We start from the raw sequence: 72,089 nt of genomic DNA on the forward strand, positions 1-72,089 counted from the left end.
CTTGTTAAAAGTAAATATTCACATGAGACCGAGAAAGTTTGGTCAAGGCAATAACTAATACTTAACTTTTATCTTGGCACATACTTGGCTTATACCGAATAATCTTAACATGATAGTTCTAAGTTTCATTTAATGACCTCTTAGGTTAGATTGTTAAATTCTAATGCTTTACTATCATATATATATGTTTCTCGCTAAAGAATGAACTTAATTCAGTGAGTAATATTATTTTGAGTATATAAGATCGAGATCATGACATTAGCAAATAAAAAAAAATTCTCAATTTTATATAGAGATGGGCTATGGTGCATTGCAATGCATAGGCCATGGTGTGCATTGGACCATAAATCACCGATTCAAAGTCCAAATGACCGATCCAAACCGTTCATCTTGTTCTCCATATTAATATGTGCTTGGAGACCAAATTTTATATTTTTTGGAATTTTTTTACTATTTATTAAGCCACTTTGAAAATCGCTGATCCAACGGTGGCTTCTGATTTTACTGTTCCAAACAGTCACCGTTGGATCAGCGATTTTCAAAGTGGCTTAATAAATAGTAAAAAAATTCCAAAAAATATAAAATTTGGTCTCCAAGTACATATTAATATGGAGAACAAGATGAACGGTTTGGATCGGTCATTTGGACTTTGAATCGGTGATTTATGGTCCAATGCACACCATGGCCTATGCATTGCAATGCACCATAGCCCATCTCTATATATATATATATAGAGAGAGATGGGCTATGGATATATATATATAGAGAGAGATGGGCTATGGTGCATTGCAATGCATGAACCCTTTTATGCATTGCACTCTAAATCATGGATTTAAAGTCCAAACGACCAATCCGAACCGTTCATCTTGTTCTTCATATTAGTATGTGCTTGGGGACCAAATTTTACATTTTTTTGAATTTTTTTACTATTTATTAAGCAATTTTGAAAGTCGCTGATCTGATGGTCCAGAAAATTTTACTGTTCACAGCAAAACAGCAATTTTCAAAAATGCTTAATAAATAGTAAAAAAATTCCAAAAAATGTAAAATTTGGTCTCCAAGCACATTTCAATATGGATTAAACATCTAACGGTTCGGATCGGTCGTTTGGACTTTAAATCCGTGATTATAGTGCAATGCATAAGGGGGTTCATGCATTGCAATGCACCATAGCCCATCTCTATATATATATATATTTAGTGATGCTTAATATAAAGCAATATGATGTTTCAGCGTACTACATGTACGTTGACGTACAACTGGTACGAGACTAATGATAACATGAATTCTTTTTTTTTATTAGTCTTTCCATTTTTCTTTTTCTCATTATTTTCTTCATTATCTTTCCACTTCTGGTGGAAATGTGTATTATAAGAATAATCATTATGATATTTAACTTAGATCTGGTCCATGTTCACGAGTTTTTCCAAAATTATTATTGTTATATATTGCTACATTCACTTCGAGGAATGAAGCACAATTAAGAGAATATTTTGTTTAACAACTCGTTATTTTGTTCAACCATCAAGTGATAATGAATCAACTCGGAATGTTTCTTGAATCTTCTTCAGGAAGATTACATCATTAAAAAAAATCCACATCATATAAACCTTATTGAAATCTTCTTCAAGAAGATATATTGAAATCTTCTCATATTAATTTTTGTGACTCACATAAATCTTCTTCAAGAAGACGTTAATATATTTTAAAATCTTCTTCAAGAAGATTAAATAAAAATATGAACATCATTCAAATTTGTGCTTCATATAAATTTCTTTGAAATTTTCTTCAGGAAAATTTCTTAAAATCTTCTTGAACAAATTATATTTCTTGAAATCTTCTTCAGGAAGATTATTATTCAAAAATAAAATTAACATGAACAAAATTTTGATATCATATAAAATTTATTGAAATCTTCTTCAAGAAGAAATTTTTAATATCTTTTAAAATCTTCTTCAAGAAGACTTTCTTAATATATTTTGAAATCTTCTTTGAGAAGATTAAATTATTGAAAATAAAATATCGCACAAAAATATGAATCAGATCTAAATTTCACAATATTTATGATCAACGGATGGCTTCCGGCCTTTTGATAAATTGAAAACTTATGATTAACATATTGATTTTTAATATGTGATAAATTCTCAACTTTTACATCAAATTTAACATATTGGTCTTCGGGCCATTTGAAATTTACATGTAACACAATAGAATCATAAACTAATATAAAACAACAAATTGGTCTTCGGGCCATTTGATAAAGAAGTCAAAATAAAATTTTGATTTCTCAAGTAAATATGTATAGATCATCCTATTTCATTTACCAATTACTAATAAGATGTATCATTTAAATAAATGATGTAAAAATAAATAAATAAATATTAATGTTACCTCGATCCTTCAATTAGTCGAGCTCTCGTGCTGATAACGTGTTATAAAATAAATATAAACAAGCATAAGAAGAATAAACAAAATAGAGAGGAAAAATATGGCAATCTCTTTATTCATATATTTATAAAATAAATATTTTTTTTCTTCAATAATTGAATCTTCTTGAAGAGGATTTCAAGAGATATTACGAAAATTCTCAATTTTATAAAATGCACCGAGCAATTGGCCCGAAGCCATTGTAGCCATTTTATCAACTTGAAGAAGATTTCAAAAGATATTAAGAAGATCTTCCTGAAGAAGATATAAAGAAAAATTATATGATGCGCAAATTTATCATGATGTTTATATATATTTTTCTTCAATAATTTAATCTTCTTGAAGAAGTTAAAAGATATTCTAAGTTGATTTATTATCTCTTTATGGTTGAAGAGATTATAATGAGTTGTTGGACAAAATAATTCAATTTGTTCTGCTTCATTTCTTGAAGTAAATATAGCAATATATAATAATAAATTTGAAAAAAAAAACTTGTAGACGTGGACGTACAAGAATGAGTTTATTATCATGGTGATTATTACAAAAACACATATTTTCACCTGAAGTGGAAAGATAATGAAGAAAATTTAAATAATGTGCAAAAATTAATGTGATGTTCATATTTTTTTTTAATAATTTAATCTTCCTGAAGAAGATTTATGTGGCTCACAAAAATTAATATGAGAATATTTCAATATATCTTCTTGAAGAAGATTTCAATAAGATTTATATGATGTGGAATTTTTTGATGTACTCTTCCCGAAGAAGAGTCAAGAAATATTTCGAGTTTATACATTATATTTTACATTATATTATGTTAATGAAATGGCCCGAAGCCATATGAATATAAATTATATTAATGAAATTGGCCTGAAGCTATTTCATCAATTTTATCAATTGACCTGAAGTTCAATTATAATAAATTATTGAAGCCACATGTCTTAACCTGGTTGAACAAAATAATAATTACACATGAAGTGGAAAATAATATAATGGACAAACTATTAGATATGGACGTGATAATAAAGAAAAAACGCATCATTCCACTAGAAGTGGAAAAATAAATGAACAAAGAGAATTACCACTAGAAGTGGAGAAATAATTAGAAAGTGAAGAGAATGACAAATAAGAAAATTCATGCTATTATTAGTCATGTACCTGTCGTACGCCAATGTACCTGTAGTACGTCAAAACATTATATTGAACTATTATGGACAAACTCAATTTAGTCAAATGATTTGACATTATTTGAATGATGAAAAAGAGATATATAAAATAGGTGACATTTATGAAAAATTGAGCCCTCACTGTTTGAAAAAAAAATAGTATATCAAACTTATACAAAATTATTTGAAAAGAGATGATTTACTTTCATAAATCATTTAATTTTCTATTAATGCAATGCCCTAAAAGAAGCTTGTTCGTTTCTATTAATACAATGCCTTAAAGAAGCTTATTTATTTCATTAGAGGTATTACATTATAAGGTGGAATTTTAATTTTTATCTTTTATGTTGTTACAGAAAATTGTAAGATAAAAAATGAATAGTTGTTCATTCTTCATTTTGAAAAATGAATTAATACTTATTTATTATTTATATTGATTCTAGTGCATAAAAAATATAAATGTAAGATAAAATTTGCTTATTTATGTTTATTTTTTTTTAAATACTACTTATTTATTCTTTTTATTATTGATTATTGTTGAAATGGTGTTTATTTATTTTTATAAAAAAAAAATTGATTGAAAGCTCCAGAAGAGTTATTTTGTTGTTACATGGAGGAATAGAAATTTATATTGATGATGATGTATTATATTCTTGTAAGTCTCAAATAAATTTATTAAGTTTTAAGAATATCCGCCGAAATGGATATCATATTGAGACAACTAATGAAAAAATATTGAATATATGAAAAACAATGCATATTGAAAATAAATTGCATATATTTTTTCTCTGACTTGTACTACACATATATTAATGCAATTGAAACACATGTTATTGTAAACCAGAAGTTTACATACAAGAATATGTTTATAGTTTGGCATGACCAGTTGGAACATTTCGGATCAATAGTGATGCGAAAAATAATAGAGAATTAATGTAAACATTCATCAAAGAACCAGAAGATTCTTTAATCTGATGAATTTTTTATGTGTTGGTTTTATTTCTAGAACGTATACAATATGATATTTGTGGAACAATATATCCAACATGTGAACCATTTGAAAATATTATGATTTTAATTGATGCATCAACAAGATGGTCACATGTATGTTTATTTTCAAATCGCAACCTAGCATTTGCGAAATTACTTGCTCAATAGATTTGATTAAAGAGCATAGTTTTATGATTATTCAATTATGAAAATATGTCTAGACAATATCGAAATTAATGTTGAACATCCTGTAGATGTTCGTATATAAAAAGAAGATATGATATTTTACATACAACAAAATTAATTCGCATCATGTCAACTAGCTATTATAAAGCTTCCCCTTATAATTGGTTTTTGGTCACATACCTAATATTTCTCATATAAGAATTTTTGAATGTGCGGTATATGTTATAATTGCTCCACCACAATGCACTAAAATGGGATATCAAAGAAAGTTGGGAATTTATATTGAATTTGAATCTCCATATATAATAGAGTATCTAGAACCATTGCTGGGAGATTAATTAATGGCTAATTTTGCCGGTTGTGATTTTGATGAATAAAAATTCCCAACCTTAGGGGGAGACAACTATCAGCTGGAAAAAAATATATTAGTATGAATTATTATTGTTTTATTTTGATCCTCGTACTAAATAATGTGAACTAAATGTTCAAAGATAATTCATTTGAAAAGGCTAGTGAATCAATTGCTAGACACATTCACAGACTCAAAGAAAGTGACCAAATCACATGTAACAGCTGCTAATGCTCCAATTAAAGTCGGTGTCCCTGTTGGACAGACTAATTATAACACGCATGAAGCGTGGAAAAGCAATCGGTTTCAAAGATTAAAAATATAAAAATCCTCGAAAAATAAAAGGAGCAAAGAATGAAAATGGTCAAGTCGAGGATATGATAATTTCAAATAAAACTCCAGAAGAGAATAAAATTATAAGTAATATTGGAGTTCCAGCAGAAACTCAAATATCTGAAATTCATGAAATAATGAGATCTCGATAAATTATATCATGAATGAAATAAGATGGAACCGAGATGAAATTGATATCAATAATATTTGTGTATATAATATAGCGCTAAACATAATAAATATTGAGGATCATGACTAGAAGTCTATTAAAGAATGTCGACAAAGAAATGATTGGCCAAAATAGAAAGGTGCAATTGAGGTAGAGTTAAACTCTCTTGAAAAATGAAAAGTTTTTGGACATGTAGTCCTTGTACCTCAAGGTATAAAACCAGTAGGATATAAATGAATATTTATGACAAAATAAAATGGAAAAGATGAAATTTTGAGATATACTCACCTGTGGTGGATGCAACAACTTTTTGATATATAATTAGTCTGGCAGTCCATGAAGGACTTAATTTGCACCTAATGGATATAGTTACAGCCTATTTAAATGGCTCGCTTGATAATGACATTTATATGAAAATCTCTGAAAGATTTAAGATGCCTGAAGCATGTAATTTAGGTTCTCGAGAACATTATTCAGTTAAATTGAATAAATATTTATATCGATTAAAGCAATATGGACGCATATGCTATAATCGTTTAAGTGAATATTTATTGAAACATGGATATAAGAATGATACGACCTGTCCATGTATTTTCTTAAAAAGATATAGAAATGATTTTGTTATAATTGCAGTTTATGTTGACGATCTAAGTATCATTGGAACTCCTGAAGAGCTTCTAAAAGAATAAATTATTTAAAAGAATAATTTGAGATGAAAGATCTTGGAAGAACAAAATTTTGCATTGGATTGCAAATTGAACATTTAAAAATGATATTTTTATGCATCAAGAAAATTATATTGCAAGAGTGCTGAAATAATTTTATATGGATAAATAAAATTCATTAAGCACTCCGATGGTTGTAAAATCATTAGATGTGAATAAAGATCATTTAGACCTCAAGAAAATGATGAAGAACTATTTGGTCCTGAAGTACCATATCTTAGTGCAATATGAGCACTTATCTTGATGGGCATACGATACATGATATATCATTTATAGTAAATTTATTAGCAAGATATAGTTCTTCTATCACGCGAAGATATTGACATATAAATAAACATATATTTCGCTATCTATGAGAAAATTTAGCAATACACAAAAGCAAGTCAAGTATGTGTTTGGTTAAGATCTGTGATTCAACACATTCGTCAGACATGTAGATTGTCTTTTAAAGAAATGATCCTGAAGATCATATATGAATATAATATTATATGTATTGCTCAATGAAAGGAATGATACATTAAAGGAGATAGAACAAAACATATTTCACCAAAATTCTTTTTCACATATGATCTCCAAAAAAATAATGTTATTAATGTTCAGCAAATCCGTTCAAGTGAAAAATTCAGCAGATTTATTCACTAAGGCACTCCCTACTGCAATATTCGAAAAGCTAGTCGTAATATTGGAGTTCGCCGACTTAAAGATCTTGATTGATGCTGTCATGAGGGGGAGTTAATATGTACTATATTTTCCTTAACTATGATTTTTTTCCATTGGGTTTTTCTGGTAAGGATGTAGTTGCGTATTTAGAAGAATATTGTACTTTTTTTCCTTCACTAGATTTTTTATCCCATAGGGTTTTTCCTAGTAAGGTTTTAATGAGGCATATTCTTATATAATTGATATCCAAGGGGGAGTGTTATGAATAAACATTAAATGTGTGGATGTCATTCATATTGTAACTCTCATATTAACCCTCAATTTATTTTCCCACTACTCCATGCATATTGATGTCCACTACTATTGGAATTCATTTCTCCATTTATTATTTGTTTGGTTTTCATTTACAATTTGTAGCCTATAAATAGAGGCATTGTAATCTTGTATTGAATATGCATGAGAAATGTATGAATAAAGATATTGTCATCTTTTTCTCTCTATTTTGTTTATGATTGTTCATCTTTATTTTATAACACGTACAATATTATTTATCCAAATACGTTACGGGCCTTCCTAGAATATCCTAGTTCATTGTTTCCAAATTTTCTATTTTATTGACCCAGTTCTGAGAAGCACTAGAAGATGCTAAGAGAAAGAAACCCCGAAAACTTTCTTTCGTGTGGCCTACTAGAAACTCATTTTGGGTCAAGAAGAATTTACCTAGCCCAACATTAACAACACCTAGAACCTCTCCCAGCCCAAAAATCATTTATTGGCAAAGGCCCAAGATTAAGTTTGTGTTTGTGCTTTGTTTTGAATTATTCCCAACTGTAAGTTACATTCAGAATGTTATTATTTTAAAAGAGGAGGGTTTAAATGCCTCCATTTTTTGTGCCTCCATCATACCTCCATTTTTAAAAATTTAAATAACTCAAAGTTTAAAACTTAAACGTCAAAATAAAACCGTTAGATGTAATCTATATTATTTTCTCTATGTGCCCATAAAAAATTATCACATTTTGATTTTGCTTTTATATGAATCAATAAGTTGAAAAATCAACGTCTAGAAATTATCTACATTTGTATACATTTTTACAAGCTCAAGATGACAATCAAAACAAAGTTGAAATGTCATAATTTTTTACATGTGCATAGATAAAATGATATAGTTCATATCCAACGGTTTTATTTTGAATTTTAAGATTTAAATTTTGAGTTATTAAAGTTTTTAAAAATGGAGGCATGATGGAGGCACAAAAAATGGAGGCATATGAACCCTCCTCATTTTAAAATGCTACAAATAAAAATTCGGCTCCTTCCTAACCTAATCCACTAACTTTGTTGGACTTAATAATTAGGTTTCAAGCATAGAAAACAGACTGCGAAAATTCATAAACAAGTATTTTGTTTCCTGTAATTATTGTTCACGTGCTAAATTTTTATTTTAACAATAGCATTGTCATAATAGCTATAAGTTAACCATTATCAATAACGAAAAAACTAATCATTACTGAGATATCTCCTTATTTACAAAGATTTTCTACGACTAGTTCTGAGGATTTCCTTCTGAACCATGAGAAATTATATATGGAAACTCGGGAAACCTACTACAATTTTAGGTTATTCTAACTCTTGATAATATTTATGTGAAGTATCAAGAATATATTGTAGAATGAATCTGCACAGAGAAACTTTCATATTATTTTTTTTATAAGAGGAGGGATCCAATAATATCATTTTATGGTGACACATCTTGATAGGGATGCAAACGGATTGGATAGTAGTAAAACTACACCGTATTTGCTTTTAATTTTCAGATACGGATACAGATCGGATATTAGACGGATACATACGAATATGGATCGGATATCGGATATCGGATATCCGTAGATATATACATTAATATTTTCATAATTTATGATAAACTATATCGTGTATATATATATATTATTCGGATAGGGATAATTAAAATTCAAAACCATATCCGCATCCACATGGATATTCGGATATCGGATATCCATATCTAATTTTCGGATACGGATACTAATACGGTCAAATAATATCCGACCCATTTGCACCCCTATATCTTAACGCTATATTTTTATAAGTCATTTTTGTGATTTCAAAATTCAAAATAGTTGATTTGAACCGTTCAACGTAATATCCATGCGATTTTTATAAGCACATTTTAATATGGATATCATGGTGAACGGTTCGGATCGTCTATTTAAATTTTAAAATTACAAAAGTTATTTATAAAAATATGGTATCAAGATGTGTCACCATAAAATAATGTAATTAAATGCCTCCTCTTTTTATAATTAACCAATATAACTGTCTACCAATATTTTTTTTTGAGAAAGTGGGAGCAACCCACCGATTTCATTAGAAACCATATACTGTCAAATGCTAAAAAAGCTCCAAACAACTAGAGCTGATAGCATCTATACAAAAAGCACTGCTAAACAAAGGAGGGGATGAGCCCTAATACAAAACAGTTATAAGAGAAGTAGTAGCACTAAAGAACAAAAGAAGTTTAGCATAAACTATCAACTAAGCAATAAAATTTTTTAATCGGCAGACTTCGCAGAGCTTGTGTTCAAATAAGTGGAATATCAGCCCGTGTATCCTGGATTGTGCCATGCATATGGGTTGAAACGCTTGGTATCTCTGGGGTGGGTGCCCCTACCAGTTCCACTCGGTCTACTTGCACCTCTAAAAGATTGACTTCTTCCTCTGACATCAGGGCCAGTATATCCTGAGAGTATAGGTCATTAGTGTCCATAGGCAAAATAAGAGATAAATGGAGAAGAGAACCTGTGTTGGTGTGGTTACACCAAAAACTGACTAGGGAAATAATTTTAGAGCCTACTGATTTCAGATATGGAATACAAGTATCTTGAAAACAAATCTTATTTCGTTCTAACCAAATAATCCAAAGAACAGCACCTCTTACAAATTCTACTAATGGGATATGTTTTAATGGTATACAAGCATTTAGAACCCAAATATCATCCATAGTGGTACCAGTAAAAAAGAAATTATTATGTGAACCGATCCACTGCCAGATCGAATTAACAAAATTGCACTGCACAAATAAGTGGTCAGTTGTTTCAACTTCACCACAAAAGGGACAAGAAGAGTCTCCTTGCCATCCTCTCCTAATAAGGTTGCCTTTAGTTAGAATTTTGTCCCTTTTGAGCAAGTACAAAAATATTTTTATCTTAAGGGGCATTTTGGACAGCCAAATTGCTTTGAAAGTTGTGTTTTTAATACCTCCAAACTCAAGCCATTGGTAAAAAGAATGAACCGTAAATTTACCAACAAAAGACCATCTCCAATAGAGTGTATCAGGTCTAGTTAAATTGGGAACAAATTTTTGCAGGTGTGTGTGCAGGTTATGCCATTCAGAATACAAAACGCCAGTAAGTTGTCTTATAAAAAGTAGTTGCCATGAGGAATTGACGAAAGCCTCAGCAACCAATAGGTCAGGATCTAAAGTACACATAAAGAGATTAGGATAAAGAGTAGATAAAGGGAGTTCGGAACACCATCGATCTTTCCAAAACAAAATAGTGGAACCATTTCCTAAATGTCTAGTAAGGCCTAGTTCAACCACATCAGAATGTTTCAAGACACCAGACCAGAAAGAGGAACAAGTAGAAGAAAAGCCTAAAATGCCATATTTAGCTAGCAGAATAGTCTTCCACAGACCAGTAATTTTCGGGTCTTTAAATCTGACCCACCATTTGGCTAATAAAGCTTGGTTCAATCGTTTTAGGTCTATAATCCCTAGCCCTCCTTGTGCTTTAGATTTACTAACAGTATCCCAAGAGACTAAACAATATTTTTTCTTCACAGTGTTACCCCCAAACCAGAGAAATCGTTTTCGCAACTGATCTATTCTCATCCTTACCTTAGAAGGCATTGTAAAAACAGAAAGCCAATAAATAGGGATAGAAGATAGGACAGAGTTAAGGAGGGTAAGCCGTCCTCCATATGACAATAACTTACCTTTCCACCCTTGGATTCGTGACTCAATTTTGTCAATCACAGATTGCCAATCCCTAAGGGAGGGTTTTTTAAAATGTAAAGGTAACCCCAAGTAGGTGATGGGTAAGTGAGATGTTTTGCAACCAAAAATGGCTGCCAATGCAGACCCTTCATCAGATGTGATGTTGAGTGGTATCATTTCAGATTTTTCATAATTGATCTTCATTCCTGAAAGATTCTCAAAGGCTATTAAGTGAAGTTTAAGAGCTTCAATCATTCTAAAATCAGCCTTTAAAAAAATCAAAGTATCATCAGCAAATTGCAGATTTAGAACTGGTCCTAAAGAACCAAAATTACCTAAGCCAGACAGAAAACCATTCAATTGTAACTGTTGCAAAGATTTATTAAGGACATCAGCAACCAGATTAAATAAAAGGGGAGACAAGGGTTCACCTTGGCGTAACCCTCGTTTGCATTTAAAATAAGGACCATTAACTCCATTAAAGTTAATGCATGTTTGCCCACTGTGTAATATTGCATCAATCCATTGGATAAAAAGATTACCGAAACCCCTGGCTTGGAGAATTTCTAAAAGAAAGTCCCAATTCACTCTGTCAAAAGCTTTTTCATAATCCAACTTGAATAACACACCTTTTAGTTTTTTCTTATGGATGGTGTGCAAAACCTCATGTGCAGTAGCAATGTTATCAGTTATTAATCTCCCCTTAATAAAAGCAGTTTGGGAGTCATTAATTAAGGAATCCATAACCCTGCCTAATCTGTCAGTAAGTACCTTTGTAATTAATTTGAAGCTGCAGTTGATTAAACTAATAGGTCTGTAATTGGTGACAAGTTTAGGATCTGTTTTCTTAGGAATGAGACACAAAGAAGCTAGATTAAGCTTGGATAAATCAAGAGTATTATTAAAGAATGCATGAAACAATTGGAATATATCGCCTTGTAGCACATCCCAAAAGGTTTGATAGAATAAGAAGGACAACCCATCAGGCCCTGGGGCATTGTTTGGGTTACATGAAAAAAGAGTTTTTTTAATCTCTTCAAGAGAAAAGGGAGCTTCTAGACTAATACTTTGGGAGACCGATAGTCTTTCAGAGTCAAGCCATAAGTTAGGGTGAAGAGAGAGATCCCTCTCAGTTGTTGTCCCTAGCAAAGATTTATAATAAGCAGTAACGTGATTTTTGAGTTGAACAGGGTCAAAACATGTGGTTCCATCAATTTCTAAAGAAAAAATTATATTTCTTCTTTTTCGAGAGGAGGCAGTGACATGAAAAAACTTTGTATTAAGATCACCTTGCAAGAACCATTGTATTCTTGAACGTTGTTGCCAGTAAGTCTCTTCATCCAAATATATTTGGTGAAGAGATGACTGACAAGCTTGCCAAGAATCTATATCATGAGGAGGTAAAGAATGTGATTCATCTAGTTCTTCAAATCTAGAAATTTGAGTCAAGAGGTGTTGCTTTTGTCTCTTCATAGCCCCCATAATATTTGAATGCCAATCTCTTAATTTTTTCCTTAGAAATTGTAATTTTAATTGCCAATCTTTACCTAGGTTATCCCCTAAAGGGAAAGATTGCCACCAATCAATCACAAGGTCAATGAATCCTTCTTGAGACAGCCAAGCTCTCTCAAATCTGATAGGAACTGAACTATTAAAAACAGTTGCAAAAGTTTGGAGTATGAGAGGGGTATGATCAGACATGAATCTAGGTAATGAAGTCAAAATATGTGTTGAGTAGTGGGCATTCCATTCCACAGAACAAAAAGCTCTATCTAAAAGAGCTTGAGAAGTGGAGTGCAATGACTTCGACCAAGTAAATTTCCTATCAGATAGAGGAATCTCAAGTAATTGAAAATTGGAAATGAGAGAATTGAATCTGTTGCTTAAGGAAATGTTAAAGGAAGGTCCAATTTTAGACAACACATTTTTGTGACAATACCTAATTATACAGTTCCATACCAGCAGGTTACTACCCAATTATATATCTTCCTTTTTTTTTAACAAATAGCCCAACTAATTTCCAAAAAATAATGCAAATATGTAATTAAAAATATCATGAGAAATGGATAAAGAAACTAAAATATTACCGTATACTAGTTAGTAACATGCATGCATGTTAACCAATCAATAAATTGCTCCGGAAGTTTCAATTAAATTTTGTTGGAGCTCACTAAATTTTGTTATTTGTCACGAATTAGTCACTTAAGTTTGATTGTCACTTTTTAGCTAGTCACTTAACTTTGTTATTTGTCAAAATCAAGTCACTCTATACTTTTCCGTCCAAAATCATAACGGAATATTCTCATTCTGTCCAAAATATTAATGGAATATACTCATTCCGTCCAAAATACTAATGGTGAGCATATTTCGTTCAAAATACTAACAAAATAAGCATATTCCATTAGCATTTTGGACAGAAAAATATAAACTGGCTTGATTGGAACAAATGACAAATTAAGTTTAGTGACTAAAAAGAGACAGATCAAATTTGAATGACCAATTCGTGACAAATGACAAAACTTACACTACTACAAAAAAACATATTTACCATCGCCCTTTTACCATCGGATGTGCTTCCGCAGAGATGGTGTACGTAACGAGTGGCAACGCTATAATTACTTTGAACTTTTTACCGTGTGTTCGGCAAAAACAACCGATGGCGTTGATGGACCCCCTCATTTTCCATCAGTTAACTTTTACGAATAGTTAGTATTGAGTGACTCTTCAACATCGGTTTGGTTAAACGGATGATGGCACTGAAGGGGTTACTTTTACCATCCGTTGTGTACATGATCCGTTGGTGATAGTACACAATAATAACAACTCGATACCATATTGAACCGATGGTATATTCACAGGGGCAACACTTTGCAAATAATTAGAACCTCGGATTTAGTATACACTATCTACTCCATATATTAAACCGATGGTGATGTTGTTATATTATATATATATATAGAGGTTGGCTATTTTATTTCCATAAGAATATGAGGGAATATGCTTATAAGTCATTTTTTCATTTTCAAAATCCAAAAAGTAGATCTGAACTCTTAGATGTGATCTCTATATTGAAATGTGCTTGGAGACCAAATTTTACATTTTTTTTTGAATTTTTTTTACTATTTATTAAGCCACTTTGAAAATCGCTGATCCAACGATGGCTTCTGATTTTACTGTTTTGCTAAGCCATTGTTGGATCAACGATTTTCAAACTGGCTTAATAAATAGTAAAAAAAAATCAGAAAAATGTAAAATTTGGTCTCCAAGCACATTTCAATATAGAGATCAGAATATTTCATGTAAGAAATATTTCAATCGAGTATTTCCTTGCAACTTATTTGAAGTTCCAATTGCACTACTAATTAGATTTTATTTTAAACAATACACATTTGATTAGAGCCCCACACAAAGCAATTTATGGGAGTCCGGACATTATGTAATGAAGAACATGGAGACTCTCATAAAAAAAATATGCACGTTCTTGTTCAAAGGTTTGTCAATCACCTGTTTCTATCATGCTTTCAGATTAAGTTCTTAATTATATATTTTATTCATATGTTTTTATTTATTCATACAGTGTCGTATGTCCAAAATGTCGTGCAAAGAACATGAATTACATGACATCTGTATCAAATGATGTAAGTTCTTTTTGGAATTATCATTAGTTTAATTGATGTGCATGTACTTGGAGGTGAGAGGATTTGACATATTGTTGTATGTGGTTTAAAACAATTATTGTTTTTGGGTTCTTGTGTTCAGACAATTTGTTGTTGGTTAATTTTAATTGTGTGGTAAGAACAATTGTTAGTTTTCTGGTACAATGAACTATTGCTGTGTTTAGTGGATGTATGTGCGATATTGGTTAATAATTGTTGTTAACTTCATATATATATTGCTTGTGGCATGAATTAATATATATTATATGTTGGAGTACTTGTATATGTATATATATGTTGTTGATTCAAAGATGGGTATAGAATGAGCGCATGCATGTTTATTGTTGTTTTGCTAGCTGTGTTTTATAAATGGCTAGGTTTGTCCGTAATACAAGAATTAATAATAAAAAATAATAATAATTACATATACATAATCATCAGCTCAGAAATTAATGATCCGCTAGAAAAATAGTATCTACCAACTCAAACAAAACAGATGGTGCAAAATACTATTGCAATCGGCTATTAAAATTCAATAAACAGCGTTAATCACATTTGTCATCGATAGCGAAACAAAAGTGATGGCGTTGAGTTCATCATACCCGATAGCCGAACGTGCGCTGCCGATGGTGTATTGATGAATGCATCTGTTTTGAGTCGATAGCATATGTGTGTACATTTTCTATCGGAGTATATTTTGAATAGAAAAATATTAATAATTTATTATATTATTATTACTATGGATATTTTGAGTCGCAATTTGAACTTTGTATTAGTTCAATATGAATATTATAATTTTTTAATCAATTTGATATTATTTATTGTTCTATTAGACTTAGATAATGTTGATATTTAGTACAAATATATGATATATATTTTATAAAAATAAGAAAATACCATGTTGCAGAGCTTTCGCTATAACGATGCTATTCGCTATAGCTTTTTTTATAGGCTTCCCTCTATGACGCGATAAACGTTATTTAGAATCTTGGTTCTAGGCATAATATAATGTCGAGGAACCTCTTGTTTGCTTTACCAGCACATGAATGTGTTACGATAAATAATTAATGCTGAATGGCAGTATTGTAGAATAACTCGGTTAATTAAGATCCAAATTAAAGATATGACAGATTAACCAAACGTGTTTTGGACTGTATTGTATTATATATGAAAGATATGGACATGATTAGTCACAAGTCCATGCTACTATCTAAACAAAACATGGCAGATTAAATGGGATATTCTGATACCAAAATAGTGAATCACCTCACCTCACAATACAGTTTCCAACAGCTGTTGTCTAATTGCATCAAGATGAATCGTTTCAGAAACATGAAAAAAAAAAGAAAAAAAAAAGAGGAATATGCATGAAAACGAAGCACGAAAACAAGATTGTCTTCCACAGAAATCAAGTTTAACTAAAAAAAATGCAAACCATTTATTACTATATACTAGAGGCTATTCTAAAATCATTCTTTATTCAGAAAGAATAAAGAAAGGAAAGTTTCATGAAAGCAATGTTGCTCTTGAGTCTTGACCCAATTTGTAATGTATGAATTTAAAAGCATATATTTGATGAAAAAAACATAAACTAACCAAAAGGTGTACCATATCAAACCATACAGAATCAACTTATCGCCAACACTGCCTAGCGCAGTTGGGTAAGGCATATGTTCTCCTACGGGAGAACGCGGGTTCGAGTAGTGTGTGTGTGGTGTGAGTGCCCGAGGGCTTTAATCAAAAAAAAAAAAAAATCAACTTGTCCTGAGATCTTCATCAGATAAAAAGATGTGGCAGATGCACTACGTACACACAATGTCACAACTAATATTAATATAATTAGGCATGTTACATTACTATTCAAAAAATAATAATTTTTAAACTTAATTATGACCCTCATATGCATAACCAAAATATATGTATTCAATGCAACAGATACTGTAAAGTAAGCAAGATTCTAAATAGCGTTTATCGCGTCATAGCGGGAAGCCGAAAAAAAAAGCTATAGCGAATAGCGTCGCTATAGCGAAAGCTATGCCACATAGCGTTTTTTTATTTTTATAAAAATTATATCATATATTTGTACTAAATATCAACATTATCTAAGTCTCATAGAATAATAAATAACATCAAATTGATTAAAAAATTATAGTATTCATATTGAACCAATACAAAGTCCAAATTGCGACTCAAAATATCCATAGTATTACTAATATCATAAACTATCGATCTTTTTCTATTCAAAATATATTCAGCATCATGACGTAATCTATTTTTTTTCTATTTAAATTTCAAAATAACCTAGACATCATGGCATAATTAATTATCTTAATCTATTCAAAATATTCAAACTATCATATAGTAAATATCATTTTGTTACTTCAAGTAATATCTTAATATATTTAATTTGAGCCTTTATTTAAAGCCCATATAAATTAAAAAAAGAAAAAAAAAACAGCTCATGTTGCATAGCGCGTTGTAGCTTCCTTATTTGATCTCATTTAATAATTAATAAATTTTTATCAAAATAATAATTAATAATTTAATATAAAGCTTAGTATGTCAATTATAAAAAAAAATCACGATTAAAATCCAATCTGAGCCCATATAAATTGAAAAGAAAAAAAAAACAGCATGTTGCATAGCGGGCGCTATTTGCGCTACACGCTATGCGCTATAGCGGACCGCTATTACCGCTATAGCGTCTGTAGCTCAAATAGCGTGTTTTAATTGTATAGCTTAGCGTTTTGGGTCCAAAAACGCTATAGCGCGCTATTTAGAACACTGAAAGTAAGACATGGGAGTATCCCATCAGATACCCTCTTTTTTAAGTCATAGGCATATAAATACTCTATAGAAAGCAAACTTTCAAAAAAAGGACCTTTAATCATAACACTACACCTTTAATACAGAAAGGGTAGATTTACAAGAAATTTCATTCTACATCATTTAATGATATCACATTATTAAACTAAGTCTTTCTAATATATGAAAGTATTCTTGTTTAAGTATATGAATTTGATTCTCTCAAAAAGTATATGAATTTGAGCTTCAAATTTTATTCTACATAACATAATGATATCACATGACAAACCTAAAAGGTTTAAAAGATATTGAACTAAGTACATGCAAATGAAGCTAATTATATCATGCTACTTCAAGTCTATAACAAGCTTTAATGCATCATAACAAACAACATGAATAATAGGTGCATAATTTGGATGAACTGTGGCGTTAGCAAGGTTTGTAGCTAATATAAGAGTACGGAATAGCCGTTAACCCAACTCTTCATTGGAATAGTGGAATAGTCACTAACCCAAGAGAGAGAGAGCATAGGTAGTTATGTCCAAACATGGAATAGAGTTCAGGATAGCTCGCTAACCTAGGTTAGCGCTATCCCTCACCCATCCAAATGCGAAGTGAATATGCATGACATGCATCAAGGGAGACAGTAAAGTAATCATCACATGTCATATGAAGTACAAGATTTAAGCTTCCTAGATTGATAAATGTATTGTTATGCATGCCAATGAATCATATCCATGTTAAAAAAAGGTACAGAGAGATCACAAAGACAAAAGTATATATATATGATGATGAATGTACCAAAAATAACAATGCAACAGGAATTAGGAAACTCAACGGATGCATGTAGTACATAAACATAAAAACAGCTTAACTTGCACTATTGAGACCAAATGTTCAGAAAAAGGAAGGATAAGGAAGCTTTGAGAGAAAGAGAGAGGCATGCAGACAGATGGTTTGGTTCAAAAGAAGTAAAGTTGAAAAGGTAAAACTATCAATTAACAGGCCTATTCAAAAGCAAATGTGTTTTTTTTACCCATTAAGGGATTGGACCTACGAGCTCTCTTTAGGACTGTACTTTGAAAAGGTAAACAAATCTCATGGATTTAATTATTACCCTCAAGACACGTTACAAATGCTAAAAGACAAAACAGTCATCCTTTTACTTAAAACTTCACCCCATTTTTTTGACTGAACCAGTCAGAATACAAACTAATTGCCATGGAAAATATCATGGATACCCACAAAGCAAAGAAAATAACTAAAACAACCACGTAAGATCTAAGCCTCCATCAATAGAAGCTAATTATACACACCTTGTTTTTCTACAATTTAGCCAAAGGCATTCATTATAACAGTCCCACCTCACTATTTTATTTTCATTACTCAAATCATAATAGGGGGCTATTTGGTATCATAGAACTTCTAAAATCAGAATTTAATTAATAACTGACATGCAGGACACCAAATATATCAACATATCAGCTTGCCAATTTGTCAAACTGAATTAAAAGCACTGCGAATGACACTATTATATAGAGTTCATTCAAAATCAAATTTGGTTTGCTGATATGTCAAAAATGAAAAGGACAGCACACGCTTTTTCCATAATCAGTCTCTTGTAGTACAGTGGTCATGTTCTACTTGCTGCACAAATCAACAACCAACCTTCCAAACATTTCAATCAATAGCTCTGTCAAATCTTTAATTTGACAATAATGCTATTTTGCATAAAGCATATATGGTGACTGGTTTTGTTTGTGTGTGTGTGTGGTGGGAGGGGGGGGGGGGGGGGGGGGGGGGGGGGGGGGGGGGGGGGGGGGGGGAGGGGGTGGGGCGTACAATTTTTTTTCCCTAAGGTTATATTTGATAATATTGTTTATTGTTGTAAGGAATTTGTAGGAACCGATGAAGTCGTCTACCTTTTGTTTCTAGGATAATTATATTAACTAAAATGAGCTAGCTTGGGACTCATTCTGTGGAGACTAAAACAGGGACAACAGGCTTTTAATGTCCTTTGAACTGGCACAACAAGTACATGTATCTGGCTTCTCACATGAATGTAATACTACACTGGAATAATAAAGAAGAGCACTACAACTCATGCAAAGATCAAGGCAAAACTCCAAAATTGAAATGCAAAGAGACACCCTTAAATTTGGGAGAATTTAATACCTAAAGACAAATAGATGAGCTAACTCTACTATTGTGTACATTGACTGAAAACACTTTAAACTAGAAGTACAAGCACACAAATAATTAAGAGGAAATCAAACATTAGGACATAAAAAGAATAAATTAAAAGAAGGGTTCCGACTTCCGACACTGAGCTTACAACACCGGTTACATGAACAATGCAAAAAACCAAAATTATTTAAAATGAGTATCTATGTAATAAGCATGAAACACTGCCTCTACTAACCTTGTGAAGCCTTGTAGTCGTTTCTCTTCTAACATGATTCTTTTTCGCCTCAATTATCATAATATAATCACCGTTTATCCACAGCAAAACTCAATCCGAACTCTTATTGAACAATTTAAATGACCACACACTTGATGCATTTCTTCCTTACGAGTTCGCTTAATTCAAAAGCACCACTTCAAAAACATCAAAATCTTGCACTTAATGTTTTGTCTTCAATTCTCCTTGGCGCACTTAGCATTAGCATTAGCATTACAACATAAATTTCATATTCAAATCAACATTGATTGAGCTTAATTTGATAAGCACTAAAAGGATGGTCTAACCCCGGCACCGCCCCAACCTCCTCCTCCAAAAGCATCACCACCAGTGGGAAACTGATAACCCCCGCCAACATTACCCCCCAAATTGTAAAATGAAACACCACCGGCCCCACCATCACCTCCAGTCACTCCAGAAGATTGCGATGCAGTAGGCTGCTGGCCAGGCCCACCAGGCCCCATCCCAGTTGGTGTAGGAGGAGCAACAGAAGGTGGGGCCACTCCCGTAACCTGCTCCTCTTCCTCACCACCTTCCAAAGGCAATCTCTCATACACAGCATTAGCAAAAGATGCCGCCATCAACACAACCGGTCCCGCTGCCATAAGCGGGCCTACAACACTTCCTCCAACCACTTGCCCCTGCCCGCCAGCCAGAAACACTGTTAATCCACTGGCACCAGGTGGGGCCGGTGGAGGCAAAACAGTCCCGGTAAGAGAAAGGATCTCAAACCTGCCACGCAGAGTAGCAACCATGCTTCCAGGAGGAGAAGCGCCAGGCTGGCGTAAAGCGACATTCGCCACTGCTCCACCACCAGAGAGCACACATACACCACGTCCACGGCGCCGTGCATATTCTGACACGCACTCAACCACGTCAGCACCACCAGCAACCTCCAAAACATGCGAGTGGAGCGCGTTGGGGCTATCCCTTGTTACAATAATTGGTGGCTTCGGTTTGTTTTTCGACCCGGGAGGACGACCCCGAGGCCGCCGATTCGGGTTACCGGATCCTGAGGAATCCCCGGCAACCGTTAAGGCGGTGGAAGAAGAGGGTTGGTCCGGGTCAGACGGGTTTGTTGGGGTTTTGTCAGATGAGGGTTTGGCGTGTGGAGACTCCATTTTTATATGGGAACCAGGAGGAGTTTGAAGAAGGTGTTGGAGATAGCTACCTGAACCACCTCCGGTGCCTCCGCCGCCGGAGCCACCGCCGCTAGTGGCGGAGGGGTCATGACGCGAGGGGCGGTCGTCGCCACGCTCCCACCACTTGTTGGTTGTCGCCATCTTGGCGGGTTTTCTCTTCTCGGTTCCTTCCACTTTCTCTGATTTTGTGGTGTCTTTCTTTTATTACTCGATTGGTTTCTGTTTCTTCTCTAAGTTGAATCCAGATGGATGGATGGATGCTGATGCTTCTCTTTCTTCTTTCTTCTTTCTTCTTTCTTCTTTCTTCTTTCTTCTTTCTTCTCTTCTAGAATAACACTTTGTGTTGCAATTGAGTTGTTGACCTCAAGGATGCAATAGTAGATTAGCAGGATAAGAAGAAACTATACCTACAAGAAGTGTACTTCCCGGTTCAGCTTTCCCAGTGTTTCTTTGGATAGTGAAGATGGATTTGTACAGAGGAAGAAAAACGGACAATTCAGACCTCCCACGTAGAGAGAGAGAGAGAGAGAGTGGCGTTTAACTGGCGTGAGGTGATGAAATGGGGAGTGGGGTTTTCTGAATTTCCAAAGGGATGGAAGGAAGAGAGAGAAACAGACGGTGGAAAAGAGTGCACAGAAGGCGTATTAAAAGTAGATGCAATGGTGGCATAAGGAGAACCCAAAGAAAGGATAGAGAGAGAGAAATAGAGAAAAAGATGAGAGAGAGAATACAATGACCAAATAAATTACTGCATGAGATATTGTAAAAGATTATGTAGGCAATGCCGGAGTACACTGCATAAAATAATGAAAGAGAGCTCCTTATTTTACGCACTCTAGTTTGACATTCAGTTTGGTTCCTCAATTCATTCAAAATAGAACAAATATTAAATTGTTTAGAATAACGTTATTGGAGTGAGGCTACGATAACATACATATTACGGATCAAAGATTTATATTTCTATTTTTAAATTTTATATAATCAATTTAAATTGTTAAACATAATTTTTATTGGAAAATCAATTTTTTTATTATTTTTTTAGATAGATGAAAAATACTGATTTTATGGTCATAAACTTTAGATCAAGTGATTTTCACCTATCTAAAAAATAGTAAAAAAAATCTAAAAATGTAACATTTGATCTCCAAATATATTCTCATATGAAAATTATTATATAGCAGTTTGGATTGATTATTTCAATTTTGAAAATAGAGATATGAAATTATTGCACGGGTTAAATCGTAATACTCATATATTTGTTGTATTTTAAAAGCTTAATAAATTTATGGTATAATCAACATTTTCAGCAGAAGAAGACAGACAATATTTTTATAATAGAAAGATAAAAATAAAAATTGGCGTTTTCTTAAAAAAAAATACCTTTTAATCTTTCATTAAATAATAAGCATACGATTTTGGAACTTTTTAATAATTTTTTACTTGATTTAATTATTCTTTTCTGGTATTTGCCTTTTTTTGCTAAAACATTTTCTCTTCTATTTTATTCTGAAGTAAAAAGTATATATATATGAGTCAAACATTTCCTATTCCCTTTTTCTAAAAAGAAGCTTATGAAGTCAAATAATGGCTTCATTGATACCAGAGCCGTATATTTTTCTTTTATATTTTTGGGTGATTGAGTTGAGCTACATATCTTGTGGATTATCTATTGTATATTCTATTAGTGTGAAATATATTTTTGGATTTTATGCGGAGGGGATTGGATGATGAGCCTACTAGAAGGTAGGTTTAGTGTAGGCTCTTGTGAGCAGGTGTGTAGGTTTGGTCATTTTGACTAAATGCAAGGGTATTTTCGTACCAAAGTTAAATCAATATGGGGAGAGAAACGGGGGTCCTTTTTAGGCGAGGTATACCATCCGACAGCAATGCATTCCAAAAATGGAAAGAAAAAAAAGGGGTTTTCTGATAAAAAAAATTAATTAAATTGAGGCCCTAGCTGACAGTTCAAGATTACTATTATTATTATTTTTTTGGTATCACTTTCAAAGCGGAAAAGTAACACATATTATTGGTTGCTTTTATGTACAGTGGAAATTTGAACGGTCTGTATCATTTAATAAAAGAATAAAATATTGATTTTGTTTTTTTCCAATATAAATAATCAGAGGTGGATACCAAAGTTAGAATGTTCCAGAGCTTATATAAGGAGCCAAGGATCTTATAAATATCAAGTCACATTAGAAAAAAAAATTATCATCAAGGGACCGCCTGTTTAATTTGATAATAATGTTAGTATTTTAAAAATGTATTACAATAATGGATTTTTGGAACATAATTAAGATAATGCTTCTTCATGATATAACACATATTTTATACTTTTTTGCGTTGCCACTAACCAATCAAGACGAATATTTTAGAGTCAATGATTATGATTACTTCATAAGCACTCTTTTGCATATATTCCCAAGTTTGTAAATTCTCGAACTAAAATTTAGGCAAAGAATTGAAAGCGAAAGTAAAATTTTAATATATCATCCAGCACCGAGCACAAGAAGTTGCACCCTTATTTTACAACGTTTTTTTTTTTATATATATAATTGATTCCTTAGATAAGCTGTACATCAATAAATTTGCACAACATACATGAAAGACAGATATTTTATTTTGTAGAATTGTATTAAATATTTTGCAACGCATCAGAAAGATGAAAATTTATTTCGGATATCGCAAAATAAACTCAATTATTGATTTGGTTTATTTAGATATTTTATAAGGAGCAGAGTTTTTCGTTCGGTTATTTAAATTTTGTATGTATATCCAGGAGCAGACAATTGTCCTTTTTGAATTTTGAATTTTTATAAAAATCTATGAACCTTTATAAAATTATTAATTTCTGATTGATAATTTGAATTAGAAGTTAAAACAATACAAATTGGAGGTCAGAAAATTACAAATTACAAATTAGATAATTGTTTTTATTTAGTACCTAATTCGCTAGTTTCTTGCTCCCTCTCTGACAAAAATCATGAATTCGTCCCTGTGCATATCAGATATATTAAGATCTGTATACAAACTCTAAAAAGCTAAATCAATAATTCGGTTTCCTATAGTGTATAAAAAAAAAATCATCTTTTTTTTTCCGGACAAAATATTCAATATATTTCTAAAAAAAAAAGCAACTTCTGCATTATATAGAAGTTAAAAAAGGCAAGTATTTTAAATAGTCTACCACAACTCTAGTCTCTAGTTGTATAGCATTTTGATACACTGAATGCTCTGTTATTGAAACAGTAGCTATATATCAAAGCTACAGCAGATGCTAAAGTTGCTATAGTTCATTTTCTGTAGCACCTTAAACTCAAAGATCCATTATTCTACATAGATGTTTTGTCATTTTCTGATAAATTTTACAAAACAGAGTTCTTATTTCTTCATATCTAATCTAAGTCTTTTAATTTTTAATATGTTGTACTCTCATTAATTGAATTTGACCTAGCTTATAACAAAGATTGAAAATTAATTAGACTCTAACTTTTACCTCTCAAAATAAAATAAAATTGGATGTTTTATGATACAGTTAGAATGATGGGTAAATTTGACCCATTCTTCTATTCTTCAAAGAATTTAATATGTTTTGTATTTTTTAATATGGAGTAAAATATAAAAAGTAAATTGAGAATTGAAAAGCTAAGTCCCTGATCATATAATCAATGTGAATAAGTTTTTATGTGTACAATAACTACCATAATAGGTAAGGGAGTATATATGACACAGTATACTCATTTTACAGTTTTTAGAATATTAATATTTCACTATTTTAAGAAAAAGTTTTAAATAATGGAAGAGACGTGAGAGAAAGGATATTATTCTCAATGTTATTCAATTTTGTTGCCAAATATACTAAACAATATTTATAATCACTTTTCTAGCGTCCTTTGGAATGAGCTTTTTTTTTTCTTTTTTTTTTTAAAAAAAAAAAAACTTGTTTCATTTTTGTCAACAAGATAATTAAGCTCAAATATTAATTTGTTTTGTCATTCTATATATAAGGTTATATCTTTCTTTTTTCAAACAAACTCAAGAATTTATAAATTTCATTTGAAATTAAACTGCAATAAAACATTGTGTCAATTTCTTGTTACGTACTTCAAATTAAATACCTTTTAGCGGTTTAATATTGGATCTCATGGTACATATATAAAATAATTAAAGATGTGTATAGCACTATAGCTGGATACTAATCTAACATGCTGAAGAAATTTTGTTATAAATGCAATCTCGGATCAACTGTTTAGATATTGAAAAATAAGTTTTTTTTCTGGCGTAATTATGTATGACATTTTCATTGTTTTTCTCTTCCAATCATGATTTACATCTTTATCTTTGTTTTTAATGTTCAAATAGTCAATCCGCTTTGCTTAACATGATCTTAATATTAAAATGTGTTCGGAAGTAAAATTTTATATTTTTTGAAAATTTATTATTATCTTTTAGATAGATACAATTCATTATTATTCAGAAAATTTTGGGCAACAAAATAAAAGTGATTTTCTACCTAATTTAAAAAACTAAAAAGAAAATTTAAAATTATATAAAATCTAGTCTCCAAGAATCTTTTAATATGATGATTATGTTGAGTTGATTGGATCGACTGTTTAGACTTAAAAATAGAGGCAAGGATATGAAACATTATTATATTAGAGTAGAAGACTAGAACATTTTAGTTCTACTCAATCATACAATTGTATTTAGTTTTTTTTTTTTTTTGTTGGTCGTCCAACAATTTAAAAAATAACTAGTGATATACAATATCTTTTCATTTCTTGTAAATTGTGAGTTCTTATATAATATATAAAAAAAAAAAGTTACTCTTATACAGGCTTTTATAGATCTGCACTAAAAAAATCAGGTGGAAATTCATTGACGACTTTGATAACCTTAAGAAATAATTTGCAAATTTAAAATCCGGCAATTAAGATGTAATTTAAACTTTATACTAGGGCTGGCAAAAAAATTCGAGGTTCGTGATTCGATTCGGGTTTGATTCGGGTTTGATTCGAGTTTAATTCGATTCGAAATGGGTTCGAATTGAAACGAACCAAACCAGATTCGGTTCGGAATTAATTCAAACCAAACCCAAACCTAGTCTGGTTCGATCGAAATGGGTTCGATCATTTTTATGGTTCGAATCTCATAATAACATCGCCCGTCCATTTACCTGATGAAATTAAAATCCAAGATAGAGAGTCATAATTTAACTTAGCCGACACTCCCTCGCTCTCAAATCTCAATATCCTAGTTCTCTCTCCACCTCTTCCTAACTCACTCTCCCTCTAGCTCTAAAATCTAGCTGACGCTCTCGGCGACTGGCTGTCTCTCCGGCTGTCACTCCTCTCTCCGGACTAGATGGCTGTCTCTCCTCTCTCTTCGGTCGTCTCTCATAGTTCATACCAGGAAAGTCGTCTCTGATGCATTTTTTCATGAACAATTTTTCAACTTAAAAACACTCATTTCATAGTTCATACCGGTAAAAGAAAGCTATGTGAATTGTCCCACGAGAAAAAATTAATGTATAAACTACCGGTATAACTAGGACTGCTAAAAAATAATTTAGTTCGTGATTCGATTCGGGTTCGATTCGAAAAATGTGTAGTTCGAAATGGGTTCGGTTCGAAATGGATTTTGTTCGAAACGAATCAAACCAGGTTCGATTCGAAATTAATTCAAACCAAACTCAAACCTAAGATAAGTTCGGTTCGGTTCGGTTCGTTGCTACCCCTACTTTATACACATCATATACGTGAAAAATGATGAAAAGTTTAATTTTCAAAATCCGGCAAGTTAATATTTTTACGACATTAAATAAATATCAAATAATTTTGGAATTGTGTGAAAATTGATACACAACTAATCTATAAGAAAAATAACATGTCTATTTTTTAGAAAACAAATTAGTATGATTATAAAAAATCCTAATAATCCAAATAAATAACATGCTCGTTGAACTTAATTTATTTGACAATCGTATACTGATATTATGTGGTTTACCGAAAAAAGTTCTAAATGCAGTTGTCTTTAACTTGCAGATTTAAAAAATATGTATACATTGATAGATGTTTCATATTTAACACAAATTTCATAAGAAGTAAAATTGATTAAAAAAAAAAAAGTTTCGTAAAGTACATTGGTTATATAATTTATCCCTGATTCGATGTGAAAAAAAAGTATTGATATTAGTTAGAAGAACAATGATAGCTACACAATAACATTTATACTAATTGATGCTGAAAATATTATAATCCATAATTTGAATTACGAAATGTACAAGAGGAAATATTATGATCTTCAGAAAAATAGTAAGGTTAAAATACTCTATTGTTTTTATACTCTAATCATGTCTGACATCTTTATCTTCATTTTCAAAATTTAAACAATCAATTCAAACTGCTCAATATGATATCTATATTAAAATGTTCTCGAATTCACATCCGCTCCAATACTTGACAAGGCAATCTTTTACAATTACTAGATCTGGACCGTTCTTTTTAACTTGGCACGAATCTCAAAGCCCAAAATACTGGCCCCTATAATGAACCGAATCCCAAACCAGTTGAGATTTAATCTCAAACCGTAAAATGAGGGTAATCCTCTGCAATACCGCTGTTAATGTTTTTCAATAAATCTAAAAAAATAGTAAAAAAAATTCAAAAAATATAAAATTTGATCTCCAAATACATATTAATATGGAGAACAAGATGAATGATTTGAATCAATTATTTGAACTCTGAATCTGATAATTTATAGTCTAATGATACCACAGTGCTCAGCTAAACAATCAAGCTACTAAGCAAGCAATTAAGCAAAGTTGGAAAAAGGAAATGACAGAAATAGCCTTGCTGTGGGGGGAGGCGGGGTCCGCGGGGAGCTGGAAACTGGAGGCGGCATGTGGGGGAGGAATGATCACGTGCGGTCAACAAGTCAAAGGGAGTGGAGGTGAATATATGGCTCGATAATCAAGCCGTACAGCTGTCAGACACGTGTTGCCTGGTCAGAGGCATCGGGACTTGGTCAACCTTATCTCACGCTCCCTCTCTCTGACCTAAACGGGCTGTTGCATCAACAACGAATCCAGGGTTCTCTGTGTTTGTTACTGTGTATGGCATAGTGAAGCACATCATATTTTAGTATGACAGTGACTCGTTACACGAATTATTTTTTATCTTGTTCGGTAGATGATTGGATTGGTTACAGGCTGTTTCTCGTCTGCTCCTGCAGCGCGTCGATGATTGACACCTGCGACTTCGAGGAAGTTAAAATATAATTTTAATTTTCTTCTCAGTTTAGTCCTCGAGAAATGATGGAATTAGGAACCCGTACTAGTCAGCTTTGATTACTTCCGCTCCTTTCATCCTTTGGGAACTTGTTAGTTCATCAGTACAAGGAAATTGTGTTGCAAAAAATAATGATGGCGTAGAGAAGCAGAACAGAAAAAAAGTCAGAAACTAATGATTCCTAATTTTTTTTTTTTAATTCAAAATGGTACTTGCAGAAAAAATTAGTTACCACGTGATGACGTGATATGGCTGTCATCTATTATTTTTGTCAATTATACGAATTAATTAGGTCGTCTCATATGAGTAGTTTTTTAAACATAATTTTCTTAATTATAATAATTTTGTAACAAAATCTTATTTTTCAAGTACTTTTTGTTATTATTTTCTTTGAACTAATATAAATTTGAAAATAATCATTAAGCACAATTATTTACATCACGTGAATAGTCACATCACATTACGTTAATTGACATTATATTTTTGCTTATCTAATATTATTAAATTTTTATAGCCCTGAATTATAATTTCTTCTCGAAGACACGTAAAAATATTAACTTTTTATTAAGATCTAAACCATATTATTAAATAAACTAAATTTATTGGTGTTATTTGAGGACAACTTCTTTTAGTAGTAATCTCATTTATTTTTGAGCCGCTTAATTCTTTCAAAACTGATTAAAATTACCTTCCTTAACATATTTTTGCTTGAAATTTCAATTCTTGTTCAGAGCTTAAGACATCTCTACTCACAAATTAAATATTCTTAAACTCTATCAACAAATTAAGTTAATCAAACATAAACTTCTTAATGAGAATGAAAATTTAAATCCATTTTTTATTGCCTAACAGTCCTTCTATGTGTCACTATCATCTATAATAAATTAATATGAAATACTAAACAAACCAATAAATATATTATCTCAATAATTTTAAAAAGAGCAAGAAAACTGCTGACCGAGAAAGATACATACTTATAAGGCGGGGACATATTTTAGTAACAACAGGGTTAACATTTAACATGTAAGATATGACTTCTCTCGAGGATAGAAATATAGAATTAATTATATAATTATGTATAATTTATGAAGTGTTTTACATAAAGCAATCCACAACACAATTGTAAAATCTCTTAACAATTTTTACATTTCATATAATATTTTTGTTTCTGCACTTTCTCGTTTTTTTTCACTGTCATAGTGTCGTTTCAGTTTTATCATCTTTCTTAATTAAATGGGTAATGTTCACTAGATGTAAACTTGTTCATGTGCTAAATATAATGAGAGATCACTTAAATACATGAAATATTGTGAACTTAAAGAGTATATATATAATGAACTTCATGACCAAGTAATTTGCAACATGTTGTGCCCTTCATTTAAGATTTTTTACTTTTAGAAAAATAATTTATTTTTAAAAGAACTAGAAAGATGATAAATTTTATCAGTAAAAAAAAATGGAGAACTAGGGTGTTCCTAAGTTCATCAAGTTTTTTTGTAAACTCGACTCTAAAATCTATCAGATTGGTTTCAAACGACGAATCTGAATTATTGAAACCCGTATACCTTACGAGTGATATGCGTCTACATCCAAAAAAAATGTTTGAATGAATTTTGTATAGAGTCGAAGTAGTAAAAAGATATTAAAAAAATAAATATATTAAAATTAATTTATAAACCTTCTAATTTTAACCGCTTAACTTTATACTAAATTAGTTCGAAAGTTTAATTTTTTTGCATGTAGATGCATATCACTCGTAAGGTATACGGGTTTCAATGGTTCAGATTCGTCATTTGAAATCAATATGATAGATTTTCGAGTTGAGTTCACCAAAAGACTTTGTAAACTTAGGATCACCCTAGTTCTACTCTAAAAATTGTGACCAACTGTGTAGTGCTTTGAAACACTAAAAATTTCTTCTATCCTATGAAAAAAATTCTCCATCTTTTTGGTTCTTTGAAAAATACTTATTATTCACCACTACAGAAAGTGTCATTGTACACGGATTTGACAATTTTATATAAAAATCGTATACCAAATAGATTTTTTTGGAAGCCCGAAATATCTGTGGAATTTCTACAAGGATATTTATTAAAGAATCAGTACACGAAGGCTGGGATGTCGTGTTGTCTTTCAAAGACTTCAAGGACTTTCTACATGCCTCGACAAGTGATAAATGGCTCGATGTAGGAGTCATCACCATTTTTCTCATGTTAGTGACCAAAAATTATTTATACCATGTTTATAGCACTCAAATATATATTCTAACTGTGAGGAGATGGTAGAAAAGAAGAACTTGTGTACATTTCTAGACCCCGGCAAACTTAATGCTACGACACTGAAATTTTCTGGGGATACGTCTATCCATTACCTGTGCTCACCGATGCATCATGCTAATAAGGAGGGGAAGAAATTTATTCTCATGCCATACCACTAGAGGTTACTTCTAACTTTAACTTATGTATTGTTTATATTTTAATTAAAGAATTAGAAAAAGGAAATAAAAGTGAAATATAAAAAGGCAAATCACACCATTAACCATACATAGCAAACACTTGTGCCACTATTATATGCTAAAATATTATTGTCACTATTATATGCTAAAGTACTATAATTCTTCTTCTTCCACAACAAACACTGGTGTTTGATTATCATTGTGCCAACTAAAAATATGATTGTTATCATCGATTCTTCAAAGGCCAAAGGAAACATCCCAATTCAGAAGTGCAAAGATATCTTCCCATTTGTAACAAAGTAAGCAATAATAATTCACATGGTTTGATTTTTTTTCAAATATAACAAATTGTGGAATTGCTAATTACAGTCACTCAATTTTGTAAGGGCTTTTATGCAATATATTAAAGAGGGAGGATTGCAAAGCGCGCGCCAGAAAAATTAATTGAATTGGAAGTGGTTTCCGGTGAGCACACTATAATTTTATAATTTCATATTTTGTTCAAAAAATTATTGTCATTCTAACATAGGCCGCTAAATGTAAATTTCAGTGCCTGCAACAGTTGGAGGGTTGGGAATGCGCTTACTACACGATGATTTTCATGTTTGACTATAACCAATTGATATTTTCATATTGTACTTACTATATTTTCAATTTATTAATAGAAATTGATATATGCGAGTGTCTTGCATCTACCTTTTCTTGTTACTAACTAATACCAAATTATAATTGTAGTACGAACCAAAGCAAAAGTGTTACTCCAATGAGCAGATCGACGATCTTAGATGTATGTGGACAAGGTGGTTTCAAGAAGAATTTATAGTTTTGGAATTCTGATTTTAAATGGCTTCCTTATTTTAACGTTTCTCTGTTTTGGAATTCTGATTCTACGTGGCTAGCAAAACTTGAGGCTAGCCAAAAAAAAAATAAGAACACAGATATTTAACTAAAGTCCGTGTAGAAAGATATTTAAACATAAAAATATATATATATAAGAGAGCTACATGGATATTTAGCTAAAAGTCCGTATAGAATTAGTAATCATACATGGACTTTAGCTAAATGTCCGTGTAGAAATAGTAATCGTACACATATATTTAGCTAAATATCCATGTAGCTCAGTAAGGAATTGTACACGGTTGTTTATATAATAAGTCCATGTAGAAATAGTAATCGTACACTGCTGTTTAGCTTAAAGTCCGTGTACAAATAGTAATCGTACACAGCTGTTTATGTAATAATCTGTGTATCTCGGTAATATTGAGAGCGACGCTGGCAAGAATTTGTACACGGCTGTTTATGTAATAATCTGTGTAGCTCTCTTATAATCGCACACGGGTAAATATCCGTGTGTATTTATTCAAGGATTTATATATCCTCACACTTTACACGGCAGGAAATCCGTATAGCTCCTCAATTTATGTCTGTGTGCAATCTCTTATTCTGTAGTAGTGATTTAAAAAAAAAAATCTGCCTTCTTTGGACCTAGTAAATACATATATTTGCAAATATTTGTATGACGTCATGGTAGCTAGCAATATTTTGTAATGCTATCATTATCACATTATCAACCTCTTAATTTTTAACATAATCTAACCATGAGTTGACATGAACACTTTCTCATTTCCTCTTAATTACTCTTGCTAATATTGTTTTAAATTAATATATATGCAACTAGGTAGACTTAATTTTTGCTTGATAGAATGGTTTAACATAATTTAACTCGGCTATGTTTGAAATTTTTGCTAGATGCCACACCTTGATACAAGGATCGAGCGCCAATAACCCTAAAATCTATTAATTTGCAATAGGAAACAAGTTTGACGTATTGTACTATAATATTAGAATTTGACTTTAAATTATTAAAACCAGCACCTAGCGCAATTTGGAACGAGTTTGAATGTTCTCCACTCATAGAAGGAATGGATATATATATTCCTGATCTGTGGTTTTCTTATTTATTATACTTTTTATATGTATCACCCAATTCGAAGTATAGACAAATTAGAGAATCCGTATCCCCTCAGATATGTGAGGTGTAAGTGATAAATGTGAACCATTCTAACTTGGCATGAATCTCAAAACAAACACCCTACAATATCGATAGACATCTCACATCTGATTGAGTTACGTCTAGCTAGGATTAATCTAGGTCGTCCATTTTTTAAAGCCCTGCCACTAGATCTGACTAATAAATACATATCGATGGAATAACTTAGCAGTAGTTAATGATCATGTCATGATCACACTAACTTTTGTAATGAGTTTTATCCAATAAAATTCAAATCGTATGTTTTAATAATAGTAATATTTATGTAAGCTATAATTCATGAGGTTCATTAATAGAGGTTTGCTAATACCCATTCGGGTATTACCCGTTTTACCCGACCCGTACCCGTTACCCGAGGTACCCGTGCCCGGGTATAGGCGGGTACACGGGTACGGGTTTGAGATGGACCGGACTCAATGATTCGGGAAAAAAACCCGCCCAACTCGTACCCGTTTTACCCGTACCCGAAACCCGCCTACCCGCACCCGTTTTATCTGTACCCGCACCCGTTTACCCGACCAACTTTACCCGTGTACCTTTACCCGTTTACCCGTTTTTTTTAAATTCAAAATTATTTTGCCGCTGAAAAAAATAGTATTAAAAACAAAAAAACAGTATTAAAAAATGAAAAAAACCAAAAAAAAAATACCCATACCCGTTACCCGAGACGGGCACGGGTTTGAAATGGGTAGGATACACTCTTTTAAAAACCTACCCGACCTACCCGTACCCGTTCTATCCGACTACCCGTCCTACCCGTACCCGCCCTACCCGACTACCCGTCCCGGGTATACCCGAGGTACCCGTACCCTACCCGAATGCAAACCTCTAGGTTCATATGAGAAGAGACATCAAGCTAATTAAACGGCTTATTTGAATCTAAGGGATACATCCATTACTTTTCAATGGAGAGGATATTGTTAGGTGATTGTGATTGTCTCACCTTGTGCTATGGTGATGCGATGTTCCACTTGTTACGATCATTTAATATTTTGTGTCGCAATGTCGCGTCATTAAAGTCGGTCTAACTAAAATGTTTTCATTGACAATTTGACATTACCATGCAAACTTATCTGTCTTACACCGATAACCTATCCAATATAAAATTTAATAGTTGAGGAGGTTTAAATGTCCATATCTTTCGCGCGCTTCATCCTAACTCCATTTCAAATTAAAATAACAAGAAGAGGAGGGTTCAAATGCACCCAAATTTTTGTGCACCCAAATGCACTCTATTTTTTAAATCATTTTCTCCGTTTTTAAAGTCCGAATAGTCAATCCGAACCGTTAGATGCGATCTATATATTAAGATGTGCTTGGAGACCAAATTTTACATTTTTTTGAATTTTTTTTACTATTTATTAAGCCACTTTGAAAATCGCTGATTTTACATTTTCTGGACCATTGGATCAGCGATTTTCAAAGTGGCTTAATAAATAGTAAAAAAAATTCAAAAAATGTAAAATTTGGTCTCCAAGCACATCTTAATATATAGATCGCATCTAACGGTTCGAATTGACTATTCGGACTTTGAAAACGGAGAAAAAGGATAGGGTGCATTTGGGTGCACAAAAATTTGGGTGCATTTGAACCCTCCTCTCTAACAACAATAGATATAATTTGAGGAGGAATTCAATTATACCATCTTAAAGTGACATATCTTGACATCATATATTTATAAATTATTTTTATATTTTTGAAATATACACAGTCGATCCTAACTGTTCAATATGATCTCCATATTAAAATGTGTTCGAAGACCAAATTTTATATTTTTTGGAAATTTTTTTAGTATTTATTAAAATGTGTATAAAATTGTTGTTTTCAGATAATTTTAGACCATTGAAAAACAACGATTTTAAAAAATTATAAATAAATATTGTTTTTTTTCAAAAAAATGTAAAATTTGGTCTCCAAGTATATTTTAATATGAAGATCATGTTGAACTGTTTGAATCGATTGTTTGGATTATGAAAACGCCAAAATAACTTAAAAACATATGGTGTCAAGATGTGTAACCATAAAATGTTCTAATTAGATCCCTCCTCATATAATATAACATCAATAAACAAAAAAAATTAAATTAACATAGCAACAACATAATCTATATTATTTTAATTTTAATATAAATAAAAAATTAATGTTTTTGTCTTTATTAATAATATTAAAAACAATTACAAATTGTTATCAATCGTCAATCTTTACAAACTCTTTAATACTTACTAGTTAAAGCAAGTTCCAATTAAATCTTAACACTTTTTAATGTGAGGAAAAAAATAATTTAGGTCATATGTAATGTTTTAGTTTCTATATCTAAGTTTTGTATTTTTGAAGTTACTATATTTTTCAAGATGAAAGCATGGTGAAGAAAAACAATATAAGATTAAATTTAACATCTCATCCAAATATCATCTAATAATAGCAAGCATAGTAACAAGACTCGCAAATTATTCGCGTTTTATTTGCGTTTAATTCGTTTTTTTTTTATGTTTTCTAACCGAACTCCGAATAAAACGCAAAAAAATGTATAATACGTTTTATTCGCGAATAAAACGCGTATAAAATGCAAATCACAAATTATTCGCGAGAAAAACACGAAAAAAATGTCAATTTTTTTTTTTGGAAATTTTTTGGATTTTTTTTTTTTGCTGGGGTTTGTTTTGGAGATTTTTTTTTTTTTTTGCTTTCTTATTGTACCGAATTATTCCTGAATTATACCCAAATTAAGAATTTTTGAACCCGCCGAATCGAATATGAACTTTTTGTTTGTCACTGTGATAGCTAGCAAGCACAAGCGTGTTAACTAATCAAAACAAACGAGCCCTTGCATGATTTAATTATAAAAATTATAATTATTAACTTATAAACCAATCCGTGCAATTTTAAGATAAGAATATGAACTAGTTGATAAATTCGTAGAAATTAATGAATCAAAGCTTGCCGTGGAGGTGATGACAAATCTCACTAAAGCTTTTTTAATCAACCCTTAGTTAATTTAATAATGTTAAAGGTATAGGAGCCTAACTGGCTTGGATCGCATAGGTTCAAAAGAAAAAGTAATGCAAAGCTAATATATAATATATTAGATGCCAGAGCATATATTATAGTGTACCTCGAAAATTTAAAATTATGTGATCCCCTTCTCTCCTAAATAAAGTTAAGAGCTAAGAGATGCCATCTAATTTCTAAATGCGTTGTGTCGGTTGTAACTTTCATGTGACAAGCATGGTGTGCAAAGTCACTGTGCACTATTATTTTTTGCAAATTGTAGTGTATATAATGTTTGAAAAATATCATTAAAACTATATATATATTTAGAGAGAAAGAGTGACTAATGTGCATTCATATACATATAGCCCGATGTGCATTCGTCTACATATGGTCCGATATGCATACGGTCCAAATTTGAAATTTTAAAATTCAAAACATCGATCTGAATCGTTCATCTTGTTCTCCATATTAATATGTGCTTGGAGACCAAATTTTACATTTTTCTGAATTTTGTTCCTATTTATTAAGTCACTTTGAAAATTGCTGATCCAACAATGGCTGCTGATTTTACTCTTTTGTTAAGCCATTGTTGGTTCAACAATTTTCAAAGTGGTTTAATAAATAGTAAAAAAATTCAGAAAAATATAAAATTTGATCTCCAAGCACATATTAATATAGAGAACAAGATGAACGGTTCGGATCGACGTTTTGGATTTTGAAATTTCAAATTTGGAACGTATGCATATCGGGCCATATTCATACGAATGCACATTAGTCTCTCTCTCTCTCTCTCTCTCTCTCTATATATATATATATATATATATATAGTAAGGGTACTATACATTGTAATGCGTAGATATTTTTGTACATTGGACTAAAAATCACTGGATTCAAAGTTCAAATAACCGATCCAAACCGTTCATCTTGTTCTCCATGTTAATATGTGTTTGGAGACCAAATTTTATATTTTTTGGAAAATTTTTCTTATTTTTTAAGATTTATTGAAAATCGCTGTTTTTTATGGTTCAAATTTGTCTCAAAAACAATGATTTTCGATAAATCTAAAAAAATAGTAAAAAATTTCAAAAAAATATAAAATTTGGTCTCCAAACACAACGGCTACGATTGAAAGATGTGATCTATGTTATTTTCTCTATGTGCCCATAAAAAATTATCACATTTTAATTTTGATTTCATATGATCCAACGATTTTATTTTGAATTTTAAGATTTAAATTTTGAGTTATCAAAGTTTTTAAAAATGGAGGTATGATGGAGGCACAAAAAATGGAGGCATTTGAACCCTCCACATATGTATATATCTTCATTCTATTATTAAGCACGTTGGGTGTCCGATCCGTCAACGGCTACGATTGAAAGATGAAACTTCGAATTTGATCTCAACTCTCAAATTACATAATTTGTCTTCTTTTGATTAAATGCATCTGTTTTATGTATAGAAATCTAAATTTAGTTTAAAACATACTCACCACATGTGCTGCCACACGATACGTTACAACTAAAATTGAATAAACTCTGAAATTTAGCGATATATATATTCGTTTTCTTATTTCTTTGTTTCCATATTTCTCCTCTTCAATTGAGAAGACTTCACCTTCCATTTTCTTTTTTATTTGTTTCTTTACTTCTTCTTCGTTTCTATACGGATCACAATGGAAATCAATTTTTTTTTTTTTGTATTTCTTTTTCTTTGTTTCTATACATATTGTTGTGGGCAATTTAGAATATATTTCCAATATAGAATATATCAATGCGTGTGTGTGTGTGTGTATTCTAAATTGAAAACAAAGAAGAAGAAAAATATATATTGGAAACAAAGAAGAATATAAATTGAAACGTGTGTGTGAATATATATTTCTCTTATAATATGTGTGTCTATATATCATATACATACACACGATAACACTTTTTATTTATGTTTTTTGATATCATATTATATGTCGATATTGAATTGTTGTATGATATTTAATATTAGATTTGAATCGAGATATTATTTGATATCATTGGTATTTAAAAAGAATCATCACATCATCAAATTGTTATCAGAGATCATGATTAAATTTTATTAAAAATACAGAATCATATAAATTTTCTATTAATATGTGTCTTAATTTTTGAATAATTATTATTATTTTCATTTATATTTTTTTTATAGTATATCCCCACTGAAACGCACGGGTATGATACTAGTATATATATAGAGGTTGGCTAAGATCAAAGTGGTAGTTTATGAGCTTTGGTGCTACTAATTTGTTTCTCAATTTTCAAATTTCAAAACGTCAATCTGAACCGTTCAAGTTGATCTCTATATTAAAATATGCTTGGACACCAAATTTTATATTTTTCTGAATTATTTTACTATTTATTAAGCCACTTTGAAAATCGCTGATCCAACGGTGGCTTAACAAAACAGTAAAATCAGAAGCCACCGTTGGATCAACGATTTTCAAAGTGGCTTAATAAATAGTAAAAAAATTCACAAAAATGTAAAATTTGGTGTCCGAGCATATTTTAATATGGATATCAACTTGAACGGTTCGGATCGACGTTTTGAACTTTGAAAATTGAAAAACGAATTGGTAGCACCAAAGCTTAGGAACTACCACTTTGATCTTAGCCAACCTCTCTCTCTCTCTCTATATATATATCTCTATTCTATTATTAAGCACGTTGGGTGTCCGATCCGCCAACGGCTATGATTGAGAGATGAAACTTCAGATTTGATCTCAGCTCTCTAATTACATATTTTGTCTTCTTTTGATTAAATGCATCTGTTTTATGTATAGAAGTCTAAATTTAGTTAAAAACATACCCACCACATATGCTGCCACACGATACGTTACAATTAAAATTGAATAAATTCTGAAATTTAGCGATATATTTATTTGTTTCCTTTTTTTTTTTCATATTTCTCCTCTTCAATTAAGAAGACTCCAGCTTTCATTTTCTTATTTATTGTTTCCTTACTTCTTCGTTTTTATACGGATCAAAATGGAAATCATTTTTTTTTATTTCCTTATTTCTCTTTCTTTGTTTCTATACATATTGGTGTGGGCAATTTATAATATATTTCCGATATAGAATATATCAATGTGTGTGTGTGTTCTAAATTGGAAACAAAGAAGAATATAAATTGGAACGTGTGTGTGAATATATATTTTTCTTATAATATGTGTGTGTGTGTGTATCCTATACATACACACGATAACACTTTTTATTTATGTTTTTTGATATCATATTATATGTTGATATTGAATTGTTGTATGATATTTGATATTAGATTCGAATAGAGCTATTATTTGATATCATTGGTACTTAAAAATAAAAAATCATCACATTATCAAATTGTTATCAGAGATCACGATTAAAGTTAATTAAAAATACAAAATGATATAAATGTTCTATTAACATGTGTTTTAATTTTTAGATAATTATTATTTTCATTGATATATTTGTTTCTTATAATATGTCCCCGTTGCAACGCACGGGTATGATACTAGTATATATATATATATATAGAGAGAGAGAGAGAGAGAGTTAGGCTACGGTGAGTTGCGAAGTAAAGCGACTATTTTACTTCACGCTCATATTTTATGATTTTATAGTTCAAAATATCGATCTGAACCGCTCAACATGATCTCCATATTGAAATGTACTTGGAGACCAAATTTTACAATTTTTGGAATTTTTTACTATTTATTAAGCCACTTTGAAAATCGCCGATCCAACGGTCCAGAAATTTTTACTGTTTTTACTGTTTACCCGGATTTTCCGATTTTCAAAGTGCCTTAATAAATAGTAAAAAAATTCCAAAAAATGTAAAATTTAGTTTCCAAGCATATTTTAATATAGATTAAACATCTAACGGTTTGGATCGGCTATTTGAACTTTGAAAATGAAGATATTGCGTGAAGTAAAAACGTGTTTTACTTCGCAACTCACCGTAGAAGATTTTTCCAATTTACTCAATTTTAGATATCTTTTAGGAGTTTTTAGGAGGTGGGTCATCATGTTTTGGGAAGTAAGATACATATTTTACTTCCTGTTAATATCTTTATTTTTAAAATTCAAACAGTTGATGTGAACCTTTCAACATGATCTCTATATTAATATGTGCTCGGATTTCAAATTTTACATACTTTGGAACTTCTTTTTTTACTAATTTTTAGATTTTTTTTTTATAAAATGCTGCTTTTTAAATTTTTTTTAATATTTTTTCTACCATATAAAAGGAGTGATTTTAAGAAATTCTAATAAAAAGGTAAAAAAAATTTAAAAAAAATGTAAAATTTGATCTCCAAATATATTTTAATATGGAAATCATGTTGAACATTTCTGATTGAATGTTTGAACTTAGATATTGATAAAACATGTACTTTAGTATTTCCCAAACATGCATATAGCCCACCTCTAATTTTAGATTGTTTAGTTTTTTTCTTCAAACAATAATACATTTAGTTTGAGTAGCATTTCGTTAAATGGATAACTAAATTTACAATTGACTTAAATTTATTTTTAATTTAATAATTTTATAAATATTAATTATATAATACAACACAGGATGGATATACAGTATAACAATCGTATAAAATTAGGGAAGTTAATTAATAGCAAAAATAAATACAAGTGAAAACAACTATAAATAAATACATGCTTTTGTACTCGGAGGAATAGCGCTCCCGCTTCCGTGATTTTTATTTTTATCCAAAAAACAAATTCTTTTATTATAAATAACCACGGTTTTGCAAAATTTATAAAAATGCCCAAACCGCACAGAATATTTGCGGTCCGGATTTAAAATTCCGGACCGTATATAATATTTGCGGTCCGAATTTTTTTTTTTTTTTTGATTTAAAATTCCGGACCGCATAAAATATTTGCGGTCCGAAATTTTAAATTTTTTTTTTTTGCATTTAAAAGTTCAACTTTGCACATCTGGTTAACATATCAAAACACCTTCAAAAATCATGAAAAGTTACCGACATGCAGTCTTGACTTCATAGAACAAGACTGTGAAGTTTCATACAAAATCTCAAAACAGATTGTGAGATATTGGCTCTCAAAACTTGCCCGAACTGCTGAAGGAGTGTTTCTGAGTCCAACTTTGCATATTTGGTTAACATATCAAAACACCTTGAAAAATCATGAAAATTTACCGACATTCTTTCTTGACTTCATAGAACAAGACTGTGAAATTTCATACAAAATCTCAGAACAGATCGTGAGATATCGGCTCTCAAAAATTGCCCGAACTGCTGAATGAGTGCTTCTGAGTCCAACTTTGCACATCTGGTCAACATATCAAAACACGTTCAAAAATCATGAAAATTTACCGACATGCAGTCTTGATATGTTAACCAGATGTGCAAAGTTGGACTCAGAAGCACTCCTTCAGCAGTTCGGACAATTTTTGAGAGCCGATATCTCACGATCTGTTCCGAGATTTTGTATAAAACTTCACAGTCTTGTTCTATGAAGTCAAGAATGCATGTCGGTAAATTTTCATGATTTTTGAAGGTGGTTTGATATGTTAATTAGATGTGCAAAGTTGAAGCACTCATTCAGCAGTTCGGGCAATTTTTGAGAGCCGATATCTCACGATCTGTTCTGATATTTTGTATGAAACTTTACAGTATTATTCTATGAAGTCAAGACAGCATGTCGGTAAATTTTTATGATTTTTTAAGGTGTTTTGATATGTTAACCAGATGTGCAAAGTTGGACTCAGAAGCACTCGTTCAGAAGTTCGGGCAATTTTTGAGTGCCGATATCTCACAATCTGTTTTGAGATTTTGTATGAAACTTCACAGTCTTGTTCTATGAAGTCAAGACTGCATGTCGGTAAATTTTCATGATTTTGGAAGGTGTTTTGATATGTTAACCAGATGTGCAAAGTTGGACTCAGAAGCACTCCTTCAGCAGTTCGGGCAAGTTTTGAGAGCCGATATCTCACAATCTGTTTTGAGATTTTGTATGAAACTTTACAGTCTTGTTCTATGAAGTCAATACTGCATGTAGGTAAATTTTCATGATTTTTAAAGGTGTTTTGATATGTTAACCAGATGTGCAAAGTTGAACTTTTAAATGCAAAAAAAAAAAAAAAAAATTAAAATTTCGGACCGCAAATATTCTATGCGGTCCGGAATTTTAAATCCAAAAAATAATAAAAAATTCGGATCGTAAATATTCTGTGCGGTTTGGGCATTTTTATAAATTTTGCAAAACCGTGGTTATTTATAATAAAAGAATTTGTTTTTTTGGATAAAAATAAAAATCACGGCTCACGCTTCCATTATTTTTATGTTGTTATTTAATTGTTCTAGTTATTTTTTATATTTCGTGTTCATCTAACGTTGTAACCTTCCAAAAAAGGCAAACAAAAAATTAAGGAAAAGGCTGCTTAGAAAAATCTTAAAGAAATGATATGATAATATATGTGCCAATGTCTTCTTTGTATATGCCAATTTGTATTAAAATGGCTAACGACACCTATCCAAATCTAGCATGTAACTTTTTCTTTAAAATTTATTTAAAACACATGATTGGACATTTTCTAAATAAATTCTCTTTGCAAGTTGCTACTACCATTTAGAAAAATAATCAATGCTAGATCAAATTGGATACCTTTTATATTATTAAGAAACTTTTTTATCACAATCTCTATTTTCCAAATCTGTATTTAAATGTGAACTATTTATTTCCATGTACTCTTAATTTTAGTACATATAGAAAGTTACAATGTTTCTTAAAAATCAGATATAGAATGTAGAGGAGGGATCACTTAAACAGTTAACAATGATTATTTTCTTAAATTTGACAATAGATTTCTAAATAAATAAAAAATAAAAAATAAATTTAGAGGTATGTTATTGGACATATAAATAGCCTAACAATAAAATTTCATGCAATTTAAGAATTGGACTCTTTCAATTTCAAGGAACTTTATATACGGGGAAACTTCATCAAATCTCATCATATTTTATGGACATAAAATGTCGATAATATGTTGGAATTCAAAATTGAATTTTATTTTGAAGATTGTGAAAATTGTTTTTTTTTTTTTTTTTTTTTTTGAGAACTTGGCAGATGTTGGAAGATTGTTAAAATTGTGAAAATAATAAATTGTTAAGTAATTATCTCCCTCTCTAGAATGTATATATGTTAAATTAAGAGTGATCACTTGACAATGATATTTTTCTTATCAAAGTTTTTTTTTTTAAAGTAAGTTTAAAGGTATGTTGCAGGATATATAGATAGACAAATAATTTAAATTTTAACCACTTTAAGTATTATTTGATGATGTTTCATAGATCATTAATTAATTTCTGGCCGTTGAAAATTTAAGTCACTTGATGTATGGTGAAACACACACCAAATATCAGCATTTTTTTTATAGATGTGGTCAATATATATATATATATATATATAGAGCTAGGCTACGGTGAGTTGCGAAGTAAAGCGACTATTTTACTTCACACTCATATTTTGCGATTTTAAAGTTCAAAACGTCGATCCGAACCGTTCATCTTATTCTCCATATTGAAATGTGCTTGGAGACCAAATTTTACATTTTTTGGAATTTTTTTACTATTTATTAAGCAAGTTTGAAAGTCGCTGATCTGATGGTCCAGAAAATTTTACTGTTTTTACTGTTCACAGCAAAACAGCAATTTTCAAAAATGCTTAATAAATAGTAAAAAAATTCCAAAAAATGTAAAATTTGGTCTCCAAGCACATTTCAATATGGATTAAACATCTAACGGTTCGGATCGGTCGTTTGGACTTTCAAAATAAAAATACGGCGTGAAGTAGAAACGCGTTTTACTTCGCAACTCACCGTAGACTACCTCTATATATATATATATATATTGATCAAGTATAATGTTTGATTTTCAATGTTAGTTTTGCTTTGAAATATTCTCAAAATTGTCAAATTAGATCACTGTGAAAATGATCCCCTCTATGTTGAAATATGATGTCTATAACAATTGAGATGAATAATTAATTATTTATAAATATTTACATGGGGGTTCATAAAATGCACTCTTTTGATATGTCTGTACAAGTGCAACTTGTATATCTACGTATTTTACAAATTATTATATATACTTTAGTCTTATCCAGGTCGATCTGTATATTATTTAAGACAATGAATAGTCCTAATTAGACACAAGATAAAAAAAACAAATACCTTTAAATGCTATTCAGTAATAAGAAAATAATAACAATCAAATATCAATTTCATTAGTAGCTATTTATATGGAACCACCCATTCCTGCTACACATTGAAATATTAACAATCAAAACTTATATATTACACAAATAAACCAAATATATATCAACCAGGCATTTCTTTATGATGTGTACAAATTAAGAGTTTGTTTTGGAACAGCACTAAGACAGAATATGTTTTATATATTCCAATATATATATATATAGAGAGAGAGGGTTCAAATGCACCCAAATTTTTGTGCACCCAAATGCACCCTATCTTTCAAATTCTTTTTCTCCGTTTTCAAAGTCCGAATAGTCATCCGAACTGTTAGATGCGATCTATATATTAAGATGTGCTTGGAGACCAAATTTTACATTTTTTGGAATTTTTTTACTATTTATTAAGCCACTTTGAAAATCGCTGATTTTACATTTTCTGGACCATTGGATCAGCGATTTTTCAAAATGGCTTAATAAATAGTAAAAAAATTCCAAAAATTGTAAAATTTGGTCTCCAAGCACATCTTAATATATAGATCGCATCTAACAGTTCGGATGACTATTCGGACTTTGAAAACGGAGAAAAAGAATTTGAAAGATAGAGTGCATTTGGGTGCACAAAAATTTGGGTGCATTTGAACCCTCCTCATATATATATATATATATGTACTTCTCATGCATTCATGATTTATATTTTGAATTTTTAATGGCTCCTATGATGTCTTTATTGGTCACTGCCAACGCTATCACCCATTGTAAAATAAATAATTAATTAATTAGTCTGACATGCATGTTAAAAGCAAAACCATAAAATCGCAGGAACGTGCCACCAAATGGCAAAAGGGGTTTATAACACGAATGTAGAGAAGAACCTCATTGGATGCATAAAAATAAACCTTTGGACATAGGTAGGGGACAAAGCTAACTACATTAATTAATGCTGTAATTATACAACTAATTAATCAAGTGGGATTAAGTTAATCATATTGCTTAAAATAATCGGAGCGCGCGGCGCGTTGTCTGACCAACGGACGGTGGGGGATGCATGTGCAACCCGCTGTTAGCATTGTCGTGTTGTGTTATTATTTAAATACATCTTAATACTTTGATTATTTTATTTCTTAGTTTGGTGGGGTATGCATGCTTTGTATTATGCTATGCTGTTTAATGCATGTATACTAAGCGGGATCTCATTAGCTTTTAATCGTGCTTGACTTTACTCCCTTCAATAATTTAATTCATTAATATTACTTTTGATTTGTATCTCCCATTGGTACCCCTCGAACTATTTGCTGATGAAATAACAAATTATTACCAAATTTAGAGCCTAGATAAGCTCAAATGATTAGTATTTAAAAAATAATTAATAAATTTTTGATTTGATTAATTATTTTTTTATTATCCCTTTATGGGCAATCATACTTTTATAAAAGAAAGATGGAAAATATTATGCACTAGTGGAGAACACACAATTACTGTCACCTAATTTAGCCGACACTAATACTTTAGTATCGGTCATTTTGAAATAACCGACACTAATAACATTACTGTCGGCTGATTAACTTTAGGCGACACTAATAACTAAGAATTACTGTCGGATCATAATAATTAGCCGATACTAATAGTTAGTGTTGGCTTTTTATAATTAGCCGACATTAATAAGTAAGAATTAGTGTCGGCTAATAAGATATAACCGACACTAATAAATTACTGTCGGCTCTTTATAATGAACCGACACTAATTCTTATTTATTAATGTCGGCTAATTATAAAAATCCGACAGTAAGTCAAAAGACCGACACTAATAAATCATTTATAGCTAGGTTTTTTTTGATGAACTCACCCAGCCACGCTGAGCTCCCTCTCCACTGATATCTCTCTACGCGAAACACGGTATTTTCTAAACTCCTTATTCCACCATTTAGGCCACAACCAAACATGGTGTAAAAGATTAAAGTTGGCCCATTCTACATACTCCAAAAAAAAAAAAAAAAAAAAGGAATTTGCAAGTGCCAGCATGATTGAACTGTGTCAGGACTGCATTTAATTGATTTAATAAATTGAGTAAATGTATGCATTTTTACCAAGTACCTTATTTTTCTATCAACAATTAGTTCGTTTCATTCCAAAAATGGAACAAAGTTGAACCTAACAATACTGGATCATTTAAATGGAGTTGACTTGGATTTTGAGATCAACTACATGAGAGGGTTGGAATGGTAATATGATGGAACATAAAATTATGCTCCATGCAACAACCCAATTGACAATGCAATTGCAATTAGTATCTCACTTATAGTCGTCAATATTTTTAATCAAGCAATTTGCACAAGGTTAGCTGTATCAAATAGCTTGCTATGCAATGCCTTCTACTAATTTATTTTATAATCATATTTTTATGTTACAAATTCCCTACCTTTATCCTACAAACAACTTCCCTACCTTGCACAAGCCTTCTGAATTTCAGCAATCACCTGATTCGCAGTGTCAGAATCAAACAATTTTGAACCGTTCAGCAATCATGCACCTGATTCAACTTTAATCTTCTAAACCTTGGACTTTCCTCATATTTTAACATCCGATAAATTTTTATATCAATTTTGAACCGTTCCGCTATTAACAAAAACATTAATTTTAGAATTTGTGTGGTTATCACTGATAATTGAATTTCTGTGATAATTGAATAAAAATATACGTACTGTTTGTTTTTCAGGAAATATATAATAGTCATCTTGCTACAATTTTGAGGGATTTGGTGCCACGATCTCTTCATGTCACTCGATTCGGCATCAAAAAAAATTGTAAGTACAATATGAAACTTATGTTTAATTTTGTGCATGGATGTGTATTATGATAAATGTATGTAGTTAGTTAAATGTATGCATAGTTGGTAGGTATCGTGCTAAAGTATTGTCTTATGAGCCATAACCGAATTATTAATGCCTTTAGGTCATGATACCCGTTCAAAATTAATCCAATAGGGATTAATTTTGAATAGTCCCCGTTTTGGGACTGCTCTTTGAATATTTTGTCTCAATTAGGATGTGAACACGCGTTAGTCGCGTTTTAGTATTTAAGAAAATTTCGGCAGCATTTCCTCGAATTAGTTCCCCGGATACTCGGGGAACTAAGGGGAAATGCTGCCGAAATTTTCTTAAATACTAAAACGCGACTAACACGTGTTCACTATAGAGACAAAGTATTGAAAGAGTGGGATAGGATTGTAAACCGGCCCTATATAAGCCCTAAATTGAACATTTGACCCTAAATGTGTACTTAATTGTGTTTTCTTATAATTGCAGATGGACCGCAGTTGGATGTATGGAGCATCACGTGTTTCAGATGAATATTTGACTGGTGTTGATGAATTTATAAAAGTTGCTATGGAAGACATGACAAATAATGGAAATGTGAAGATGGCGTGTCCTTGTCGTGATTGTAACAATAACCAGAAATGGTCTAACCTCGTCCAAGTGAGGAATCATTTAATCCGCCGTGGGTTCAAGCAAGATTATACGTGTTGGATATGGCATGGTGAGAGTTTGGAAACCGGCATAGGTACTGGTACTGGTAGTAGGAATCAGGAAGACCATAATTACAATAGCGGAAGTGATATGCAAGGCGATGGAAATGATGATATGGTGGTAGACGAAAGTGGTAATGTTGATCAAATGTTACGTGATTTAGAAGAGGATTTTGGTAATGATAAGCAATATCATGTATTTGAGAATTTGTATGAAGATTCTAAAAAATATTTGTATCCTGGTTGTATTAAATTTACAAAATTGCAAGGTGTATTGAAATTGTATAATCTAAAAGCATCTAATGGTTGGAGTGATAAAAGTTTTACTGCGTTATTAGAAGTATTAAGAAAAATGCTGCCGGATGGAAACGAGATACCATGTAATATTTATGAAGTGAAAAAAATGTTGTGTCCAGTGGATTTGGAAGTTCAAAGAATACATGTATGCCCAAATGATTGTATATTATACAGAAATGAGTATGTAGATCTCGATGAGTGTCCAAAATGTGGTACATCACGCTACATAAGAAGGAAAATAACCAACGATAACAGTGATGATTCTAAATTGATTATGTTATAACCTATTGTCATTGGTTTAATCATATCAGGAAGAACAAGAAAAGGCTTTCAAGGAAGGCACATTCACCCCCGATCGATACAACGATATTCTAGGAAAGTCGCTACAAAATCCAGAACATCCGGGGAGGGTGAGAGGCGTTGGATCTCTGGTGGGTATAAAGAAAGCTTATGTTGGGTGCGGAAAAAGGAAGAGACACACTTATTCGGATTCTGAGGAGAGTATTGAACAGAGAATACAAAGAGAGGTAGCGGAGAGAATGAAAGACGTATTGGAGGTGATGGAGAGGCAAGGCAGGCAAATAACAATGTTGATGGGCCAAGTAGCACTGGAGAATCGAGCAGCAAGTAGCACTGGAGCTATTCAGAGCCAGACCAGTTGCCCGTCACTGCAACCAACACATCCTCTCGATTTCATTGAGGTAAAATTGTTAACATAGAATTTTGGAGATACAGCCGGTACAGACTAAGTGCTCAAAAGCACTTCTTAACTGATCAACCAGTGCAGGATGACCACTAGTCTAAATCAAAAACCAAATGAACAGTCAAATAGAGGACTTTAAAACAATCATTTTAGAGCCAAAATTTCAATTTTTACCATTTTCTATGCATTTTCTATCATTTTTCAAAGTTTTGTGTTATATTATTCCGTTATTCCTTTAAAGGAAGAGCGCAGTTGCAAACTCCATTTGGTCCGGGATGGGCAAAAGATTGAAGTGGCCGTAGGGACGATATATGCAGGCACAGTTATTCACAGTAGACCTGTACCGCCTGGCCATGTGAGAGTAATGGTGGATGATTATGCCGCTGGTGAAGATGAGACGCCTGTACCCGTACCAAATGACGAGGTGGCTAATCTTCGCTTAGCTCGTTCCAGTTTCACGGCATGGCCCAAGGATATGATATCTTTAGATGAGGTTAAAATGCTTGTTTATAAATTTTTTAGCTTACAATTCCGTAACTAGTAGATTTATCCTTGATTTTTCATTTTCTAATTGCAGGAACCACGCAAAGAGTTAGAAGTTCCTACAAGTGAGAAGTTAGTTCATAGTGATGGGTTTGAAGAAAGAGATCAATACAAGGGATTTCAGGGTATAAATTTCGATCGGCTGGGTCCTACCTTCAAGAGTCTACGTGATCGGTTTGTTGAGCAAGTAGGCAACGCATTCTACATCGATCCGCCAATGGACATTTTCCATAGCGAGGACCTCATTTTTGTTCATGCAGACGATTTGAAGGCTTTGATTACACCAGCGACAATGCTCACTGGACCAATTATTCATATCTTCATGATGTGAGTTAATAGTAGTAATAGTGCAAAAATTTACTACTTGTAATTCAAATTTACTAATAATGACATTTCTGCCCTTGTAGGTATGCGCATAAATACTACAAGAATGAATATCCGAATGAGCTCGTTGGTTTCATTGACCCGCAAGAACATGTGGCCATTATGTGGGTGGTGATGATCGCGATAGACAATTTGTCGAGGAATACCTAACAACAGCATTGAAACAAAACAGACACAAAAAAATTATATTCTTACCATATCATGAGGGGTTAGTTCTCTCTCTCTATTTATATAATTTCTTCAATTTCTTTCATTTCGTAGAAATTAAAAATTATAGCATGTTTTACATAAATATGCAGTATACATTGGATATTGATTGTGCTGATGCCAAGAGCGAGCACGTTTTACGTGTTTGATTCCATGGGTAGCCCGAAAAAAGTTTACAAGATCTTCAAAGCGCTTGAGGGGTAGGTTTTTCATATACCGCTAAGTTGAATTGTAAATCATGCTCTCTTTTTTCTTTTTTCAGATTCCATAAGGTTTGGACTTGCAAATTGAATTTATACGCTCTCACAATTGAATTATTTTCTAACAGCCCATTCCTAACGGATTCATGTACCGGAGGACCAGGAAAAACTAGGTGGAAGCGTTCAAATGTTCAGGTAATAGTAATTAATTCAAATTTGTTCAATGGAAAAGAGATGATGTGAATAATTCATATCTTTTGACGTCATATATGTTTGTATCATTCGACATTTTGGATAGTGTCCTAATTTGAAATTTTTTAATGCAGTGCCCACAACAAGTTGGAGATTGGGAATGTGGATATTATATCATGTTATTCGTGTATGACATAATAACTCGATTCCTTGATATTTTTCCGAACCTCACGGTATGTATATTTTTTTTTGGCAAAGGTATATGCATAATTAATTTATCTTACGCCAAAAATATGAAATTTTGATATTTTATCATTTGTCGCTACAAAATGCAGGACTTTCCCAAAGAGTATAACGGAGTAAGCATCGAATACATACGAACAATGTGGGGTAAATATTTTTTGAGGGAAGTATTAGACGTGAAAAGTAAAACAATTTAGGACGTGTTGTTTAAACATGCTTAACTTAGATGTTTAATTTAGGATGTGTTGTTTTGTATTATTTGGTGAACTTTGTAATTTAGGATGTGTTGTTTTGTATTAATTATTTGGTGAACTTTGTAATTTAGGATGTCTTATTTGATCTCTTTATATAGGCCAGCAAAAATATATGGTAGCTGGCCAAATAACAGAATTTATATTTTTTATTATTTTTTAACAATTAGTGTCGGTTTTTTATTATTTAGCCGACACTAATTAGTATTAGTATCGGGTAATAATTAAAAGACCGACAGTAATGACTATTAGTGTCGGCTAATAACTAAAAGGCCGACAGTAATGACTATTAGTGTCGGCTAATAATCACTAACAAGTTTTAAGTGTCGGCCCATTAATTAAAAGCCGACAGTAATGTGTATTAGTGTCGGTTATTGCATTATTGGCCGACACTAATAGTCATTTAGTGTCGGCTGTTTATTAAAAATCCGACACTAATGCCTTACTTTTAGTGTCGGCTATTTACGAAGTATTAGTATCAGCCCGATTAGTGTCGCCTAATGTCCGACACTAATACCCATAAACAGCCGACACTAATTCCAAGTTCTCCACTAGTGATGTTCTTTCCATCAAAGATCTATTAACCAAGGTTTTATTGATAAATACTGAATTTTAACAAATAATAGATATATAAACTTTAAAATTAGACCAATATATATATTGTTGTTCGCTAGGTGCATGTTAGTGTGATGATAATATTAAATTCATTCATTGGACATCTGAAAATCTATTACACAATTGTTATATTTCATTGATATTATTATGCATGTCACAACTTTAAAAACGAAATTTACTTCACTAGTCACTTTTTGTTATTTTATATATTATAGTTCAACCAGATAAAGAAGGATTAATGCACGTGTAAGGAAAATATGAATTAATTTCAAAACTCATATCTATATTTCCATGAATATACCAAAAAAAAAAAACAAATATATATGAGATTGTTATATTTTTCTTATTATTTAAAATACATTTAGGTACAACTTATAGCTCAATAAATCTAAACTACCTTCTAATTAAATATATATATATATAAACCTCAAAGTGATAGAAGTGTGAAGGAGATGTAATAAGAAATAGAAAGATTGTTATTGCCTTATTGGCTCTCACTAATAACACTAAAAGGGGTACGGCTCCATATATTATATATCTATATATATACTTTATTAGGTGGGGGATTAGAAATGATGGTTCCATCTTTCATTGCTAGTCTTAATCTAAAGAAGAAAGCTAAGGTGACGGCAAGTGCTTTCTTTTTGGGACTTGTTTGTTTATGCTTTACTTTATTTAACATTTGAATTTGGATTTGGATTTGGATTAGTACCATAGATGGCTTTGTTTAGGTAGGGTTTTTTTTTTTTTTATTACTTTATAATTAATTGCTTTGGTGGGTCCTAGGTTGATTAACCAAGCAAATTAATTATGGAACCCAGCGGTTCTCTTTGGTTGTACTCCAACAATTAAACGACATAACAGGCAACATATAAGCTCACTGTTCATACGTGTCGTGTTCATACAAGTTAAAAGAGCTGCAAAAAAAACCCAAAAAAAAAAAAAAAATCAATTAATGCTGACTCGTTCAAGATCGGTTTTAATAAAAATTCATAATTAGTTTCCTCGATTTTGGCTCATTCTGACATGAACGAGTTAATGCCTGATTCAGTTATATGAATCATGCATGCTGGTTCAACTCATTTCTCATTTCTTTGTAATAAGAAATAAATCAAGTTCTTTTCTGATACTTTTATAATCTTTTTTTGTATTTCCTATAAGAGGATGAAACTTGTTATGAGAAAAATAAAATAAAACACGTGATTGACTTGGATAAAATGAAACTCGATTCGGATTTTTATGACATGAATTGTGTTCAAGCTTTGTTTATTTCGGTTAGATTATAGTTCTATTAACTTGTTCAGGATTAATTCGAATTTAGCTTGAATTAGACGACTCAGTCAATTAAACTTTTGATCTGCTCGAATTTAAACTCCTATCATTTTAATTGATATGAGTGATTAGAGATAACTCGATATATAATTATTTTATTTAATATGGAATATTTAGTTTTCAATATAACATGGTATGTTGTAGGTATAATGTAATTTTTGCTAAAAATTTATTCCAAAATGAGAAAATTATTTATAAATAGAACATTAATTATTTTACATTTTAATTTATTGAAGGTAATATGAAAATAAACATAAAAGTTATAATAATTATTTTTGTGTTGAGCTTGAGCTGGATTTCAGTTTGAATTGATGCGAATTCCAAAGCTCAATTATTTGTTAACTCGAGTTTGATTTGATTAAACTTACTATCAAATCAAACTAGAACTTGAATTCCAAAATTGAGTGGCTAGACCTCTAACTTTTACTTTTAAAAAAAAAAATAGAACCAGAATTAATCAGTTTGCTTGAACTTGACTTGATTGCATCCAATAATTTCACCTAGTTCTCTAATTGCTTTATATAATTAGGTTGTTGGGTCATTACATATACAAGCAACCTCATTATTTATTCAGCATTTCTTGACTGCAAATATTTTTTTACAATTTTTTTCAAAACTTTTGACTTTATTTAGTGTGACCAACTACTTTTCAAATCCAAAAATAATGTGGACAAGTTTGTCAATGATACAATCTTAAATCAGTTTTACCTAAATTATAGTCACTTGAATATTTAATGAGAACATTTTTTTCCTTTTTAACTTTCTTCAAAAGTTGATGTGTTCACTTATTATATATGAACTTCTCTGTACGGACATGTACGAATTCGTATCCTCTGCATTAACTCAAAAAGAAATCTTTTGAGTTAATACATATAGACTGTCCGATCAGCTTTAAGATCCGTGCAAATTAAATCCGTATTAATATTGAAAACCCTTTATATTTTAGGTGAAACCAAATGAACTCCGTTTACAATCAGACGAAACGACATCTATTAACTCAAAAGATGATCTTTTCAGTTAATGCAGACGATGCGTGGACACGTGGTCGAATTGTACATGCAATTAAGCTGATGGGCTCAGTAAAGCATGACGTAGTGACACGTGGACTGCTTCCATTGGTCCAGATGTGATTGAACATGTGGACACGCCGTCATGCCAGGTGGGACTTTGATGAGCAGAGCAGAGTAGGATAGATAGCCGTTGCTGTAACGGGCCCCACATCCACGTGATAATGCCGGTCAAATGCACTGTTTAAGCCCTAATAAAAGCTAAATACCTAACCTAGGTAGAATTATGTCATCCCACAAAGGGCGGTCATAATAATCAACTATTTAACCACCGAATTATGTAAACATCGACATCTGTTGAGTGTTGAGTAAATCAACTAGATAGATAGGATCGTAATTTTCATCTTTAGAAATGTACTAATTTTTTGTTAAGAGTTCAAAAAATAAAGTACTAATTTGTTGTAAAGAGTTAAAAACATGAATTTTTTTGTTTTTTCGATACCACACCGATTCCTTAGAATTTGCAGTGGCTAAAGATGGAAATATGTTAGTTGCCTTAATCCGTAAGTAAAAGTTTATGAGACTAAATTTAAAGGTAGAGATTTCTTATGATCTGGGTTAGGAATTAAAATTTTAAAAAAAAGAGGCTAAAGAAGGTCATCTTAATCCTTGCTAAGAAATCAGTGTTTGAAAGAATTAAATTACTAAAGAAATTTAATGAGGCTTAAGAATTTTTTTTATAGGAACAAATTTAGTGATTGGATTCTTTTTAGTGCATCGATTTTTTTTTCCCATCTTTCTCCTTGCAATAAAATATTTAATATATTCTAAAAGTTTAAAAATATGAGATAGTATAGTGTTCATACATATTTTATTTATTTATGTTTAAGCCGGAATCCGCACACTTGTTTAGTGTTCATACATATTTTATTTATTTATGTTTAAGCCGGAATCCGGACACCTGTTTTAGTTAAAAAATGTCAGTTCAAATAAAGGATTGATATGACTTTCTGTTCTACTAACTCCCAACAAACCAACAAGGTCAATCCAAATCAGAAGTAGACACATTTAGATAACATTTTTTTTCCTCTTTATCTAGCCATCTATGTTTTCAAAGATTAGACAACATTTTTATAGAATAATAAATACCACCATACTGTTCATTAAAATATGAAATATAGATGTTATCTCTATTACCCGCATGTGTGAAGTTTATTTAAAACCCAATTGTTAACAGCACATAATTGTGGCTAAACCATTCTCAAATGCAACTTATCTAATTAATAAAGAATTTATTTATAATTTTAATTATGGATTTAGATGAATTTTCATGTTAATTATCATGTTAAACGAGACTGAATATTAAAATATATATTTCCTTTACTAATAGCAAAAACAACATTTGTTTGCAGCAGCCATGATGAAGAGGGCATGAGGATGATGTTGATACAACATAGACAATAATTTATGATAAATAAAGAAAAAAAAATTGAGTTCCTAAAATATTTACTGTTTTACTTTATGGGCTGAGTAATGAGTTTGGGCTGACAACTGTTACAGGCCTTTACTGCAGTGATACAGGGAAACTAAGAGGAGGTTTTTACCTTTTTCTTTATAGATACATAAGTGCTATACTGCGCAAAATTACGGGCTTTTCAGTTCCTCGGTAAATAATCAATCTAGCTGCTCAAAATCTGTGTACCTCAACTGATAGAAATCCAAAATTTGTAATACCAATTTGAGGCAGGTTTGGTATTATAAGGAAATATAAGAAATTCCTTGTGTTATTTTCTCGTCACTCACTCAGGACATCTAATTGATAAATAATTGTGCTGGATCAGCACAAAAATTGAAAGTTATAGTGGAAATAGGTATACTTTATAGTGATACAAATAAATACGAAATAATCTAAACTAATAAAGATAATATTGCATGTAATTCATTTCCAGCTACTTTCAGCAGGATTTCACCAAATCAAGCAAATAAATTGTCAAACAGCGAATGAATAAACACAGCCATAATAAGAATCAATGGATTTTATAATCCCTTTCCTCGGAATTCATAAGCATGATGCACTACATCATTTCATAGCCTAGGTTTGCGAATGTCAGGGATGGACCCCATAAGAGATAGTCATTCCTCTTCAGCTCCAACCTCTTGCAAATAGTGCTCTGCATCCAGTGCTGCCATGCAACCTATTATGGGAAGCAATTAATTCAAAGTTTCAGATACTCTTAGAGTTGTCTATTTAAATTATAAAGTCACCTTAATATGGAGACTATAATATATATCAAAAATAGGGAAAATAAACAATAGGACCATCATAAACTATGTAATACCATATACATGTCACATTTAAATTATTAATGTTGCGGGACACTAGTTGACATTAATAATTCCAGTATAGAGGGGAATAATTAAGACAGTACTATTATAAGATCAAGTAATCTTAATTAACTAAATCAATATCATTACATGCCAAGTGGTCGGCACAAAGCTAAGTAAAAAAAACACAAAATAAATTTTCTTTGCTATATTAAATTATCAACTATGTTACACTGAACATTTAAAATAAAACCCAAGAAACCAACTTGACCACGAACAAAGCAAAATTGTTCTCCCTATAATATTAGACAAAGCATCTTATCTAAGCAAAGGGTTCCCTAATTAACATTCATTCTTATCCGAAATTTTTGCATATATAATATTCAATCCAATTTTTTGTAATTTCAAGTCCCATTAGGGGTGTTCACCGAGTCCGGTTTAATTTTTTTTTAGTAAAGGCTGGAGGTCAAGTCACTTAACCAAACCGAAAGAGTTTGGATAAAACGGTTCGGTTTTTCTGGTCAAATGGATCAGTTCGGATCAATTTTTAAACCGATTTATTTGTTTGGTTTGGTTTGGTTTAGAAAACTTTAAAACCGGTTAGACTGAACCGACCGAAAAGAGGATTATAATTCTTTTGAGCCTATAAAAAAATAATTATTAACATTTTCTTTCTCCTTGAGTATGAAAATCACTAAACTCTAATTCAATTGTGTATTAAAATAAATAATTCTTTTGGGCCTATAAAAAAATTCAATAAATTAATAAAAAGTTGTTTATTTTTTTTATTAATCTTCTTATTTCGGTTCAACCGAACAAACTGAAATTTAGTTTGGTTTGTTTGGTTCGGTTTTAATTCGGTTGATAAGCTTAATTGATTGGTTTGGTTGTATTTATGAAAACCGAATAAAAAATTGGTTTGCCTATTTTATTTCTGTTTTAACCAAACCAAAGCCTATGAACACCCCTAAGTCCCATCAAGCAGGAAAATCAAACCTGATCCAGCAGCAGTAATTGCCTGACGATACTTCTTATCCTGAACATCTCCAGCAGCAAATACTCCCTTCACACTGGTATGAGTGGATCCAGGTTTGGTCACGACATACCCCTCCGCATCCAACTCAAGCTGACCCGCAAGAAATTTGGTTGCCGGTTCATGTCCAATAGCAAAAAATAGACCTGAAACCTTCACATCCGACACCTCCCCTGTTATCACATTTTTCACCTTTACTCCTGCAAGTGGGCCCTTCTCACCTTCACCATATGCCTCCACCACCTCAGAATTCCACAAAACCTGAAGAAAAGAGGATATTGCTTTTGACCTATGAACTTCCTATTTTTTTTTAATTTATCTTTCGTGTCATGGCCTGATTACAATGAATTTGATACAAAAAAAATATGAATTGATATAGGCATATTTCCTTGGAAGTTTCTGTCTGGTTTTAATAGAGCACAGTCACTAATTGTTAGGAAGAATGCTTAAAAAGCTCTACCTTTCTAGTATTTTTCATACCATTGTTGGAGGAAAAAAAATTCCAAGTCCAAGCACTCAAAATGCCTATGTTATGCTTAAATATGACTGTTTGTAGACAGTCTTATAAGAGCTGCAAACCTCGTGAAATGATTCATCAATGCAACTAATAAAGCTATAATAAATAATCTAATCTAATTTTGTCAATAAGCTACCACCAATGATAGAAGATATACTGACTATTACTGTGGTATTCTTTGCCATAGCAATTCCTACTACCTTTATTAATGAATAAGACTAACAGTATCATGCCCTATCCAACTGGAAAAGCCATTTTTTAGTTATTCAACAAACATGAGGCTCTGTTGTATATGGGAAAGGTGCCTCTATTTTTTTTGCTTTTTTCTGTTATGGACAATGTTTATTTTAAAATTTCTCAACACAAACAAGAACAAAAATTCACACCTCTATCTTAGGGTTCTCCAAGGCCCGCTTTTGCATGATCTTAGATGCCCTAAACGCATCCCGGCGGTGCACAATGTACACCTTTGACCCATACTTGGTCAAGAAGTTGGCTTCCTCCATGGCTGAGTCACCCCCACCAATGACCGCAATTGGTTTATTACGAAAGATCGGTGCTGCACCATCACATACTGCACATGCAGAGATCCCACGGTTCCATAAAGTTTCAGAACCTGGAAATTTGAGCCGCCTCGCAACTGCACCAGTTGCAACAATAACTGAATCAGCCAAAACCTGAAATAATAAGAAAACAAATTATCAAAATAAACTTCTGCAATTTACACCTAGAACTGAGAATCAGTTAACACTAAGCATTGTATCTGTCAAAATTAAAATCATATTCCCCAACAATCAATTAAGTCTCTCCAGCTAATATTTCATCAGAGGGATGTTTGACGTGAGAAATTCAAACAAACTTTCAGATTGACTGGTTAAGTAAACGATACCGCGGTGGAATCAGATAGTATGCGAAAGGGTTTTGAGGAGAAATCGACTGAGTTAACAGTCTCAGTCAGGATGTGTGTGCTGAATCGAGCAGACTGAGCCCGAAAACGATCAGTAAGGTCAATGCCGAGGATCCCCTCGGGGAAGCCCGGGAAGTTCTCTACGTCGGTGGTGGTGGTTAGCTGGCCACCAGCGGCGATGTCGTTGGCCAAGAAACCCTCGAAGAGGATCGGCTTCAGCTCAGCCCGAGCAGCATAGATCGCCGCCGTGTGGCCAGCGGGCCCACTCCCGATGATGCACACCTTGGTGTGGAGAGGGGTCGATGCAGCGGAGTCTTGCATGGTGGCGGCAGAGGCGGAAGAGGTGGCCGATACGGCGGCGGCGGTGGTGGCGGTGGCGAAGGTTAAGAGGCGGGATTTCTTTAGAAGCGCAGCGAGTTTGGAGCAAACGCTCATTTAATCTACACAGGTTGTCGTTCGAGGGTTTTGACTTGAAGTTTTCAAAAAAGAAAAAAAAAATAGACTTTGAATTGATTAATCCGACAAATTAGAGACGGCTTCGTCTAAGTGGCCGATGTCTGAATCAAATCGCGTTCAAATTGGATATTTGGATCCAAGTGCATTAGTGGCGGGAAGCTATGCACGATGCTTTTTGTCAATTAATAAATAAGTGTGAACTGTCAAATTAACAAATGAGAGAACGATATTTGCATTGCAACTTAGGTTACTTAAAAACTTGTTTGTGTGGTTGGAATGTGATGCTTTGAGTAGATAATGTGGCGTGCTTTGGTAGCTGCCTTCGAATTGCGTATGGATCTTTGAAATCCAGTTTTGGTGTTCATTCTTGATATCAAATGAGATGCTATTGTGAGTGTGACCGCCACATCATTTATTTTAAGGGTACTTTTCGGCAAGAGTTTTCTTAAGATAAAAAAGAGTCTCTTTTACTTGGTTGCTTAATTCCATAGAACACTAGTTCTTTATTGCGAATTAAGACAGTCTTTTTTAGTATTTTTTGTCCGAATCTTAATCCCATACTTCTTCTTTAAGACACTTATTCTTTCTTTTAACTTCATTTAACTATCTTAATCTCATGCTTCTTCCTTTAGCTTACTGAACAATTCCTCCTCAGCACGGATTAATATTTAATCTCTCATGTGTTACCGAACAGTCCCCTTGGGGTTTCGTCGCTTCTCAATTATTTTAAAGTGGGTCTTACAATTTTACAGTTTAGATCTATTATCAATCGGACCCAACTCAATTCGGTGTCTATTGAAGATGTACAGATCTTCTTTAAGATTCATATCAGGTTAAATGAACGGTCTGGATCTACTAATTCTAATAGATTCTCTTTTACAGTATCGGGGGATCTGAATTTAGGTCTGAATAGGTCAATTCGCATCAAGATTAGTGCATATGTTTTTTATTCTCTTGACACGGGTTTTGATGCTTATTGAACGGTTCAGATCAGATATCGATCGGACCCAACTTGATATGATTCCCGTCAGGTACCCCTCGCTCTTGTACTGTGTATGACCCAGTCACCCAGTCACAATAAAAATAGCTGTAACAGTCTTAAGAGGATCAAGATCAATTTTGATATCTTGTCAATGTTAATTATATTCAGGCCGATCTAAGGCCATATTAGCCCAAAACTTTTGGGCCTTTTGTAATACAGCTTGTAGCTCAATTTAGGTTGAAAACCAGGCCTATGCACACAAACATCAAATATTTCCTGGCCTAGTTACAATATTTATTTACATCCAAGGAATTAATTAATACAGGATAGAAATAAGATAATGCATCTCCACAATGATAAATAGACCCATTTGTGGAAAACAAATGGGACTTGTTGCTACAAGCTTTTATTATTTTATTTTTTTAATGAATTATAATTATGTACTATTCAGAAACCATCAAGTCCTGATTGTGGTTATCTTGAATTTCATGGCATGCAATCATATAATCCTCGAAAGATCGGGACCGTTCAATTCAAATCGGCGAGTTATGATGCATGCCTCATTTTATCCACCACAAGATCAGAATCTGAAGGTCCACATTTGAATGTATTCATGCTGCAATTAAATTAATTTCTTCTGTACATGCACAGTTGAAAACTAACCCATGAAATTGGCTTGGAAACTTCCTAGCAACATAATTTAGTGCTCTACTGACATGATGACAATGCAATGTTGGAGTACAAATAAAAAAAAGTTTTGGAATAAAATTATTTCTGATTTTTGTTTCCGAAGGTACCTCCAAGAACATAATAATTAGAACAGAAAGAGCTCCAACTTGGAAAGTTGACCCTTTGCCTTTTCACTTTAAACTTTTAGAAATATGATTATGAATTTAATTAGACAATGATATACTGAACCAAGAAATGCTATCTTAATATGCTTCATTTGTATTTACCACGCTAATACCTTGTCCATTTCTCAATTAAAGACATAAATATGTCATAAAATCAATAAAAGAAATTAGTAGCAAATACTGCTAATTAAATATGAGCATTAATGGGTACTTAATTATATATCGTCAATTGCAAAAGGTGTTAAGTATATCACTATCTCACACATACCAGTAATATTAATAACAGCTGCAAATTAATAATACTAATTATTAAATTTATGATGAGCATAGATCTGTTGGCTGAATTTCAGACAGGGTTCAGTCAATTTTACTTTACAAATCATATCCACCAAGTTTGCAATTTCTCTCTAACTAGGAACAATCAACTTGCATTTATTTAGACAATGATATTCTAGTATGAGTTTAGCCTCAATATATGACTATCGAATTAATTTTAAACAACAAATTCGAATTTTTAGATAAAACATTTATTAAACTTCAGGCTTTTAGATAAAGCAAAATAAACTTCGCATTGTCCAGAGCGACAATTTTTAAAGGAGAGAGCTCCAGCGAAAATCTAAAACCAGCTGCCACCCTTTCCTTTCTCCTCCTCCAGCCAAACTCACATTTTATATTTGTTTGTCATTTTCACTACTTGTAAATCTCATCTCCGACGCATTATGCCTTCCTCTTTTTTTCGCTAAGCGCTATTTCTCTAAGCGAAGAAGATAATGAGAGAGAGAGGGGGGAACTGAGCGGAGCCGATCGGAGCTGAGAGCACGGTAACATTGGAGTTCGGAGAGTAGAGTCCTCATCTTGATCGGAGTGCGACGGTGAGTATATCCGATTGTCAAAGTGCGACGGCGGTCAGAAGAGCGGATCTGGTCGTGGAGCGAGATAAAGATTAATGTATTAGAGCGATTATGAGTGTATATATGTAAGATTAGAAGAGTAGATCTAGTTAAAAAGTAGATCTAAGAATTTAGAGGGTGGTTATAGTAATTTTGAGTAATTTAGAGGATTTATTGAGAATGAAGGAATAGATTTATGAATTAGAGTCGCTTGATTCGTTTTAAATACGTTTTTTTTATCAATTTTCAAATTGTTAGTAGGCATTAAAGCTGCTAACTTTCAAAAAAAAAGATAAAACAAAATATTTTTAGGTGCATAATTTAGTTAAAAAATATTTAAAATATGTTTAATTAACCTCCATGCTTCTTACAGATTTTATAGCACTGACCCCATATTTTGAATAAAATAAACTGTATAATTTTTTGTATATATATATTGACCTCTAATACGAAATCACTTCTATGATGCTTCTTGAAGAACTTAATTCATACAGGGTTGTAAATGTCCGTTTAGGTCGATTAATCGGCCGATTAGTTATTGGCGGTAGTCAAACCGTTATCGATATTTTCAATTAATCAGTTGATTATTTCTGATTATTTCAGATTAATCACTTGGCAGTACCATGCTCGTTTGATAACTACATACCGTTATTTACAACACTGATTCATAGTAACTTTAATCATATATGATCAACTAGTAGCATAGTTCATTCCCTAACTTTAATGTGTCCAAACATAAATATGGTGCATCTAATTTTGCATGTTTTGTGCACTTATTGGTGAACGACATATTGAATATATTAGTTTAATTAATTGTCTTTTTCACATGACTTAGCCGTTAATGTCGTCATCATCAATTATTTAGCTTTAATATTTTAAGAGTTACCATCAAGAAGTTTCAAGTCTAAGCTTGTACTAGGTTTTCAAAAGTCGTATGGCTAGCAATAAACAAAGCAATAGTTCAATCAAGAACATTTAATGATCTTTAAAATAGTCAAAGGTTACTATAAATTTTCATACCGACTCAACCGAAATTTCACAAAAATAGAGAACTTAAATGAAAAGATTGTTTACGTCAATTGTGTTTATTTAACATATCTTGGGGTTTTTGTTTTCAATTGTATTATCAACATCAATCATCAAAAGAACAAGAAAAAAGATTAATACCATATTTTAATTAATATATCGCTCTTTTAGTTCTTACACTTTATTAGTGACAATTTTACGTAGAAGAAGAAGAAGAAGAAGAAGAAGAAGAAGGGAAAATATATATATAACATGGATCAAAAGAAGAAACCATGCAAACAGTGTAACAAAAAAATGAAAAAAATGACAAAAAATAATAATAATAATTCACAAAACAACCTCTAGCTAGTTCCTATCACTGCACCGGCTGCTGGTTTCACTATAACTATCCAAAGGAACTGAGTTCCTCTTTATGAAATCCAAGCAATCCTTGATTGCCTCGGCATAGAACGAGTTTGATCGCATATACGATCTCAACCTCACCTCCTCTCTACCCGCCGGGACCAAATTTCTTCTGCTATCAGTCCTCACATCGCAACCTTTCGATTTACTTTCTTTCGGGCATCTACACAAGAATTGCATGCATCGGTTGATGAATCCAAATAGCCTCAATATCTTTTTCCGCAAACGGTGCACCGAGAAGTGGTTTGATCTGAGCCGAAAACCTCTAGTTCGCAGCGGTCTCCGGCCTACTCGAGTGTAAATTTGAAACCTCATTTTTGTTGTATTCATAATTTGTTTGAGAGAGGAGTTGGGGTTGTATTTATATAGAAGGGGAAGGAGGTATTATAGAAGTGTAGAAGTAAGAGGGAAGAAATTAACATGAGGAGAAATAAAATTGATTTTGGAAGGTGGGTTTGAAAGAGAAATTTAAAGTGATGACAAGCAATGAGGAGACATGACAAAGTTTGATTATAATATAATTATGGTCGGTAAGATGAGCATTAAAGACAAGGTTAGGATTAATGGAAAATGTGGGATTGATGTGCCATCTCATCCTATCTCAGTGGAACACATCAGCATCCCTTCCTCTAAAATCTTACCTCTAGAATTAACCATTCTACGCTATATATATTAGGATGTTTTTGTTAATCTGCCATTCTGCATTTCTGCCCAATAAAATTGAGTTCAGATCAGGTAAAGTACGTGATAATTTCAGGTTAGATCTGGACCGTTTAATTTAAGTTTGCATGAATTAAAAAAAAATTCTCCTAAATTTTAAATAGGTTTCAAAAATTTTGGCTCGATTTTGACTGATTTGATACAATCAAGTAGGGCTACTAATGAGTCGAGCCGGCTCGCGAATCAATGAGTTGGGCGGCTCAATATTTCATAACGAATCAAACTCGAAACTGAAAAAAGCCCAAACTTGACTCGGCTTGCTTTTGAAAGAAAAAAACTCGGCTCATGTAAATACTTGGCTCGATTTGGCTCGGCTCGCGAGCTCATGAGCCGGCTCATATTTTTACCTGGTGCAATGAAATAAAGAATATGATCAAGACCGCAAGTAAAAGAACTATGGATTCACCTGCTGCAACTTCTGTTGAGTTTGCCCTTGTAAATCATGCAGCTGAGGCATTGTTCCTTGCAACAAAAAAAATGGTTACAACCATTAAAGATTTATAAGTTCTATCAACTCAAAATAAACAGCTATTTAGTGATTACCTAAATAGCTCAATCAAGAATCGAAAAATTGAAAGTTGAAAAAATTCGAAATTTTAAAAAAAATCGAAAGTTGAAAAAATTCGAAATTTTAAAAAAAATTGAAATTTTAAAAATTGGAAATTTGAAAATTTGAAAATTTCATTTTTTCGATGATTGAGCTATTTAGGTAATCACTAAATCACTTAATACGTAACAAACCATGGTACATGCAAAAAGACTTTTTCATGACTTCTAAGTAAACCTAGGAAAATATGTAAAAATATGAGCCGGATCGCGAGCTCGCGAGTCGAGTCGAGCCAAGTGTTTACATGAGCCGAGTTGAGCCGAGCTTTTTTATTTCAAAAGCGAGCCGAATCATTAGCAGCCCTACAATCAAGTACCGCAAAAAATATTCTTGTGTGAAATTGTATGTTTTACAAATTTGCTACTATTTCATATTATTAGAGAGAGATAAAGAGAGAAGGGAAGAGAGAAAAAAATAGTAACAAATTTGAATCATTTAAGAAAAAAGAAAAATAAGCATTATTTTCTATTTTTGAAGTTGTGCAAAAAAACAAAAGATCTCTAAATATAGGATCCCACTTTTCAAATATATAAATGATCAATTTCAATAATCATATTCACATATATAATCTATTCCGTACACATTTTTTTTTACCTCTTGATTGTTTAAAAAGTCAATGATGAAAGCTGAAATCTATCCAAATTACCCAATTAGCCATGGGAATAATTGTTATCTATTGTGATTCTAGGAAAATAATTCTAGAGGAACATGCCTCTACGTCCCTGAAACTCTATACTAATAGACGCGCTTAGAGTCTAATCTACATAATTTAATGATTTTCTTAGTCAATGCTATTGAGAGCTTCTAAAAGGTTATGTCGGAATTAAGTTAGTATTTATTATTTTATGACTGCACTAGTGAGCTAGAACCATCAAAGAACCACCCCTTCTAATTTATTAGTCAAATTTGGGAGGTTTAATTTTGGCATTACACAATGAAGATATATTACATAAATTATTTAACCGCGTGACGTGTGTACAATTTTCCTTAAAATGTAGCACATGTACAACATGAAATATTAAGATACAAAATACAGTGCCTACAGGCTTAACCTAAAAAAAATAAAAAAAATACAAAATACAGGAATGTCTGTTTCATCTGATGTCTTTCAACCATGCTCTTTGTGCTTGAGTTGTAAATGCGCTTTTATTTATTCATCAAATAATTTAACTTCGTTTCTCTCCAACAAATATTTAGAAGAAAATATATTGTGAAAATAATTGTGATAAATGTTAATTTATTTTTGTTTATGGACCAGAAGAAATAAATAAATGTAATAAATATGTAATATTCAAAAATAAAATTGTACGGATCAATGCCGAAAATTATCCATATTTTTTTTAATAAAAAATAGCCATAGTTAAACTATTTTTTTACAGAAGCTCCGTATTTGCTTTAAATCAATACCAAACAATGTAAATTTTGCTGGATCTACCCATTAACTGTTAAAATCATGCAACATTTTTTTTTTATTAATACTACATGACAAAATATAATTTGTTCCGTTCTTGAAAATATTTTTAATTACTTGTAGCTTAAAACATAGTCAACTATATTGTAGGAATATCTCTTTTGCCACAATATTGAAACACAAACAATATATTTTTGTAGTTTTAAAGCTATATATGAATTATTATTTTTCTGTTATAAAATACACATCTGAAAAATAGAAATACTTTACTGTAATTTCAATTTCAAATGAAATCATTTTTTAATTTATAAATACATATATTTGGCGAAAATATTTGAGGAGCTGTACTATTTATTTCTTGTACCTCTTACATTCTGTTCGTTATATTTCTTGCTTGTTTATTTAATTGTAGAGTGTAACATATACTGGGTTCAACAAAAAAATAACCAAAATTATCTTATCATGTTATAAATGTGTACTTCCATATATTATTATTTCATGTAATTACAAAATTATTCCTCGTTTCAGTCTCCTCTTAAATTTGACCATATTAATTAATTTTTTTCAGAGGACCTCGAGGTTGAATTAAAAATAGTGTAGCGATATTCGTTGCAAATTTGTTTATGAATTAAAGGTGATATATCAACATCTTTGTTATGCTAAGGATTAAGACAGTGAAGTAAATTAATCAAGATTTGGACTGTCAAGAGCGTCATAGGTGTTTACATTATTTTAAATGATTCAATTATATCATTATTAGATTAGATATATGTTGATTATTAATTATCCATATATATACATGATATTTGGTGGTTGAGATTTTCTTGATACCATGAGGTTTTTCATGGGTACATAGAATTAATTTTTTGTATCCCCTATTTTTTATGGTGATAAAATTAATAGTTGTAAAATAACTAGATGCATGCTAGCTCTATCATACATCTAATGATATTTAACAATATGGTGTCATTTAATGATTTAGTTGATTTCTAGTTGTTTAATTATAATTTAATGTCAGAATGTTAAGAAAATATTTAGTTCTTAAACATGTGATTAATTATGTGGTAACAATTAAAAGGGAGGTGCTGAAGTCAGATTGGGGCCATTAGACTATGCATGAAAAGTTCTCCTTTCCTATCATTTTCATCTGTCTTTTTGTTTAAAAAAGTCAGTATAGCAATTTTCTAATTTCAGCCATGAAACGTATTTGATATTGGCAAAGATTTTTTTCCGTGTTGCATTAATTACAGTAGATTTTGATTTTGTGCAAAACTTAATACATGTACACGTCACACATAAAATTAGGCACAAATGTGACAATGGATGCCCAATTGGAACACGTGTCGAAAATTTTGGTGAGTGCCTAGAGAAAACGTGTCAAGTCTTAACGGACACGTTTGAGTTCTTATTTCCTGCCCAAAATTTTGGGAGGTGTTTCATATATAAACCACATGAACATATCCATATAGGTATAAACTTTGACAAATTTGATACAAACGCAACTGGTCAACTGTCATGTACCCATCTAGACATTTTTTTTTGGTTTGTCAAGAGAACTGGTCACCTATACTGCCTGGCCTTCTGAGCGATTGAAGGGGACACGTGTCAGATTGAGCGAATTTAAATATTATTTTATAAAACGCAACTAAAATCTTTATATCGAGTAAGAATTTATATTTTGATATATATTATTGAGTATGGCTAATATAACAACAGTGTCATTTCAGTCAATATAACACCAACTTCAAAACCTATCAAATTGAGTTCAAATGGTGAATCCAAACCGTTCAAACCAATTTACTTTATGAGTGATGCATTTACATGCAAACTTTTTATATTTTCGAGTTATTTTAGTATCAAATCAAGCGTCAAAAAAATTAAAAAATGAATGTATTAAAATTAACTTAAAAACTCACACATTTGACCGCTTGACTTGATACCAGATAAACTCAAAAACTTATAAATTTTACATGTAAACGCACAACTAATGAAGTAGATCGGTTTAAACGGTTTGGATTCACCATTTGAACTCGATTTGATAAGTTTTGGAGTTGGTGTTATATAGACTGAAATGACACTGATGTTATATTAGCCATTTAAAATATTTATTCTCTGGATATTATTGTAACGTTAATTTATTATACTACACAACATAATTACTTGAAGATAAATAAGATGAAATTTTTATTTCAAGATCCTTATATGGATCCAATATGTTATCAAATATTTTTTGAAATTTTCATTTAAATATATTCATACGGATGCAAATCGAATTATCGGGTTATAAAAAGCCATTGAGAGTTTATATAAATCTAACATGTTCGTTTCTATCATACAATCTGATGGTTTAAAATATTGGGGTCCTTTTTTTCCGGTCTATTCAAGCAATTAAAAAAACTTGAAATGTGCCTTGATAAAATAAATTTAATAGCCGATGGGTAGTTTATTAAAAAAAATTTCTCTTTCCTAAAATTGATAGAATTTACCTAAGGTCTAAGGTGCTGCACAAAATAAAATTAAAAAAAAAAAGTGATATTTTGCGTTCAAATATTAACTTTCAAATTTTGAACTGGCTTAAATGCTCAATATAATTTTTATATATTAAAATTTTCTTGTAGGTCAAATTTTATATTTATTATCTTTTTGCTACTTATATGATCTAAAAAGCTGCTTAAGTGTTTTTGTCCTACCAAAAAAAATTAATGACCTGCGATATTAAACTTTAATAAGTCATGCTTGGCTTATACAGATGAACTTAAATAGAGTACGAGTTAAAAACTTAAAATACACTATTGCTTTTGTGCTTTCATCATACTCTGCATTTTTATTATCGTTTTCAAAATCTGAACAGTCAATTCAAATTGTTTAACATAATCTTCATATTAAAATGTGCTTTGAGATCAAATTTTATATTTTTTTGAACTTTTTTACTATTATTTTAGATAGATACAATATTATGTTTTCAGAATGATTCTAGACCTTCCAAATCAGTTATTTTGTACCTATCTAAAAAAAGTAAAAAAGTTTTAAAAAATTTAAAATTTGATCTCCAAACACATTTTAATATAAAAATTATATTGAACTATTCAAATCAACTGTTTAAACTTTAAAAATAAAGGTAAGAATATAAAGTATGATTAAAATACAAAGGCCATGTTTGGTTGTGGAGTAAGAGGTGGAGTAAACCCCTTACTCCACGCTTAAGGAGCCAAACGAAGAGTAACACAGGCAGTTTAAGATGGAGTAAGATTTGAGCTAAACCGGAGTAACTTACACCACCTAGAGAGGTGATTTAGCTTACTCTACCAAACATGATTAACTTACTCAGGTTTAGCTTGGAGTAAGAAATTTAATCCGGTTTAACTTTACTCCCAACCAAACATGACCAAAATTAATAATATATTTTAATCCTAATCATAATTATATGTAACAAAAAAATTCCAATATTATCCTCCTCAATCTACTGAGTGTGTATTCCTGTGGAACCGTACGGGAATAAGGTTAGCTCCCAGTCCGGTCAAATTAAAACGGCCATGCAATAATTGCACAGAGCTCCTTTATGATCAAGCCAGATCAAAACGGACAGTATGGGCCGGGTACCTCACTAGCTAGATACAAACTTTCAATCAATTTGCTATCCATAATCCGTTCTTTTCATAAACAAGTAGGAGCAGGGATAGATCTAGAATTCCGATTAGAGAGGTAAGCACAAAATATTAATAAGAGTATATATTTTTCTCTTGACGAATTAGAGTAAAAAAGCAGATAAAGATCTAAAATACTCACTACGTGACCAGATACATCACGATATAACACGGTTAAATCACAACACAACATGGTTCCATCATGACATGCCATTGCACGTGTGTCAGTCATGTGTTATGACGCGCATGTCCTGTGCAGTGACCATTAACGCAACATGATCATCTTTTGAAAATTTGAAACGACACGGCACGTCACGCGAAAGATTTGGTCACGGCACATGATCACGTGAGTTACGTATAATTAGGACTGTTAGATCTTGATCGAATAATGAATCCTGAATGAACTAACCTAAATTATGAAAAAAAAAGTTAAACATGACTAAACATGACCGATCACATTTGGATACGTCGCGTGTGGTCATGGCGTGACTAACATGTTGTGACCATTCATGTGCCATGACCATCCTTTCAAATTTAATCACGGCACGTCATGTGATTCTAGTCACGACATGACTAGTTACGACATGATATATATATTTGGATCCTTAATAGCATATCTCTTTTTACTCATGGCGAATCAGCGATTCTTCCGAGTGGAGTAGCGAATCGAGCTGCGTCTTTTTTTTAAATTATTTTATGCGAATCAGTCTGATCTTACTTTCTTTCCGCATAATTTTCTTCAACTTGACCATGAATTAAATTCAGGGATAGGCATTGTTTCCGGTCAGAGGTAGGCACAAATATAAAATATCACTGAGTCTAAAAAAAATCGAATCCAGAAATAGGCACTTGCCTACCCCTAATCCACCTTGGGTCCGCCAATGAGTAGGAGTATCAAAGTCCGAAAGGTATAGGTGCAGACGGATCAGATATGGATTGAATAGTGGTAAAACCATATCCGTATTCATTTTTATTATTCGGATACGGATACAGATACAGATACAGATACAGATTATATATTAGACAAATACGAATATGGATCGAATATTAAATGAATACATATAGATACGGATTAGATATCAGATATCCGTAGATATATACATAAATATTTTCATAATATATATTAAACTATATGATATATATCTACTATTCAAATACAGATAATTAAAATTTAAACTCATATTTGCATGCGTATCCGTATGAATATATCTACTATATATATGGTATATATCTACTATTTCAATACGAATAATTTAAAATTAGATCCGGATACGGACAGATATTATCCGGCCCATTTGCATTCTGGCCTACTGAAAGGAATTGACCTATAAAATTGAGAAAATAAATAAATAAAAATAAACCAAGCTTGATAGATTAGGTTGATGACAAAAATAAAAGACATACCATGTCTGAAAACGATAGCAGGCATGTTTTTTTTCTGTAGTGATTGAAAATCTTGGATTATCTCTGCCACTGAGCAACCAAAGCAGCGGAATCCAAATTATTAATTAGCAGGGTAAAGTTAAACTTTATGGTGGGACATAATTTTATAATTATTTTATATATTAAGTATATTTTCATAAGTTTTTTTAGAACAACATACAAATAAGTCATATTTCGAAGAAATGTGTGGTATAATTTTAATTTTAATTTTATTTTAAGTATATTTTTATATTTTTATCTACGAAAAATATAGAAATAAAAATTATATTTTGAAAAGTGGGAGCAAGTATCTCTCTGGCAAGCTTAATATATAGATTAGGTTTATGACAAAAAATAATACTAATAATAATAACATACTGTCTGAAAACGATAGCAAAAGTATGCTTTTTTTTTCTTGGTAGTGATTGAAATTCTTGGATTATCTCTGTCACTTGGCCTTCAAATCAAATGATTCTTTTTGTAATGTTATTTCTTGTTTTTGGCAGTTAATACTAATAGGAAAAAGTTTGGATACACTGAATTTTGTAACCTCATCGGTACAAAACCGACCAGCCACCTTGAATACCGGATTTGTGTGCCTTGTTGCTTGATTCTATTTCTATTGATTTGTCTCTTCCATTTACATTTTTCATTTATGATAATAGTATAATGCAAAATGCTGGCGCTCATTTAGGTTTGTTCTTTTTTGGCTTACCTACTATGCGACATCACGTCAACTTTTTTTTAATATAATAAACAAATATGGATCAAAGTTTCAATGGTAAAAAATAATATTTTATGTGAGAAGGATTTTTGTTAATATTTAATTTCTTTTAACTCCCTAAAATTTATATTATATTATTTTCCAAATTAAAGTGAAACGGAAGGAACACAAGGAATCAAACAAGAGAATGTATTTTTATTCTTTTCACTATCTCCTTCCTACTTTACCTTTATTTTCTTTACTTCGTGTGAATCAAATATGATGATAGAATAAACATAATAATTAAGGTGCCAATATATCAAATCTCAAGAAAGAATAATTTTTTTTGTCTATAGAAAATATGAAGAGAGAGAGAGAGAGAGAGAGAGAGAGTAACATAAAGATTATTAGCAGATTTTTATGAATAGAAGGATCGATTTCTACCGATCTAAAGTTTATATTAGTTGAAAAATCATGATCGGACAAAGATAAGTAACTCCCTTGTATCATACTGGTATCATAATTGGGTGCCAATATTCTTTATTCTCCTCTTTGATTTTGTTTTGATTTCTTTTATCTATTGGAATT

General features: G+C 31.6%; 2 protein-coding genes and 1 long non-coding RNA gene across 3 annotated transcripts; 1 reads left to right on the top strand and 2 right to left on the bottom strand.

Moving 5' to 3' along the window:
• Window positions 1-19,638: 19,638 nt before the first annotated feature.
• LOC144560873 (AT-hook motif nuclear-localized protein 25-like) lies at window positions 19,639-21,701 on the bottom strand. The gene is made up of 2 exons (XM_078310096.1): window positions 21,492-21,701; window positions 19,639-21,373 (listed from the first exon to the last, which is right to left on the bottom strand). The coding sequence occupies exon 2, from the start codon at window positions 21,223-21,225 to the stop codon at window positions 20,212-20,214; it is 1,014 nt and encodes a 337-aa protein (XP_078166222.1). The 5' UTR covers window positions 21,226-21,373; window positions 21,492-21,701; the 3' UTR covers window positions 19,639-20,211.
• A 9,300-nt stretch (window positions 21,702-31,001) lies between these two features.
• Window positions 31,002-31,450, top strand: LOC144561076 (uncharacterized). Its single transcript, XR_013513576.1, has 3 exons — window positions 31,002-31,130; window positions 31,218-31,296; window positions 31,382-31,450. It is a non-coding gene; the product is annotated as an uncharacterized LOC144561076 (long non-coding RNA).
• Window positions 31,451-55,497: 24,047 nt separating this feature from the next.
• LOC144560527 (thioredoxin reductase NTRB-like) lies at window positions 55,498-59,072 on the bottom strand. Its single transcript, XM_078309751.1, has 4 exons — window positions 58,367-59,072; window positions 57,864-58,154; window positions 56,924-57,221; window positions 55,498-55,797 (listed from the first exon to the last, which is right to left on the bottom strand). The coding sequence occupies exons 1-4, from the start codon at window positions 58,817-58,819 to the stop codon at window positions 55,736-55,738; spliced, it is 1,104 nt and encodes a 367-aa protein (XP_078165877.1). The 5' UTR covers window positions 58,820-59,072; the 3' UTR covers window positions 55,498-55,735.
• Window positions 59,073-72,089: the final 13,017 nt, after the last annotated feature.

Source organism: Carex rostrata, chromosome 10 (genome assembly GCF_964058835.1).
Source record: "Carex rostrata chromosome 10, lpCarRost1.2, whole genome shotgun sequence".
Taxonomy (NCBI): Eukaryota; Viridiplantae; Streptophyta; class Magnoliopsida; order Poales; family Cyperaceae; genus Carex; species Carex rostrata.

What these genes read in the sequence shown, in the direction of transcription:
- LOC144560873 (XM_078310096.1), bottom strand. Translation starts at nt 21,225, where the DNA reads ATGGCGACAACCAACAAGTGGTGGGAGCGTGGCGACGACCGCCCCTCG.
- LOC144560527 (XM_078309751.1), bottom strand. Translation starts at nt 58,819, where the DNA reads ATGAGCGTTTGCTCCAAACTCGCTGCGCTTCTAAAGAAATCCCGCCTC. An exon ending in TGGAGAACCCTAAGATAGAG is followed by an intron (nt 57,222 to 57,863) that starts GTGTGAATTTTT and finishes TCTTTTCTTCAG; the next exon opens with GTTTTGTGGAATTCTGAGGT. An exon ending in AATTACTGCTGCTGGATCAG is followed by an intron (nt 55,798 to 56,923) that starts GTTTGATTTTCC and finishes TTCCCATAATAG; the next exon opens with GTTGCATGGCAGCACTGGAT.